The following is a 72,089-nucleotide window of genomic DNA, read 5'->3' on the forward strand; positions in this document are numbered from 1 at the left end:
ACACTGCGTGTATGTGTGTCTGTGTCTGTATGTGTGTCTGAGTGTATATGTGTGTCTGTGTGTGTTTCTGTGTCTGTGTGTCTGTGCGTCTGTGTGTCTCTGTATGTGGTATGTCTATGTGTTTCTGTGTCTGTGTGTCTGTGGTGGTATGTCTGTGTGTCTGTGTGTTTCAGTGTTTGTGTCTCTGTGGGTGGTATATATGTGTTGTGTCTGAGTGTAGTGTGTCTATGGGTGTCTGTGTGTGGTGTCTGTAGGGGGGTGTTTATGGGTGTCTGTATGTGGTATATCTGCATAACTGTGTGTCTGTGTGTCTGTATGTGGTGTATCTGTGTGTGGTATGTCTGCATGTCTGTGTTTCTGTGTCTGTATGTCTGTGGATGGATGTGTTTGTGTGTGTGTGTGTGTGTGTGTGTATGTATGTGTGGTGTATATAGCATGGTGCTATAGCATGTACATGGAGGACAAAAGGACAACTTTCAGGAGTCAGTTCTCCCTTCCTACCATGTGGGTCCTGGGAATTAAACTGAGATCACCATCAGGCTCATCAGCAAGCACCTGTACCCGCCAAGTCCTCTTGCTGGCCCTATATCCATTTATTTATGAAGGATGGTATTAGTGATGCTGTAGATACTATTGAAGGTAACTCCTGAATCACCAAAAGTCCCATATGATTTCTTAGCAAACCAAACCCTATCTCAGGCACAGATCAGTCCCCCAGAGATTTTCCCCCACACCCCCAAGGCAGATTTCTGAAACTTGCTGTGATTGGCATGCCAGCCAGATAATTCTCAGTTGGGAGCAGAGGCTGGCTCACCTGCACCTTAGTGATGCAACCATCCTGGCTGGCCTCAAACTCCTAGCTGCTGGGGACGTTCCTTCCACTCTCAGATCATATGTCTCTGGAGACTGGCTGAAGAACAACAAAATGTTACCCTGTTGAAATGACCCATGATAATACATCCCTGGGGGTTATATCCCATCACAGAGCAGAAAAACAACTCAGACTCAGAGTAGGAAGGAACATGCCACAAAGGGTGGAGAGAAAAGAATCCCAGGATCACTTTCTAGAATTGCAGGACCCTCCCCTATAGCCTGGTCGAGAGGGAGTCACAGATACCCAAGACTGGGCCTTGCCTGTACCTCTCTAGACCTCTGAACGCCAGTGAGCACAGCCCATTAGAGCACCAGCTCTGGGACTCTCAGCCCCTCTCCTTCTGTTGGGGGGAGGAGTTACCCACAGGATGTTCAGATAGAAATACAGTAATTGCAAGAAGAGTGCTGATGTGACAGGCTTAGTCTTGCCCCCAAAGTCAAATTTCAGGAAGATGTGTTCACTGTGCTGTTGCTAAGAAACAACTGGTGGGAGGTGAGAGTAAGGGGGCAGGGAAAGACCAAAGCATCCACTGAGACTACTGTGTTGCCCTGTCAGGAAAGGTCTTACCAAGCTCTGTGCCACCTGGAAGAGACTTGGAGTGGGATGAAATGAACCCAGAGGGAGGTATTCTGAGTCACTCCTTGGTCTCCACCCTCCAGATCTTGCATACCCCCCTTGCACCCATCTGGAAAAGGCTCTGTAGAATACAACCAAATAACCCTTCCCTCTTCCTTCGCCTCCTGGAGTTTTGGTTCCATTTGCCTTGCTGTCCCCTGCTGCAGAAGGCCAGCATGCTGCCTGGTGCACAGGTTAGGGGTGTGTAACATTTGTCTGAATAGGCTCCTATGTTCCCATAATTTATAGTGGTAAGTAATCTTATTTGCAAAGCAAGCCCTTACAGTTATAAAAAAAAACAAGTTAATTGACTTGCATAAAAATCAAACATGTAAAAGTTTTCCATCTTAGCACAAACAGGACACTGAGCCCATTTGTACAATAGCTATGATGCAGTGTGGCCCTCGTCTGGCTTATGGGGACCTGGCCTCTTTCATAACCCAAAATGGAATCTTAAACCCTGACAAGGCCACATACCGATGGGAGTTACTGAATTTAGAGTCAGTCACTCAACTAATTATACGACGTTTTATTTTTTTCCTTGTGTCAATAAACAAACTTGGGTCTGACTTCTGACACGGAGTCCTAGAAGCCAATTAAGAGGCGTTCCCAATATATTACAGAGTCTACAAACAAGGATGGCTTTTCTTGGAAGAGTGAACATCATGTTTCTTTTAATGAGTGTGAAAATATATGAGTTTCTTGATTGCTGGCAACTTGGACGGAGTCTGTGCGAGACAGGGAAATCTCTAACTCCCGACGAGGGGATGAACAGGGGCCAGATTCTTGATGGGGTTTTCATGGTGGCATCCTGTGGTGCAAACGCTCAGAAGACAGCAAGTGACAGTGACAAGCCAATGCCCAATGTCTGCCCAAGGATCCAGGAGACAGGGAGAATCTTTATCGTAGCTGATTTTTCTGCAGAAAGCAGGGAGAGCACCCCAGCCCCCGCGCCCACCTTTGGACAGTGTTAACACATAATAAGGTGTATGCTCACACATACACTCATACCAAAGTGCTGTTGGCAGCAATATCCTATGTCTTTGTTTATTTGTTTATGTTGTATGTGCATCTATTTACAAGGGAGTTTTCATAGTGTTAGCCCTTGTTCCCAATCCCAATACCCTGAACACTCAAGGAGAAGAGGAAGGGAATACACACCTATTAACCTCCCATTATGTGCTAATTGTCTTTGCTCTCTGTGCTTTATCTTCTTCAGTAAGCTGCCTGTAAGATATGGTTCCTGACTTACAGATGAGAACACCTAGGCCCAGGGAAGGGGGAAGGGATTTTGGTGCAAGTCACAGCAAACAAGTGACAGAGTGGAGAACAAGGTTCAGTCCACTCTATCCTGTTACTCTACACGGCTCTAGGCACGGCAAGTATGGTACCAGCCAGAGCTCTCAGGGACAGAGAGTATCAGGCATGATCTGATGCACCCACCCTTGCTGGAGAATGACTCCACTTGCCCGTCGCTATCTTTGGACTCCCCACTATTTGTTTTATACCAAAGAGGAATGGTGGATCCCAGTAAATGCGGCAGTGTTATAAGGAGACATGATGAACGTGTTCTGGTGGAGATGTTCAAAGTGGAAGGGTATTAAACTCAGCAGGACTGGAAGGATGCAGGGTGAAAGGATGGGGGTTGGGATATACTTTCAAGAGCAAGCAGCCTTTACACCTAGGTGGGAAAGGGCATCCGTGTGATGGGCCAGCAGGAGCAAAGGCAGCAGGTGTAAAAACAGAAGCAGTGTGGTCCATAGGGTCCCAGACATCCTGGAGGAACCGGGTGTGGCTCAGGCTGTGCTCAGCCAAGACTTGAGATGTGATGAGCGAGGGTGAATTTGAGGAGAGAAGGGCAGGTGGGGAGATGAAGACAGACACTAGTGGCTGAGTCACGCCGCTTGTGCTCACTGAGTCCAACAGTTATAATAACCAAGCCTCAGTGGAGAAGATGGAGTGGAAGGGCAGGGGCTATACAGCCACATCCTGGATTCCTATGCCTCTGGGTAAGACTTCGCCTTGTTTAAGGTAATAACTTCGCCTTGTTTCTGCTTCACCCCTGCAAAATAGTATAATAAATGGCTGGAGAGAGATCTCAGTTGCTAACAGAGATCAGTAAACATGTGTATAAACATGTATGTAAACATGTCCGTCATGCCTTGTAAACACAAGGGACTTGAATTAGATCCCCAGCACCCATGATCAGCAAACAAACAAATTACAATGACAACAACAAAATTGGACACAGTGGCACTCAGGGCAGCACACGCTTACCATCCCAGTGCTAGGATGCAGAGACAGGCAGATTACCTTGGGACTCACTGGCCAGCCAGACTAGCTGAATCATACAGCTTCAGGTTCATTGAGATGCCCTGTGCCAAAGAAGGTGGTTGGCACCTAAAGAATGACACCCTCTGGCCTCCAAATGTACACACACACACACATACACACATGCACAGACATACGTGCACACATGCACACATCCCGTAGCTTATCCATGCAAAAACTCTTAAATTAGAACCTGGCTTACAGTAAGGGCTCAATAAATGTGAGGTGCCAAGAAGTCTTCACTGGGAGTCCTCCATCGGACAGTCTCTTTCACCTCAAGCAAGCTTCTAAGCCTCTTGATGAGCGTCAGTCTCTGGGCAGGTGGAACCTAGCAGATGCTCATGGACAAAAGGAAGCTCACAGGGCTGTCATTTCAGCACCAGTGTCACTGTCTCTGAAATGACACCCTGCCTTCCTAGTGGAGTGGGAGCTGCAGCTACTGGCTCCTGACCACAACCTGTCCAGGCAGACTAACATACCACCCAGGACGGGAAGACAAATGGACCTGCCACCTACCCAGAACACGCGTGCACACCAGGGGCACGTAGCCCAACTCGTTAGCACAACAGGGCTCCCTTCTTCTCAGGCTGCTGCCAGGCGCGCCATGTGCTGTGCTCGGAGTGGAGGTCCCCCCGTTATTTATGTTTGGAAAATGCATTCGGGCAGTTCCCAGAAGCACTTACAGAGCTCTTATTTAATTGCTCCTTTATAAACTCGCTGCCCCAAAGAGTGAGGGATTGATGGTCTGGCCTGGCACCTGGAGTGGCCTTGCTGCAAATGCTTTTCCGAGAATGGCTTGGGAGCTGGACTCCCAGGAGCCCTAGGCCCCCTGCACCCTGGCCGGGGTCCAGCTCTGGGGGCCCAGGAGGACCCATCACCTTAATCCCCAGGTTTTGGATAGCAGCTGTTGTGTAGCCTCTCTCTCTCTCTCTCTCTCTCTCTCTCTCTCTCTCTCTCTCTCTCTCTCTCTCACACACACACACACACACACACACAAGACCCTTTATCAGCTCAAGGCCAAGCATTCCATCTACCCTCCCCTTCCCACAGACCTGCAAAACCCCAGCTCTAAGGATGCCCCAAGCCCCACATATAGGTAAGAGGAAATCTTGCTGGGATCTCTCTGAGCCCACGTGCCTCGATGCCATGTGTCAACATGAGGCAATTTGGGGTTTATACCTGCAGCCCACTCCCTACCCCATATCCATAGTACCTCCCTGAGCTCTAGTTTCTCCGCTTGCCACGTTTAGTTTATAGATTCCATTTCTTGGCAGCACAAAGAGAGTAAACAAGGCGGTTGCTGTGCCATCCCTCCGAGGATGCAGAGGATGCTGCTGTTAAACTCTCCAGCCTCAAGAGAGGAGGATGAATGGCCTGCAGGGAAGAGCTCCTAACTCAAAGTGAAACTTCCCACCCAGATGAAACTCAGACTCTCCTAATGACCTTTTCTATCTACTCGGTCAGGACACAGCACCAGGCTCCAGAGCTGTGTGGCTCCCCAAAGCACTTTGTGAGACTTCCTGGTCCCATCCTTCAGGGTCTGAGTTGTGAGCATCACTGTATAGATGAGGAGACAGAGGCTATCTGGACAACATGGCTAACAGGCTACCAGTTAGTCAGTCTCTGGCTCCAAATCCCACATACCTTCCTTTACACCAGGCTACACAGCTTACCTGACTTGCCCCAAGACCCATGATACTCTCTTCCTGGTTCCTAGCCTTTTCTATATCGAGCTTTACAGTTAAAGCTCTCCCTTTAAAATGGGGAGGAGTAAGGATGGAATCTAGGACTCAGCACATGTTAGGCAAGCTCTGCCACGGGGTTACATGCCAAACCCCCTTCTTACTTTTTTTTTTTTTTTTTTTTGAGGTATGGTATCACTAAATTATCCAGACAGGCCTTGAACTTGCCACCCTCCTGCCTTACCAATTTCAAATTGAGGGGTAGGGGATTATAAGCTTGTGCTATCAAACTGGGTTAAATTTAAAATTCCTAACATTATTCCATGAGATATTGGAAAATTAGCTAGGCAAGCATGATGGTAATAATTTCTGGAAACTTTGTTAGAAAATGTAACAGTGAGAGCCAGAGAGGTAACTCAACAGTTATGAGTGCTTCCTGCTCTTCCAGAGGACCCGAGTTCAGTTCCCGGCACCCACCTCAAGTGGTTCCACCTCCAGGGGATCTGACACCTCTGGCCTCGGTGGGACCCTATGCTCAAGTATACATACCCACATGCAGATACACACACCTAATTAAAAATAAAAAGTAAAAGTTAACTGGGGGAAGGATAAAAACTAGAATATCTCCAGGCACACACACACTAAGTATGTTTAAAATATTTTGCAGAAGTAAGTCACTGCTACATCATCTCCACACTGAAGACAGCCTTGGTACCACATGGCCTTCTGGAGCTCAGTGGAGCACTAAAGGATCTTCTGAGGAAAGGGGCAGGGGAGATAACACAAACATGAGCACCAGGTCAGACTATCTGTAATCCCAGGACTCGGGACACAGGGACAGGGACCCCAGAGTAAGCTGGCTAGCAGACCCCAAGTTCAGAGAGAAACTCTGTACATGTGGTAAAAAGTGGTAGAGGAAGATACTTGAAATCAGTTTCTGACCTTGACACACACAAGCACATGCATACATGTACTCACCCACATACACGCATATGCTCACAGACATGTAAACACCCATATGTGTGTGTATGTGTGTATACACATGCATCACCCACACATATACATGCAAGAAAAACAAACTAATAAGTCAGTAATTGCTGTTTGGAACCTTCCTCCCATTTCTAGACAGAGTTAAGTCCTGTTGGTTCTCCTAATACGGTGTCTGTCTGATAATACTAAGTGCACACTGTTAGAATTAGTCACTCATCTGTCCTCCTGTGATGCTGGGAACCCCTAAAGTTCTATCCACTTCTCTTGGCTTCTAGTTTTAAGAACTTGGCATTTGATAGATGCACAGTAAAAACTCAGTGAATCATGAGTTTGGAAGAAGGAGACAGCTTTCATTCACCAGCTTGTGTGCATCTCTTTAGCATAGCCCCAGGTATACAGTAGGCATGCCATAAATGTTAAAGCTGACAACGTTTTCACACTAGGGGCAAGCCTTATTTGTTTAACTGTGACCTACAGCTTCTTCAAGTATTCCCGGTGATTCCCGAGACAGTCTGATTTTCCACTCGCTTTAAACTCTCCCTGAACTCTGGCCTGCCGATCCCCCCATAGTCTCTGTCCCTGCCAGGTCTCCTGGAATCTTTGTGTTTTTCTTTTATAAACTCCGTTGATGAGTTTCCTAAGGTCATGCAGCATTTACCTTCCTAGCCTCAGTTTGTAGACTCTCTGGCTATGTTCATTCTTTCTTTCCATCACCACCCATCTGTGCGTTATTAACACAGGAGTTAGCACTTGGGATCCACCAGGCTACCTCATAACCAGGGCTCAACAGCTTGGCAATCTCTGAGCCCCTGGGCAGGGCAGGTGATTTAACGTCTCTGTGCCCTTAATTACTATATCCACAAAGAGTGAGTGTAATTGTGCACTGTGACACAAAACTATAGAGAGAATTGAGAGGAACTGTTGATTACAATAACGACAACAACAAAAGGATTTCACGAGTATTGATGTTTTGTCAGTCAACAAACATGTCTCTAGTGCCCTTAAGGACCAGGCACTGTTGATGCTGAGGTGAGTAACACAAGCTCCCTGCTCCCCATATTCTCAAATCATTAGGGTAGAAGAGAAAAGAGACTTGCATTAGAAACTAACACTACACTAATATCACAATGGAGACCTTCCCTGAATGGATACTAGGAACAAAAAAGAAAGAAAGAAATTCGTGTTAATGAGGATGTCTGAGTATGTATTGCTGCAAGTGACAGACCCTTGGCCTGGAGAGTGGCAAGGACCAAGGGAGCAGGTTAGGGGGAGCTAAGTGACATATTCAGTAAAGTCCACAGACTGTAGCAACGGGAGCACTGAGTATCTTGAAGCACATGGATAAATGAGAGTAGACAAGGTGGCTGCCAGACATAGCTATGGACTTGGAGAGCACGCTGTTCCCTTCACAGGCAATAAGATAAAGGGAGGTTTTCTGGAGTCTGCCATACGTATGTGTACATATCAGAACCAGCTGGTGGCTATTGTACTAGTCCAGGCAAGATGTGACAAACTAAGATAGGGAAAGAAGAGAGAGTAAACTTAAAAAGACATTTCAAACAGTGTGGAGACAGACAGTCAGCACACTTGGTCCACAAAAGGCTTGACAAGAATGATTTCAGGCTGGGGAGGTCATACTTCTACAGCTATCCATCAGGTCAGAGCATCTAAGACAATTGGCAGACATATCAGCATGGTGATCAAAGGAGCCTACAGGCAAGTTTAACAGGGGAGCCAGAGCTCACCAGCCCACGATATGTAAGATAGTTGAATAGGAATTGATATCTGACCAGTATTGACAAGGAAGACATAGAGGGAGGAGAAGCTCAAGACATCCCCCCCCCCCCCGGCCTGCTTGCCTGCTAACCTAACACTATCCCCATCAAGTGGCCTCCTTCAAAAGCATCCAAACTGAAGGTTGAGCATCCAACTTGGTGGTAGAGCATTTATCTAGCATGTGCTGGGCCCTGGGTTCCATGATCTAAAGCCACAAAAGAACTGGCCCAGGAAGCTGTTGCTCCTAGTGTCCTGAAACTCTCATGATCCTGCTCCAGTCTCTGGAGGGAACACGGAGCAATTAAGAGATATTGACCCACAGTAGAAGCCGATACAGATGGCCAAGTCCAACACAAGCTCCCTTCAGGCTTGGGGGAAAAGCCAGTGCAAGCCCCACCCAGCTGCACCACACAACAGGGAAAGAGCTGACCCAAGGCAGCCCACGTGCTGCAGCCAGACTGTTTGCATTTGTGCAGCAACGGCCTGCTGTAAAGCAGCATGTGAATCTAATTTGGGAAGATCATAAGTACCGAGAAAGCTGGCTATTTAAAGAAATCCTGCAGCTCATTCTAGTGTAAAATTATCTACTATTTTATCCCTCCACGTTACTGGTGGGAGGAGGAACCGGGGCAGAACTTTTGAAAGGCACACTGATTACGGTTTGAAAAAAAAAAAAAAAAAAAAAAACCGTAACACACTCCTTTACCAATGCCGCCACTTCCAGTACTCTCTCCTCAAATTGTAATTACTTGTATCCTAGATTATTTCCTCCCGTTCCATCCCTAGCAACCATTTAAAAAGATAGGTTCAGCAGCAAGCACTTATAATTCCAGGGCTAGGGAGGCAGACACAGGAGGATCCTTAGAGTTCACTGGCCAGTCAGCCTAGCTGAATCAGTTAGCTCCAGGTTCAGTGAGAGACCATGCTTCAAAAAATAAGATGGAGAGAGATGAATGGGGATGAAGAAAGACACTCAGCATTGGCCTCTGGCTTCCACATATATATCTACACACATGGGCGGGATTGGGAGATTGATGTCTGAGGTTAATTTGCAGGAGTTGACACAAATGGTTCAGGCTTATTGTTGAGGGTTTTTTTTAAGTCATAGTTAGTTATAAGCAACCAGAAGTTTGAAAAATAATCTTACAAACACACACACACAGAGAGAGAGAGAGAGAGTAGTAGGTCCAGATCTGTGGTGAGACAAAGCCAGGTGTCCAGAGAGTCTCTCAGTCACAGGTTCATGGACGAGTCAGCTCTGAACTCCATGAGCCTGAGACTGGGAGGTTCAGGTTCTTGAAATCTTGCATTCACGATGTTTTGTTTGCCTTACCCTCATCCCGGTGCTGATATGTAGAAAATGTTCAAGACCGATAAACAAGTTATCTCTGAAGAGACACATTCAAGAGTAACAAGGAAACCTGAAGATGGGTGTTTTCGTGATCCTGGGTATAGCAATACCATAGTCACCAATAAATACTGGCTCGGCCCAATAAAAGCTGCTCTTTCTCCTATGGCATGGAATGACACCAGACTTCTTCCCAAGTAGATCACATGTCACTTCTAACCCCCTTCCATTGCCCAGTGAATGGCCACCCCTGAGAAAGTAAGAGAGAGGATGACCTTTTTCACCTAGAGAGAGAGTCATGAGTTGAGTTACATTGTGACATTATGAATATTTTTAAACAAATAATTTCTATTCGTCTGTTTCTGACACTATAACAAAATGCCTAAGATCACTAAGTTAAGAGAAAGGAGTTATTTGAACTTTTTTGTTTTGGAGTTACTAGGCCTGAGGTGGGGAAGCACATTGGGATACATAGCTGAAGGCTCACTCCTGGCAAGGAAGGCAAAAGGGAAAGGCTGGTGTCTTACAATCCCCTTGGAAGCACACCAACAATGATCTAAGGACCTCTCATCAGGTCCTGCCTTAATGGGTCTACCAACTCTTGCCATGCTGGGTACTTAAGCCTTCAACACATGAGCCTTTTAGGGACCTTCAGAACCCAAAATACAGCAGGAACCAAGGTCTCTCATCTTGTTCTATTTCTAGCATGTACATCTTGAACTCACAGTCACTAGAACGAGCTTCTGCCTTCTGGCATTCATCTAAATGGTGAAGAAAAGGGAAGACGGAGTACTGATGTCAACTGTTACCACACTTTTAAAAAACCTTGTTCTAGAACATTCACCCAGGGACTTCCTAGAGCTGGCTTACGAAACCATGCTTAATCATTAGGGACTGTAACACAGCAGGGCTCACTGTCATCTGAACATCAAAGGAATCCTTCTAGTAAAGAAAAAGAGGTATAAAGATGGCAGGCAGGTAACAAATTGGACAAAATGTATCTGTGCTTGCCTAGCGCATGGCCACTCAAGAAGGTGTGGTTTGCTCCACTGCACAGATGAACTGAGACAAAAGATCAAGTGACTCTTCCAGATTACACAGCTGTCATATGGTTCAGCTGACTGTCCATCCAGGTGTGTTTGCCTTCAATGCCCTTCCAGCAACTGGCAGAGAACTTCAATAACATACTTACCATGCTTACATGCATTGTGTGTGCAAGCGTTAGAGAAAGATCAGCCACATTCGATCAGCTACCTGTGCCCTCATGAGGTGACTTTACATGTCACCTCGTGTATTGTATTATATATCATGTATTATGTATTATATTATTGTATCATGACATGTATTAATACAAGCTCGAGCTCAACCAAATTAACACACACGCGCGCGCACGCGCACACACACACACACACACACAAAAGATGAATAATAATGAAAGGGCTAGTAAAAAGTGGGGTATTTCTGGAGCAGAGGTAGAAACCCTGATCTTGAGCTCCAGACTTGCTCATAACCAGTCATTATGAATAAGCCCAGTGTCCGTGTAAATCATGTAAAAATGTAATTACCTCAAAGGCTTGCAGAAAAAAAAATCAGGGAAATAATGCAAGGGAAATCACCTAGCATAGACTAGCTGAACCAGAAGCCTTTTCCTTCCTGAACTTTCCTGAGACTCCATCAAAATGTCTTACACATCAGCCCATTCCTCTGTCGATGTGCATGGTCATCTCCAAACACTTCTGCCTTTACTTCTCAGGGTTTATAGGTTAGTAGAAGTGCTTGATATGACAGTTCAGCCAGACTAAGAATACAGCAGAAGTGAGCAGAATGGATCAAGATTCCCCAAGAGATTCCAGATGTCAGCCTTCAACAAGCAAGACCAATGTCTTTGAATTTTCAGATACTTTGACCTAGTTACTATTTGAAGAGAAACTTCTATCAAAACTGTCCTGTGAAAGCATCCTCACTTATGAAGGAGGTCCCACACAAACCAGGGCAGGTTTGAGGGTAAGTGCTTGGCCTATCTGGCATAGGTTTTGGTTAAGTTTATGGTCTACTTTCAAGAGTGACTTGGATGTACAAAACACTGGTCTAGCTGCCAGTGGAAATACCGGTGAGCCTGGACTCAAATGCCCTTGGCCTCAGAAACAGAGATTTAAGCATGTGAACAGAGATATAAATACATTCCTCTGCTAGCCCTTTAGAAAGAAAGGAATTGGGAATCAGTATATTGCAGCTGGGCTAAGGTAAAGAAGAGGGGGAGGGGAGCAGAGATGTTGGGGTGAGGCATATAGCATCTGTTCCACTTACTTCCTTGGTAGCATCCTGGTTACATGTCCACATTCTCCTTGGAAACAGTTGACAGTTGATCCTCCCCATGGTTGCCAAAAAAGGACGCAGCTAAGTGAGTGACTGAGTCACTTGGCCCTGGTGGTTGAGGAAGACATGGCAGTCGCTTATAGCCCAGAGGTTCACCCTCCTAATGTTGACACCATTCAATACAGTTTCTCATGTGGTAGTGACCCCCAACCATAAAATTATTATTGTCGCTGCTTTATACTGCAATCTTGCTACTATTGTGAATTGTAATGTAAATATCTGTGGTTTCCAATGGTCTTGGGTGACCTCTGTGAGAGGGTGATTCAACCTCCCTCAAAGAGGGCATGACCCCCGGGTTGAGAACCACTGTTATATAGACAGAATGTTATCTTTCCAACATTTCATAGACTTTCTATGTGTGCCAGGGAGTAGTAGAGAGACAACAGTATCAAGCTCCCCAAAACTGTCCATCAATGTCCCTTGCCTCACAGTGTCAATGGGGGCAGGGAGAGTAGGAATATAGTCAAAACACACTGACCAAGGTAATTGAATTCATTCTGTAAAGGCTAATTCTCCCAGTCAGAATTCAATTCAGGAGCAGAATATCCGAGATTAAAGTAGTTAAGATAGTATTTTTCCCTCAGCCTCACATGATGGAGACCACTGAACAGACCCCCGCTACTGCTACCTCCCAACACCTTAGCCTGGTTTCATCCTTTTCAAACCTAAGTTACTGGCCTTTTCGCTTATGAATATACACTGTTGTGTTTTAACTTAGTGTATAAAATTGGTTTGTTGAGATTTTAAAGACTAGAAGTTCAAGACTGGGTAACTACATTGATTTAGTTTCTGGTTCAAGCCTTGAGGCAGAAATAAGAAACAGGAGAGGGAAAAGCAGGGGAAGGATCACATAGCAAGACAGGAAGCCAGAAGGTATAAGCTACCTTTTGGTCTTTCAATGGATCTTCTTTTTACATCTTAAGGTAACCTGTTACGATCTAGTGTTTGCAGCCAAAGGATGATAACCACTGCCATGCTTGCTGTGTAAGAAGAGGTACCACTGATGTGTGTACATGTGGAAAGGTGTGTAGAATTCCTTGTGTTGTATATTAAGATCCCAAGGCCCCACTTGTACTGGTAAAAGCTGAAGCATTCTTTTACCCTCTCATTCTCTGCCTCTCCCAATCTCCAGCCCTTCCCTAAAGTCCACTGGGATAAAAGACATCTCCCAAAGTCCACTGGGATAGGAGACATCCCCCTAATGTCCACTGGGATAGGAGACGACCCCCTAAAATCCACTGAGATGGGAGATAGCTGTGAATTCTGGCCTTTCCTCCAAAGCACCCTGGTAACTGCACAGAGGCTGTTGAGTGTAGAGAAGTCCAGTGCAGAGCTGAGAGCAGAGGACAGGAATATATTTCTAAGACCCAGAACCTTGTGTTAGTCTTCCCTTGCAGGGTTGGGGGATTCACTTGTCACTAGGGAGGAAGGCTTTTGCTCTGGCTGTCATGGTGGGAGGTCAGGAAGGAGTTCCCACCCTTCTTTTAAAAGGCCACTCAGCCTCCAAGCAGCCAGGGGTGGCCCAGTCGGGTGATATAAGGAGATGAGCAATATAGCTGGTATTTACTATGGAAAGCACGTAAGGGCAAATATTTGGCCAAGCGTTTATTTGCTAGTGAAACTATTTAAATTGTTGAATGGAGCCCAGGGGTCAGCATGGAGAGCTTGATTAAAAACAAACACGAGAAGTGTCTCTCCACTCTTGTGAAGTTGGAAGGTTTTTGTTTCTTTGGCTCTGGAACCCCAGCAGGCTCTGCCCCTCAACTCCAGACAGCCAGGCAGGGAGTCTCCAGCCCAGAGAGTTCTTCCCACCCCCACAGCTGATGAGACGGGCTCTGGACATCGCTCTGACGATAGCAAAGACTCTGTAGACCCAGAGCATCTGGGCCTTCCCTTTCCCTTCCATCTTTGCTTTTCTTTCCAAATGAGGATCAGTGCTTGGGATGTGTGCTTCCCCTTCAGGTGTCTCTGAATAGCTGGAGCAGAGGACAGAGCGACCTCTCTTTGTCCAGTGGTCTTCAGAGGACACTTCTGTCCCCTGACATCTGTTTAACACCTGCACTAAACCAGGTTTTATGCAATATCATCCCTCTCATTTTATTATGATTTGCTTTCATAAGTACAGGGCTTTCACTCCACTTGACAGGCAGGCAGACGGGGGCTCAAAGGTGCCATGGCTTGCCTGAAGTCCTGCAGTTAGAAGGTGACAGAACAATGCTTGAGCTGAGCCTCTTCAGACTCTGAAAGTCCACGTTGTTTTATCCCCTTCTTCTCCTGGATCTTCTTTGGTGGCTGCTGTGCAGGGTTCCTGGGACAAGGAGCCAAGTCTGAAACCACTGAGAAGGTAAATCTGTAGGGACTCAACTATATTTACAGCTCTTAGTTCTGGGGAGTGGGAAACCCATCTGGAATGACTGTCTCCCTAGATAGCAAATCCTCAAAGTCCAGGACACTAAATAATATGTTCTGGTGTCAGCCACTCTGGTCATGGCTCCCCAGAGTCCCCTGCTCAGGTAGGGTGGCAAGAAAAAAGAAGTCTCAGAACTCTGCCCCAGAAGTGTGTCTTGTTGTCCCCCACCCCAAGAAAACTACTTACTTTTGTAGTCCTACCTGTGCCCTGGAGGCCACAGACCCAGATGCTGTTAGATTTTTTTTTTCCTTCTGAACCTCAGTGGGGAGAATCACACCTCCAAGCAGAATGATTACTATGAACCCAGAGGTCATCTAGAAGATGGTGCTGGCACTAAGCAGTCATCCCTACCAAAAAGTAATACTTCTTTATTCATGCATGCGCACGTGTGTGCATGTCGCATGCACAGGCATACACACTTCCCCTGAATGGAGTATGTGAATGCCCTGGATCCTCAAAAAGAGAAAAGTCCACACCTCCCGCCTAAAGCAGCCCCCCCAGCCCCCACAGGAGAGATTGAATAGTCAAAGCCAGTCCTTTACCCCTTGCGACTCTGCAAATTGCAAGCAAACAAGACGGCTCATGATAGGCGGCCCTGGAGTGTGGCCAGATTCCTGAGGGTGAGAAAAAATATCACACTAAATCTTCAGGAGACAGTCCCCAGAAAGAAGCAAGTCTTACCAAGGGACCCCTGCCTGGCCCCTTGCTGGTCGAATCCGAATCTCCTGGTGGGAAACCCCTTTGGGAAAGGTAGACTTGGGGAATGATCACAGCGGCAGTCTGTGGGTGCTGGGGACTTTCTCAAGCCTGAAAAGCCTGACTTCACACAACAATTTAGGATAAAATCTTGGGTTGGGGCAAACATTCATTACCAGCAGTTTGCTAAAGCATATAGGTATTGTCAGATGTTGGGGGCTGGGGGGCGGGGTATGTTTTGTCCTCAGCATTACATGGCAAGTTGATACCAGAAAGAACATTCTAGGCCAAGTGGTCTCTAACACTGCAAGTCTGTGCCTCTGGCCGGCTCTAATTCCCAAGCTCATTTTCTGACCACTTGAGTTCCCCACTGGGGACCTTACCAGACTTCTATGCCTGGCTTTCTGGATGTGCTGTTTTTAGCAGGACACAATTACAAGTGTAACTATCCTCATTTTTATATACAGACTTGGTGTTTGTGGTGAAGATATGTTCAAAGAAATGCCTTGTCACTAGGCAGTTCTGCCCCATGTGAACATCACCGAGTATACCTTCACAAACTAAGATGGCAATGATGTCGCCCGGAGATATAATTTTATACACCCACTGTCACGTAAGCAGTGCATGGTTGCCTAAAACTGTATTATAAGATATATGACTATCTATGTATATTTATGCTTGTGTACATTCGTATACAGACATAAAGTATATGTGATAACACACATTATAATAATAAATGCACATACAAGCTATATAGTTATCTCACAGCAAATGCATAGATCTACATATAGGCATTTATGTTCATGCTACATAAGGCTATTCTTGAAATCCATGAAAAGACAAGGAAGAAAATCCTAAAAAGGAAGACCAGGTGTGAAGGTGGAAGAGAAGGAAAGAAGGAATGGAAATGCCAGAGGATCCGAAAGAAGAGAAGGGATAGAGGATCAACAAATGTGGAGAAAGTGAAAACAGACTATATCTTCCCACCCCACCCCCACCGGCATAATAAATCACTCCATTGCCTCAAGGCCATTAGCTTACCAGAAGTTCTAAGAATGTTCTGTGGGTCCAAGAAATGTGCACTTGGCCCTCAGAAACTCAGAGCTAGTCCTGTCTTAGTGGCCACAGACTGATCCAAAGGGAGTGTATCAGGCCCAGCCCTAAGGATGCTGGAATTTCCTTCCTTTTTCAGGAACAGGACAGGGTACCCTCCAACCTCATGCCCATGAGTTTATATATTATCAGGTTCTCCCTGGGGTCTAGCCTGCCGTTGGGCTTCCCCAAGACCTTGGTGTCCCTAGAGAAGTAGACTGGCAACTTCCCCATTCCTGGTTTCCTGACTGTAGATTAGACTTGGAAGTAGACCATCTGAAACTATCTGCCCTGCTAAGAGAGGACACCACAGACTGTAAGGCTTACACACACCAGAAATTTCTCTCTCACAGCTCCAGGCCAAGACAAGTTGTTCAGTGAGGACAGCTTCCTGATTCACAGAAACCCAGTTTCTGGCATGGCATCAGATGACAGTTAGTGACCAGAGTCTCTTTTATAAGCGCACTAATCCCATTCACAAGCACTTGACCCTCATAACCAAGTCACCTCCCAAAGATGCCACCTCCTGACACCATCGTACTGAAGATTAGGTTTCCACTCATGAAGGTGGGGAATTCATAAACTGGCTACAGCCAAATTAACTCATCAGGACTTATGAGAACCAACTAGATGTGCAGATATGACATGTTCTTAATGTCATGTAGTGTAAGCTACTTCCTCCCGCTCACTTGGCCCTGGCTGTTAGGAAGCAAAGTTCTTGATGTACCAGTCTAACGTGACTAAAGATTCCTTGATTTTTGTTGTTGTTGTTTTGGGGTTTTGCTTTTGTTTGTTGTTTGATTGGTTTAGTTTGGTGTTTTGTTTTTGGTTTGGTTTTTGTTTTTTGATGTTGTTGTTGTTTGTTTTGTTTTGTTTTGTTTTGTTTTGTTTTGTTTTTGAGACAGGGTTTCTCTATGTAGCCCTGGATGTCCTGGAACTTGCTCTGTAGACGAGGCTAGCATTGAACTCAAGAGATCCACCTGCTTCTGTCTCCTGAATGCTGGAATTAAAGGACATGAGTCACCATCAAAGTCCAGGGAAACCAAAGATGAGACTTTCAGGGCTGACAACAGGCCATAAGGGAGAAGAAGTGTATACTGATTCTGATGCCATCATCGCATGCTCTCATTGTATAAACAGGGGACACAAGAAAGTACCCTTCTCACAGTCTCAAATAATTTCCTTCTTTCTAATTAAAAAAAAAAAAAAATCAGAGCCTCAAAGACAGAAGCTTATATATTGCCCATAGCACTTGGTTTCACACAAAATAGATGCTTAACAAATACCTTGAAATTAATCAAAAAGATAATGAGATCCCCCATCCCATGGGGCTCCCAGTTGGAGTTAAGAGACCCCACCCTTTTGCCACCATCAGAAGCTGTAGGCAGTATACTATTTGAAAAAAAGGAAGGAAATGGGAGGGGGAGCAATCAGAGAACCGGACTCCCAAAGTCCTGTATGACCTGGAACCCACATTTCACCATATCTAAGTTTATTTCCTTGACTTCCATAAACAGTTATGCCCCCTCCCTCCCTGGGTTGCTGGAGGGATGAGAGTCAGGTCTTGGCACTTGGTTGGAGAACAGCTCAAGATCTAACTCTCCTCTGTGCCCTTTCTCTGGGTAACAATAAAATAGAATCCACCTTACACCACACACCCCACACCACACACCCCACACCCCATCTTCTCTAGTTTGCAAGAAACTTATGAAGAAAAGTAACTCTTAAGTACCATGATGAATCAAGCTTCCTTGTACCAGAAAGTGTTCTTCGGGGATTTTATGTTTGATTTTGAACCAATCATTTATTTATCCGTAGCGGGGTGGGCACACATATTCCTTCCATGCATGATGGCTTGCAAGAATTGGTTCTCTACTTCCTCATAGTGGGTTCCCAGGTTTGAATTCAGGTTGTCAGGCGTGGCAGCTGACACCTTTACCTGCGGAGCCACCTACCTTACCAGCCCTGCTCTGGGAATTTTGCAGGCAGGCAAACTCCCAAGGAGTTGATACTTTTAAGCCAACAGTGTCATCACTGAGTATGCACAGTATCATAGTAATCTCTCCACAGGTATGTACCTCATTGGCCTTGTACCTGCTCACAGAGCAGATGCCCACAGCCTCAGCTCACAGTCAAGAAGACAGAGCTCCTCAGTGCTCCACTAAAGTGTACAGCTCCTAGAGAGAGGAGCCAGGACTTGAACATCTACTTAATGCTCTATGGATCTTCCTGATGGTAAAATGCACTCTCTTTCTTTACCTTCCTGTGGCCTCTGAGTGTGTGTGTGTGTGTGTGCGTGTGCGTGTGCGTGTGCGTGTGCGTGTGTGTGTGTGTGTAAAACTTTATTATCATCATCCACTGTGGCAAGACACTGGGGTAATAAAAGCAGGGGTGGGAGTGGGGGTGGGGGTGGAAGAAAGAGAAGAAACCAATGGAGACTCCAACTAGAAATGCTCTGTTCCATTTTTCATTGCCCATCACATCATAAGAACATAAAGGCCTCCGACAAATCCCTAAATACTTAGAGTAAGAGAGGAGAGATCTAGATTAAATCAATAGCCTTGTCCAAACAATAGATGAAATGAAGCAATTGCTAAGTTATTTCTACCCTAGAAAAAGAGAAGGAATAAAATAAGTAATAAAATAAAATATTGGGGTCTCAGATCCAGGCAGTGAACTCAGATGTGGACACAGCGACGCCACACTGAGGAGGCTTAACACAATTAAATCTTTTCCCCTTTCTACTCAGCCCGGGTTCTTTTCTCACTGAGCTCCCAGCTAACTGCTTCCCTCCAGCCACAATGAATGGGTACCAAAGTGATCCGGGCTGTTTTGACACTAAGCATCAATGCCGCAGGCTCGGGTTTTCATTGACAAATCAATTACTCTAGCTCATTACAAGGCCAGGGTGAGTTTTTCCCATCAGAATGGAAACTTTCATTCATGCTGCCTTTCATTCACCCAGGAAGAAAAGACAAAGAGAGGGAGGCAGGAGGGAGCTAGGCTCCCATTATGAGAGAGCACCACCATGCTTTCTCCTGAGACAGCTCCAGAGAGGTGAGGTGTCACTGACCTGAAGATGCATTTTGCAAGGGGGAAAGTCTGGGTTTCCTGAGAATGGCCTAACTGGTCTTCATGGCCTTCAGATCTGAGCTACAGATAGGTACCCACTCCTACCCCAAGAGTTTCCGAGGGCAGTGGAAGCTGAGCAGGTCTCCATTATGGGAAATGAGAGCGAGTCATAGGTCTCAGTTGAAGGATTAATCTGCCCCATAACCAGCCTCCTTCATTGAGCGAGTCTCCCCCAGTATGATGTGGAGTCCCTCAGAGACAGCAACTACATTTGAGACCCAAAACAGATGTATCATGTCAAACCCCCAGCATCTTCCACTGAGGACGACGGCAGGACAAACAGTCCAATGCACAAGGACCACTGAACACGTTCCAACCACAGACCTGGGCAGAGTCCTGAGACAGTAACTGGGGCCTGTGTCAAGGAAACTACTCTCTCCATCTCCTGTTGGCTGAAAAAAAAAAAAAAAAAAAAGCCAGGCTTTTAATCCCAGCATGCAAGAGACAAGGGATCTCTGTGAATTTGACACTAGACTGGTCTACAGAGTTCCAGGACAGTCAGGACTACACAAAAACTGTCTCAAATGTTCTCCCTCAAAAAATGCTGCTCACAAAACCATGTGAGCCTTGTGTTTAAGGTAAGAAGATTCAAAGCACAGAAAGCCTAAGGTCACCTAGATGGTAGGGGAGGTAGTCAGGTGCTAGCCCAAATACCCAGGTTTTCTCGTCTCTTCCTTCTTTCTCTTTATTTTTAATTTTAAGAGAAATCTCACTGGGCAGCCCAGGCTAGCCCTGAGCTTTCAAAATTCCTTCTGCCTCAACTTCCTGGGTACTGGGATTATAGGTGTGAGCCACCCAACCTAATTAACTGTCCTGTACTGCCAAATGTTCTTCACAACAGAGTTTACCCTGACCTCCGAATCCACAACATCTCAAGGCCTCAAGACCTTCCAGAGTCCAAAACTAGAGCTCCAGAACCAGCCATGGCTCCAAGCTTCTCCCTTTTTAATGAAAAATGGGACATAAGTATAGTACCCACTTATTATTATATAGTACCCATTAGTACCCACCATGCCCTGCTTCCCTGGCCTGCAAAGCAGGTCAGCCTTAAGGAGGCACACTAAGGCCTTGAAGCCTTCATTCCGAAGCTGTATGGATGATAGCCGAGTCTCTACACGTTTCTGATTTGCATGTACCATGCAAAAGCCACCTCTCTCTCTGCAAAGCCACCTCAAGTCCAGAGAGGTGCAGAAGCCACTCCTCCTTTCCCCTTCCCCCTCCCCCACCTCTTCCTCTTCCACCTCCTCCTCCTCTTCCCATCCTCCAGTTTTTCTGCCACTTTGCCTCTCTGACAGCTTTTCTCTTTGAATCAGAGAACTAGACCCTGCCAAGTGAAAATGTAACTCAAACCTCAAAGGGCTTCAGCAGTCCCAGAGATGCCAGGACTCCTGCTGGGCACAGCTCTCCTCTGCAGGCCAAAGGCAGGGATGTGGCTAGGGGCCTGAGGGGTGATGATGTATTGAAGGGTCCCAGTGCACCCTTCAGGCTTGTCTGTTCTCTTCACAGGTGAGGAGGAGGCTCTGGGAGCTCAGACAGCCTGGAGCCTGCAGTGTGCTGAGCACCACTTATCTCTCTATCTCACCCCATCCTCAGAGCAGCCCGGGGAAGTAGGCAGGAGATGGGTACCCTGTGGTCCCAAAGCATTTGCCTGTCACAATTTTAAGAACTGAAATAAGAACACATTCACAACCATGTTAATTTGCAGCCATGTTCATGTTAACCATTCAAAGCCATTTTCCCTTTAAGTTTTTTATAACTTTTTTTTTTGATATTATAATTACACCATGTCCCCTTTACCTCCTTCTAACGCCCTTCATGTACTACCACCACCTCTTGTCAAATTCACGGCCACCTTTTCTTTCACTGTTGTTACATATAGGGATATATAGATTTGGTTTTTTTGTTTTGTTTTGTTTTTTTGGTTTTTTTTGTTTTTTTTTTTGTTTGTTTGTTTGTTTTGTTTTTTGTTTTTGTTTTTGTTTTTTTTGGTTTTTCGAGACAGGGTTTCTCTGTGTAGCCCTGGCTGTCCTGGAATTCACTCTGTAGACCAGGCTGGCCTCGAACTCAGAAATCTGCCTGCCTCTGCCTCCCAAGTGCTGGGATTAAAGGCGTGCGCCACCACCGCCCGGCTCGATATATAGATTCCTAAATACATAAATACAACCTGCTCAGGACATAGAATGTTACCTGCACCTATACAACTCAGGAATGAATGAACACTTGGTACTAGGTAACCAATTAAAGGGCGTTTCCCTGGGGAAGACCATGACTCCTCCCATCAGAGCTCCCTAGTTGTCCATAGTTCTTCGTCTAGGTTGAGGCTTTGTGCGTTTTCCCTCTTCCATGTTAGCATGGTGTCAGATGACCCTGTTTAGGGAGCCATATTGATGATACTTCATGGGTATAGCCTCTATGACATTTCTAGGAGACACAAGCTCACAGCAAACTTCCTGTTCCTCTGGTCCTTACAAATTTTCTGCTCTCTCTCTTCCACTATGATCTCTGAGTCTTAGGTTCAGGAATTGTGCTGCAGATGTATCAGTTCAGACTGGTCACCACACGATCGCTTATTCTCTGCAGTTTGATTGGCTATTGTTTTCTGTAATGGTCTCTATTGCAAAGGAAAGTTTCTTTGGTGAAGGGTGAGAACAATCTGTGTTCTTATCTGTGGGTGTGAGGATTCATATTTAGAATGTAGTTAGGAACTGTGCTTGTTTAGTGAACCAGTGGGGTTAGATTCTCCCTCTCCACTAGCGCTAGGCTAGGCTAGGTTTCATTAATAGAATCATTTCCCGCTTTGTTACCTTAAGTCCGATTAGAGAGCTGTTGGTCACCACCAGGGTTATGGCAACATGCACCTCGTCATTGCTGTTGTCCGTAGGTGTCATAACTGATTAGGACTGTTGTTTCTTCCCTCCGCAGCTCACATGACGCCTTCTGGAACGATGAGAGTTCATCTGGAGGAAGGAGTTCATTCTCAGAGAGGTGACAAAGCCATTTTTATCAACCTTACAGTGGTACTTCTAGAGAGGAGAGCACACAGAGAGGTGGCGACGAAGAGGTAGGAATCTACGTTTAATGACATCCAGTGTTCCTCCTCAATAGCCTGACCTGCCTGATCTGACAAGATGAATGGCTGTCCACAGACCTGCAAGAGAGAAGCTATATAATTTGAGCAGGTGGAATGATAGGAAAATGGCTTCTATAAGGATCTTTTCTTGTCTTGGTTGGGATGAGTCGGGGCAGGAAAAGGGCCCCCTTTTGAGAGCCATCTAAGTTCACTGGGTGCCAGCCCAGTGAACCATCCACCCAACTTCTTGTTATCCTGATCCTGCCTTTGAATTATGAGATTTGGCATCTCCCTCGTACTTCTCTATCCACCTCTGAGAGCTGTTCTCTTTTAGAGGTCAACAACTCCTATGAGAATGCAAAAGCTACCCCACACCCCAAAGACACACAAAACACAAGAGTTATAGGCACAAAGACATCACACATTGAAACACATATGACGGAACTCAATGTTTTGTGTCTACTACCTAGGGGTGCGTCAGCTTTCCATAGCCTGAGCATCCAGTGTGTGAATCAGCAGCGCAGCTTCTGCCCTGGCCTTGTCTGTCTTTATCACTATGAACAAAGGAAAGAGTAAATCAAATGATGAGTTCCACTAGGGTACACACTCATCTTCCAAGTGGGACAGCTTCTAGTGGTCCAGGCTCAGGGAATCCATGCTTATTCCTATCCTTCCCACTGGGTATGAGCTATACCTAATGGCTTCCTTCTGATGAACCTAAAAGCTCTCCGGTACTGGTTGAACCTTAAAATAACAGTTATCCCCAGAAGACCCTGGGTCTAAGAACTCCAGAGTCCTGATACACCCAGACTGTGAAATAATAAATACCTGTTACTTTGACCACAAAATTCAGGAGTAACTTCTTATACCAGCAGAGAACTGACACTAACAGCAAGTTTGGTATCTTACCAATCATCTACCTGCTCTTTGCCAATAATTGCAAGGGAAGAATTGAGTACCACTTACCCTGTACTCTTCTATAGTCTCAGTCCACTTCTTCTAGAAAAATAGAATATTATTATTATTATTTTCTTATGTAAATATCATGATAACGTTATTATATACTAGCAAAATAAAGAATAAAAATGTATTGGCCAAAGCAAGTAACATGGCCAATTCCAAAGTTGCAGGAGCTAGAAAATGGCCCTTTCCTTTTAGTGGGAGGAGCTTGAAAGCCTATACATAGAGTTACATGAAGGAAACACGGAGAAAAAGGAATCTTTTCTATGGGGCTGTGGCAGTTCAAGAACTGACATACATTCAACACTAGACTTACAGGTCCTGAAAGCGCATGTACCCAGTATTGACACTGAGTGACAAAGCATTGTCCCTGAGTCTTACTCCTTCATGTTTATTCCATGTTTGCACCTAAAGAAAGAAAAAGTGTTACTAAACATGCAGGAAGAGGCCCTGGACTAGAAAGGACAGAGGAATTTTTTTTCTAGGCAAGAGATTCAGGCAAGAACATACACTGGGCCTAGAGGGTAAGGTCTTTTCCCGCATGGGAAAAGAACACATGAAGATCATCTCATCTCCTTAAGACAGAAGCAGCTGCCAGTCCAGAAGCACAGGAAAGGGCAGTGGGTTCAATGGTGAGTGGAGTAGGGAAGAAAGGGAGATTATTGGAGGGGTCTAGAACGTTTGCGATATAAGAAACTTTAGGGAGCAGATGAATCCCTGCGTTTTGTTAAATTAAGATAGATGAAATTACAGTGGGTGGGGCATCAAGAGGGATTAGTGGATAAAGGTGCTTGCAGCTTAGACCTAGCAAGCTGAGTTCAATCCCCAGAACCCATGTAAATCTGGAGAAACAAAACTGACTCTGCAGAATTGTCTTCTGCCTTCCATGTGTGCTCGCACACACACACACACACACACACACACACACACAGAGAGAGAGAGAGAGAGAGAGAGAGAGAGAGAGAGAGAGAGAGAGACATACACACCAAAAATAACCACAAAGGTTTTAAAAGAGAAATGACTAGTATGTGGTCAATTTTGACCTTGGAAAAAAGCAATTTTGTACGGTTCAACCTAATGCCAAGGAAGAAACTTGAGCCCAAGAGCAACTTTTGCACAGAGAGAAGGGGAGTGGCAAAGCCAGGACATGCCTAGTACCATTCAAGAGGAAGGACAGAAGAATGAATATCACACAGTCAGCCTTCTTTCATCAGGAGTTTATATAAGGGCAGGCTGGCAAGGAGCATCTCAGGGCTTCAAAAATGCCAACCTTGGGTTTTTTTTTTTTTTTTTCACTATGCACACACCACAGACATCACAGTATAGAAAGCCCTTGATTTCCAACCTCACTGTGGCATACCCAACTCAGTCTCTAATGAGATCCTTGTGACTGTTTCCAGAGGAGTAGGGTCGTAGAAGTTCCTTGTGGGAAGAGAGTATCTCATTCTTCTCTGTCGTGTCTGAAAGCCATAGCACATGTCTAGGTACGTGGTCGAGATGCAGTTGTGCTTGCCAAATTCAATGCCAGCTGTCTCTTCGTGTCTGCCCTTCTCGGCTGTGGGGCTTCAGCCAACTGTCATCCCCGTGTCTCCTGCTCTCCCTGGCCCAGAGGAAGTCTTCCTCATTTTGTTCTCAAACTTATTTTTAGTTAAGAAGCTTTGAGTGGCAGGAGGTGCAAGAGAGAAGACAGGGTAGCCATGGAGGGTCCTACACGTCAGGGGCAGCCCCCGCTGAGCAACTTTTTTAGATTGCATTTAGCAAACACTAGTTTTCCAAAAGAAAACAAAAGGCAAAATCCATCCCTGTCCAGGGGGTGGGGAGGGGGGGGGGTTGAGGAGCAAGCATTAGCCTCCTAAGAGGGTTCACAAGTTTATACTTAGTCTTTCTCCCTCTCCTGCTTTCTCTGACAGGGGCACCCATGCACCCACACACCCCTTTCGTATCAAGCACCAGGTTGATCAGGTCAGGATGGAATGCTGCCCTTGTTCTCTGTTTTCGCCTGTTTTTCAAAAGACTGCCCCAGAAAGTGCCTTCTCTACCCTTCCCCTACCTGAAAATGAGATTAGAACTTGCCCTTGATTCTGTCCCAGGCGCGGTGCAGCTCAGAGTACTCACAGCAGGGCCATTCAATGCGTACTAATCATTGCTTCCTATCTTCCCATGAGATTATAAGACTCTGGGCTCTGGCTCCTGGTACAGCCTGACTGTGTTAGGTCCCGACATGCTCCAGCCACTGTGAAATACCCTGAAAAAAAAAAAAGAGCCTGGAAGAAAATCTCCCCTTAGGGAGCCTCACACCACAGTTTCTCCAAAGTCACTGACAAAAGGGAAGGAGAGTCACACTGAGTGTGACAAGAAAACCACCCTTCCTGGGTCCTGTTCTCTGTGCACTGTAGGAGCCGTGTCCTTATCCATGTTGCTCCCATCAGTGCCTATCTCCCTTGTGAGTCTCAGTTGCACAGTGTTCAAGCCCCTCCTGAGGAAGCATTTCTCAATGTCACTTCCACACACACACACACACACACACACACACACACACAGGAAGAGGTGACAACTCTTCTGCAAGCTCCCTCCCATGAAGCTTCTGGCCTGAGAAGGACACTTGTCTGTGCCTCTCCTCCCAGTCCTGTCTCCACTAGAGTTCTCCTGAGTGTAGCCTACAGAACAGAAGGCTCCAGAGAGAAGCTGCCTCTCTGATTCTTTCCAGCTGTCAGCTAAGAATAACCATACCCAAAATAGCACTATAGGAATGGTTTAGGTGTGGCTCCATCCAGAGGCAGGTGGATGGAATAGATGGCCTTTGGAGACTCTTTCTCCTCCTTAGGGATACCTTACTCATTCAACAACAACAGCAACAAAAATTCACTGAACACCTATTATGTGCCATGCACTATGTATGCTAGGCTCTGTAGGATCATGGAGCTTTGGGCCTAGGAGTAAAGCACAGATTACCTCTATCCTCACCCCAACTCCTGCCACAGGCTGTTAGAAAGCTCTGCTGCTAGGCCATGCACTGTCTGACCCAGCTCAGAACACTCTTGTAAATTCATGTACCTTTTTTCATAAGAAAAAAAATTTTAATCTCCAGAGCATCATGCATTGCCTGGGCCCTCCATAGATGCAGAATAAAGACAAGTGGGTAAATAGTGGGTGGGTAGATGATGGGTAGGTAGGTAGAGGGTGGGTAGGTAGAGAGTAGATGGGTGGGGAGGTGGAGGGTGAGTGGGGAGGTGGAGGGTGGATGGGTAGAAGGTAGGTGTGTAGGTGGGGAGGTAGAGGTTAAGTGGGGAGGTAGAGGGTGGGTGGATAGGTGGAGGGTGAGTGGGAAGGTGGAGGGTGTGTGGGGAGGTAGAGGGTGGGTGAAGAGGTAGAGGGTGGGTGGGGAGGTGGAGGGTGGGTGGGTAGAAGGTAGGTGTGTGGGTGGGGAGGTAGAGGGTGGGTGGAGAGGTAGAGGGTGGGTGGATAGGTGGAGGGTGAGTGGGAAGGTGGAGGGTGTGTGGGGAGGTAGAGGGTGGGTGAAGAGGTAGAGGGTGGGTGGGGAGGTGGAGGGTGGGTGGGCAGAAGGTAGGTGTGTGGGTGGGGAGGTAGAGGGTGGGTGGAGAGGTAGAGGGTGGGTGGATAGGTGGAGGGTGAGTGGGAAGGTGGAGGGTGTGTGGGGAGGTAGAGGGTGGGTGGATAGGTGGAGGGTGAGTGGATAGGTGGAGGGTGAGTGGGAAGGTGGAGGGTGTGTGGGGAGGTAGAGGGTGGGTGGAGAGGTAGAGGGTGGGTGGGTAAAGGGTAGATGGGTGGGGAGGTGGAGGGTGGGTGAGGAAGTGGAGGGTGAGTGACGAGGTAGAGGGTGGGTGGGGAGGTGGAGGGTGGGTGGGGAGGTGGAGGGTGGGTGAGGAGGTAGAGATAGATAGACGGGTGATGGTGGGTATATGGACAAGAGGGTGGATGTATCAAGTATGTTACTTTAAGAAAATGATGACCAGAGTTTTGTTTCCATCTCCTTCATTTGGATCCATTTGGTTTGGGTCCATTATATCAATCTGAGCCATGTTAAGATTAAATATAAAATATCTAAAGTGAATTTATTCTTTATAGTGCTGGGGGTTGAACCCAAGGCCTTGTAGATATTGGACAAATGCTTCACCCCTGAGCTATACCCTTAGCCCTTTTATTAGTAACTTTTTTTTTTGAGACAAGGCCTTGTCTAAATTGTGTAGACTTGCACTCAATCTTAGCCCAGGCAGGCCTTGAACTTGCCATACCCCTGCCCTCAGCCACCAGGCCTGTGCCCCCAAACCTGGCTGAAGGGAACCACTTAAAGAGAATGAGGATGTTGAATACAGAGGACATACACAGGAACCATTGCATTAGCTGACTTTTTCCTTTGAAGTCCAGACTAGCCCTTGGAATCCATCTCAACACAGTTCTTAGGGCATTTGCAGCCAAGCTTTGACGATGTTAAGTGGGTTGAAGAGTATTTGCTGTCCATTATCCAGACCAGGTTGGACAAGACAGGGTTCTAATAGACCAGAGGTCAAACGATAATTCTCACATCCCAACTCAGTGTTAAGCAGCCTATCCTACAGAAATTACACTAAGCAGTCCTTACAGAATATATAGCATCCTCATTCAAATGATAGCTAACAGACTTTTTTCTCTATGCTTTCTACTGAATTGCTTATGGAGTTCCATAAGAAACTTTGATATTCCCAAGTGTCCCAGTGAATCCAAGCATTTCTAAAGCCCTATACTGGATCAAATCCTAACTGGGGTCACTTTCTCACACAGAACTCCCATGACTGTCCATCACCCACCCACGTGTTAGCATCTCAGCTTTTCGTGGGCATGGCAGGACCTCCATGAAATCCAGTACAGCTTTGGTGGAGTCCTGCCAACATGTCATTTCCCCCCTCTGAACCTCAGCCTTCATTCTGCCCTCGTCTTGAATCCTCACTCTGCATCTCCACCCAGTTTCAATCCACCCACTCTTGTGACAGCATGGAAAAAAAGGCCTCCAATTCATGATTCATGTTTTTTAAAATGAATGCCATAATATATGTTTAATATGACAACATACAATATTCATAACAATAGCTAGGGAGAGGCCATACCCAAGCTAGCAGGAAAGGTAGAAAAATGGCAATCCAGTTTGACTTGGTGGTACGCAATGGTGCCCACTAATTCTTCTGCTGTTTAAACTGCCACTAATATAGTTCTGCCATGTTTATAATGATACTGTGCTGAGAAGCAACATGAACAGGATGAAACTGAAGTTGGTTTTAAAGCCTACCCCTCTATCACAGTCCAGTGCAAACGTATCCACCCCAAGATGCCATCCCTATCAATATCCCACCATATCCCCAGAGGCACAGGCGCTTTCCCAATGCAGCCCATAGTCCTTCAGAAACTTCTATGAGAGGAATAGCAGAGTTTATCTAGAGTCAGAGACAATTTTAAATGAGCCTATTTCCAATTGTATGACAAGACATTATTCTTGACTTGATAAATGAAAGATGGCTATACCTTCAGCATACACCAGAATTATAAAAATAATATCACATAATGAAATAAGCTAGCACTCTTACCATTACTACCTGACCTCCCCCTCTCAATTATGTCCTCTATCCCCAGAATTTCAAACCCCAGGTAGTTATTTGGCAAGTATTTATATGACCAAAATGGAAGGACCTTCAGGGTGGGAACTGCCTGGATCCTCAAACACTTTATTTTAAGCTTTTAAAATAAATCAAATCAGCCACTTGGGTAATTCATTTGTGGGGAATACAAAAACTAGGTCTTGCCTGCAAGCTGTCTGTCTCCCTGTGGGATGTAAGCATTCTGCTGTTGCATGGATAATTAGGGGTGCTGAGTCTCCCAACAATAAGAAGAGAATGGGTCTTCACTCCCAACCACGGTATGCAGGATCACACTTCACACTCTCACAGGTAGAGCATAAATGGCGAAGGGTTATTTGTTTGAACTTGCAAAATGGATTTCTTAAATGTTTGAGCTCAAGATGTTTTCAAAGCGCCTGCATGCTCATCTTAAACACCCACATTATTAAGGGATTTCATTTGACATTTAACAATTTTGTATATTAATATTCTCCTCTTTCCCCTAAATGGCCTAATCCATCTAAATCCACAGCATCAAAAGTCATTACGACAAAAAGAACAAGATGTTGCCAGAACCACCGTGGCCCAGCATAGAGTTTTTGTGAGCTGAGATGATTCAGGCAGATTTATATTCTGTTATTTCCTGAACTCAAAACAACATATCGCAGGTTCAAAAGACTTTGAGAGCATTTGTCAGAACCATCTCACTTCACCACTTTAAATAGATGGGGGTCTCTGTCATCTGCTTCACCAGTGATGGCTTCAAGAGAATAAACCTTGCCTTTCCCTTCCCTTCTTCCTTCCCCTTCTTCCTCCCTCTCCTTTTCCCTTTCCCTCCCTCTTCCCCTTCCCCTTCCCCTTTTTCCTTTCCTTCTTCCTCCCTCTCCTTTTCCCTTTCCCTCCCCTTCCCCTTCTTCCTCCCTCTCCTCCTACCCTTCTCTCCCCTTTCCCCTTCCCTATCCCCTTCCTCCTTCCCCTCCCCCTCCCCTTCCTCTTCCCTTCCTGCTCATCCCTCTCCCTTCCCCTTTCCCCCTTTTTCTGCAACATATAGTAACTATGAACTTTGAGATAAATCTGCAGCTATGTGAGGATGGGTTTTTACTGATATTTCTTCCACTGGAATTTTTTTTTCTACCTTTCCTCTGACTTTCTTTGTGCAAAGTGATTCCAGGGAACTGGAGAGGTGGCTCAGCAGTCAAGAGAACAAGCTCTTCTTACAATGGACCTGGGTTAGATTACCAGCACCCACATAGCATCTCACAAACATCTATAACTCTAGTTCCAGGGATCCCAGCACCCCCTTCTGGCCTCTATGAGCACTGCATGCATGCAATGCATATACATGCAGTTAAAGCACCCATACACATAAAATAAAAGTAACTATAATCTCAAAAAATATAAAGGTACTCTAAAAAATGTTGACATAGTTAATATTCTTTTTAAAAAAGAAAGTACAGGCAGCCTTTTACTCTGTGAATACAATTTTGTTTTTCTTGCTAACAAATGGTGTAAAGGATCAGTCTAGAATAGTACTTTTTAATCATTTTTGAGACACACTGCTGAGAGTGTGATGAAAGCTATGTACTATCTCCCTTCCAAACAAGTCAGATCTCTATACATGTAAGAATATTACTTGCAAAAATAGGTGGCAGTAGCTCCCTTGGAAAATTACTCATCTGTGGGTTACCCCAAAGATTATGAACCCCAACCTAAGTGTCCCTAATCTAAACAGCTAGTAATTGCATAGCTCTTTGTTTTTATCTGATGACTAATAAGGTAAGCACACACACACACACAAAAGTCTGTAATGTGAACCCAGCTTACCAGGAATATATTTTGATTTGTGAGACAGTTTCCACCCACTCCTATTGGGAAGCTGTACTATGAGAAACCAGGTTCTGTTTGTTGATTTCAAAACTAATTTGTTGATGTGAATTCATCTGTCTGTGTAGACAGATCACAGACTGGGTTCAAAGGGTGGGGCTGTGCTCTGGAGACTGCCATGTCTAGACACCTGAAGGGAAGTCCAGAGGATTTCATGAGTCACACCAGGCTCCTCATGTGAGCCCCAGGGGTGCACACCAGCATCTCGAAACAGAAGTAGCTCTATTCTTTCTGTAGGTAGAACAGACCATGAAAGAGTCCAGCATACAGAATCTTCTAAGCAATCACCAAGCAGATGGTAATGCCACATGAGGCAGGAGGGTCTTGTTGTTGTTGAACGGTTTTCAAATGAAAAGATCTCAATGATTAAACATGCTTATTCTAACATTGGTTTCCTAGCCTTCTGCCTTCCACTGGGAAGCTACAAGAGCCAGTTGCTTTATCAGATATTGATACCTTTTTCTTTATTTTTTCAGGACAAAATGTGAATATCATCAGGTGTTTAGTGTGAACCTAGCCAGAATTTAGACCCCCATGTCTCAACCCCCAAAGTACTAAAAGTTACAGGCATGAGCTTTTTATGTGAGTTCTAGGGAATCCAAATCCAGGTCTTCATGCTTCTTGTCACCTGAAGAAACCCATTAGGCTGCCATCCACATATGTCCTAGTGTCTCTACTCCAACTTGCTACTCAGTCTTGCTCAATACATCCCAGACTTCCCAGTGGGCTCTCTGCCAATGTGGTCAGAGCCAGAATGACAAGTTGGGCACAGGGACAGAATAGGCTCCTCCTAGCATCTTTATCCTCAGTCTGGGATTCGATTTTGCCAACACGGGCCTCCAATGTTGGTTACGGATCATAGTCATTTATTTTGCTAACAAAAGCTTTGGGAGCCCATTTCATTTTACTCACATAGACTTTTGTGTGACTTAGAAAAGGGAGCACCCTCAGCCAAGCTGATCTTTTTCTTGAACGCAGTTCCTGGCAATCAGAAGGATGGGGATTTCAATCCTCACTTTGCCCCAGGATTTTGATCAATAGATAGCCTGAGAAACTCAAAAAGTCTCCATTTTTATATTTCCCTTTTTTTCTTGTTTGTTTTGTTGTTGCTGCTGTTGTATGTGTGTGTGTGTGTGTATGAAAAAGATGTATGTGAAAACAGAGAAAAACAAAGAACACAGATGCACACATGCTTGTGTGTGCATGCACATGGAGGTCAGAGGTCAACATTGGGTGTCTTCCTCATTAGCTCTCCAGTTGATTAAAAAAAAAAGGATTTTTCACTGAGCAAACTAATTGATCAGCTAGATTAACTGGCCAACAAACCCCAGGGAGCCTCATATCTCAGCTCCCCAAATACTAGACGTTACAGACATGAGCTTTTTATAGGGGTTCTAGGGATCTAAATTCAGGTCTTCATGTTTTCATGTTAAATACTTTACCAACTGAGCTGTCTCTCCAGTCCCTTTATCTTCTTAGAGTGGTTATAAACCAATGAGAGGAGAAGCCTACAACTCCAATAGTAAAGAAGCCAAATGACCCCGGTCTGGTATAAGGTCATGCCAACACAGGCCTCCAGCATCGTTATTACTGAATATAACGATGTATTTTGTTAACAAAGACTTTATGAGCCTATCCCATTGGCCTGCTGCAGAAAACTCATTGTTTGGGACTTTATTTGCTTCTTACAAAATCTCAGCAAGATATTCAAGGTTTACCCATGTTTTATAGGAGAAAAAAAAAAGCACTGATACTTTTATGGACTCATATGGGCATTAAGTAAAAGGATGGGGATGCAAACCCACTTGTATTTGTCTCCACAGTCCACAGCAGACTCATCTATAGGTCAGTGGCCCTAAACATAGTTGGAGATTAACATCGTCTGTAGAACCTGTGGGTCACGCCACACCCCAAGTTCCCTGAGATTCTGGCTTCACTGGTCTCGATGGAGCCAGGCATTTTTCCCTAGGATTCTAGTATCCAGCCAGAGTTCACGAACCACAGTGTTAGATGAATCATACATCCCAGCCCAACTCAACCCACTTCCGTCCCACTACCAGAAAGCATAGGGGTCAGCCAGAGGAGGAAATCTGATATGGTCTAGATGAGACTCCCTCTTGAAGGACACAACTCTACCTCTGGACCTTAAACTTTCCAATGTCCCTGTTTTAATATCCAATAATACTTACTATTCCAATGCTTATTAGTGGGTACTGGCATAAGATGAATGGAGAATTTAAAAAGGGACTAGAAGGTAGAAAAGCCCAGAGACAGGGACAATAAGGCAGCCATAAATAACAGTAGCAATGATACTAATGACTGCATCATACTAATGATAGGAGTATCAACCTCCCTGCAAACGTGGAAACTAAGGCTTAGCAAGTTGACATATCTCGCTATGGTACCCATAGAGCATCCTGACCTCATAGCACATATCTTTAACATGGAGCCTCTTACCAGGGCTCCTTGACTGTCTGAGCGATCTTCCCTACCCAACCACTCTGAGACTCTCCTGAAGGTGCCTAGAGAAGCACTTCAACCTCCTGTGTGCAGCAGCTCAGCTCTCATGAGTCACCATCTTTCTTTGGTCCCCACCAGTGTGGCCAAGGTGTATGAGCAGTGTGGAGGAAAGCAAAGAGCCCCAGCTGAGAACCACAGGGTCTAGGCTGTCACTGCAGGACAGTGCTAAATGGCTGTAAATCCCAGCCAGGTTATTGTCCAGGCTTACCCTTTCTTCTTACCTGCCTTTAAAAAGGCAGAGCATTTGATTGAATTCTGGATAAAGGCCCTGAAAAGCTTGCTGCTCCTGGTTCTTTGCCCCTCCTTGTGCCTACACACTCCACCGTGTTTTTGCCATTTCCCTGCTTTGTGAACACTGGCTTTGGCCATGCGGTTTGATCGACCTTAGTAGGCCTGATGCAAGAAAGAGTAGGGAAGATGGCTCAGTTGGTAATGCCCTTGATGTGAAAGCATAAGGACTTCAGTTTGGGTCTCCCACTTCCACTTAGAAAGCCAAGCATGGAATGAGCCTAGCACTGGGAAGCCAGACAAAAGGATCCCTGTGGTTCACTGACCAGACAGCATTGACTAGACAGTGACTTTTAGGATCAGAGAGAGACTGTGCCTCAAAATAATAATAATAATAGTATGAGGAGGTAGAAGAATGGACCAATGGACAAAAGGCACTTGCTGTGACAACCTGAGTTCAGATCCCCAAAACCTATGTAAAAGTTGGACCTGGTGGCATATGCCTGTTGTCTTACTCTCTTGGGGCAAAATGGGGGCAGAGACAGGAGAATCCCTTGGAAGGTGCTGGGACATCTAGCCTGGAGTTAGCAGACAATGAGAAACAAGAGAACCCCTGCCTCAAATAATGTAAGAGGTAAGGACTGGCATCTGAGGTTATTATCCTCTGAACTACATACGTGAACCATGATCCATGCATACCCTCACACACAAACATGTACACACACAAGCACCCAGAAAGAAATAACAGTAGCTTTGTCTACCTTGATTTTTTGCATTTCCATTGCCCTCCGGCTTTTTTGTTTTGAAATAGTATTTTATTGTTTGACAATCTTACATTTTCATATAATGTATGTTGATCTTATTCATCACCACGTCCCTTCAGCTCCCCTGGTGTCTCTCTACGCTGTCTCCCTCACACACACACATTAATGCGCACGCGCACACACACACACACACACACACATATACCCATGCATACAAATGCATATAATATAAAATAGATCAAGAGCTGGGGAGATGGCTCAGTAGTTGAGGATATTGGATGCTTTTCCAGAGGACCTGGGCTCAATTCCCAGCACCCACATGACAGCTCACAACCATCTATAACTCAGTTCCGGGGTTCCAGTGCCTTCTTTTGGCCTCTGCCGTGCATGAGCATGGTACACAGACATGAAAGCAGACAAAATATGATTGCACATAAACAGAATAAATCTTTTAAAAGTTTAAGATATCAACATTTGAAGCACTGTTTCTGCTGAGCAAGGATTTCTAAGGCATATCTATAGAGGTTAAAATTTCTAAAGAAAACCTTACCGGTGCAAGTAAGCTTGCGCACTCTTGGTCTCGGAAGAATGAAAGGCACCCCAGCTGATACCCAGACCCATCCACCCTCTAAAAATAATAATAAGTATGACTGCTACTGACAGGGCATAGGGTTGGTTTGTTACACAGCACTAAGGCAGTAGCTGACTGATGGAGCTACCTACCCACATCTCATTTAACATCTACTTAATGTTCAGTTGAACCCATGTTCTAAGGAATACATTTTGTTTTGTTTTTTTGTTTGAGACACAAACCTTTACCTAACCCTGACATTCCTGGAACTCACTCTTTAGACCAGGCTGGCCTCAAACTCACAGATTCCCCTGCCGCTGCCTCCCAAGTGCTGTGATTAAAAGCATGAGCTACCCCCTAGCTTCTAAGAAATACATTTTAAGAAGCGCTTCTTAGGAGTGTCCAAAGCAAGACCCTGCCCACACTTGCCTGCCTTCCTCACTGTCTGAAGCATGGCCAGTGTTGAGTGTTCATCATGGTGGCTCATCTCCCTACACAGATATAAGCTCTGTGGAGTCAGGGACTTTGCATATCATCTTACCACCCCCAACTCTGAGCACAGAATTCCATACACTATAGGTGCTCCATAACTTCTGGATAAACAAGAAAATAAAATGGAAGCCAATCTTAACTGTGTGGGCCTCTAAAGAACGTGGACTAAATGGTCTCAAAGTATCTCTCTATTTTCAGTGTCTCCACATAAATACCCAACATCCCTCCTCTGGGTAAGCTATCCATATAGAACAGGAACCTGCCCTGTATCCCTGTGTCCACTCCAGGCTTCGTATCTTTTCAACATCCAGCCACTGTGTTTGTTCTGTGTTCTCGACAAGTACTGCTGTTGTGGAATCGACAATCCTACAAGACTAGAGCTCAGTGTTCCAGTGTCCCCGCACTGAGATTCAAAGTTCAGGGTCTCTGCATGTCATCCAGGGTTGCAAAACAAGAGTGACAACTCAGACCTCACACTCTGGGCCTGAGGCCCTGGGTCCTGCTGCTGTCTCCTCCTGAGTCCAGAGCACAAACCATGCTGCCTGCAGTGAAAACCCAGAGATGTCATCCAAGCTTGAATCAACTAGGCAGAGTCCTTTCCGTCCCAGGCAACACCAAGGGCTCCTTTAGCAAATTTGGGGCTTTCCTAGAGGGGGCCAAGTCTCCAACAGCATCCTTTCACACCCTCTAGTGGTTAGAGGAGAGCCCAGCATCTTGGAGGAGCGAGGAGACTCCCCTGGGCCTATAAAGTGCGCCTGCTACACTGCACACAGTCCTCTGGGAAAGCAATTTGGCAATAAGTATCAAAAGCCATAAACACAATCCTACCCTTTAACCCAGTAATTCCACTCCTGGGACTCTATTCAGAGGTGATAATCCAAAAGTAAGGGAAAGTCTGAGCACACAGTGATGCCCTTGGCTTCCTTGTTTACACTATCCAACACTGGTAAATATCCCGAGTGACCCAAAGCAAGAACACAGTAAAGCACACAGACAGCGTGATGTCACTTGAAATGATGAGCAGTGTCCCATGAAACAGAGAGGCCATGAATGCTTTGATCAGAGTGACCGAGCTGATCTCCGTTGTTTGATTATTGTGGACGAGCCTCAGGAAAAAATGGCGACCATAACAATCATTTTTCAAATGGAAACGACCATGTAAGAAAACATGCCCCACGCAGGTACATGTTATTATGTGATAAGATGCTATGTGGTATTATCATCATTACTCAAGTTTGAAATTTTGTTTCTGCAGGGAAAAAAAATCCATCTGAAACCACAATAAGGAAGACAGTAGGATGCAAAGTTAGATATTCAGTATGTTTGTCAAAATGAAAGAAAGAATTCTAGGGATGAAGCTTTGGTAAGATGTACCGAAATGTTGGTGATTTTTTTTTCCTTTGCCAATGTTTCCTGAGTAGGATGTGCTCAGAATGAAATGTGTATTAGAACTGCTGAGATTAAACCTGGCATGCCCTTGCCTCCCAGGGGAGGCAGCTCAGCCAGCCCAGTGAGCAGTCTCTCAGGTTATTTAATTGGACTCCCGAACTGTGATACACTTCTCTACCTGACAAGAGAGAGCTGCTGGCATATTTGGGGGAGTTTAATTGCATGTTATCCTTCCTGCTTCACATTGAGTCTCTCTCTCTCTCTCTCTCTCTCTCTCTCTCTCTCTCTCTCTCTCTCTCTCTCTCTCTCTGTGTGTGTGTGTGTGTGTGTGTGTGTGTGTGTGTGTGTGTGTGTGTGTGTGTGTGTGTGTTATGGAGACAACACCAGAGGCTTAGAGTACAGACACTTTGACCTTTCCTAAGTTCCACAGCCAGTACAATCCACAGATCCCCCAGTCCTCCTGGGTAGGGAAGTGCCTGCCCTTCAAAGCCAAATCAGCATCACAGACCACTGGGGTGAGGCCACTTCTTTTTTACTCAGTGTATTCAAGTTTTCCAGAGAGGATCTTAGCAAGGTGGCCCCCTGGTTGACCAGCGCTAAGGAATGAGTCTTACAAGCTCCTTTGGTTTTCCCTTAAGTATCACACAAGTCATGGGTGTTCCCACAGCCTCTGGGCTGGAACACACCAGGATAGAGAAGGCAGGAGGAAGGAAGCAGCTGCCCCCTGTCCCAACATCTCACTGTGATACCCAGACCCACCCCAAGTCCCTCCCATAAGTTGAGACATTAGGACCATGAAAAGTCAAAAACTGCCCTTATTTTCTTCCATTCCCATTTATTTAACTTCTAGGTTCATATATCCTATGAAAGGTATCTATATAATCTAACTGGGGTGGGGATGTTGTTGTGGGTAATCTCCATCTCAGTCTCCAGAGGACTCATTCATTACCCCAGGTCATTTTTGTCCATACTGGAGTAGTTATTATTGCTGTGAAACTAATCTCCTCAGACTCAAAAAAGAAGGAAAGGGGAAAGGAAAGGGAGGAGGAGAGAAGAGAGGGAAAGAAGGGGAAGATGAAAGGAGGGAGGGAGTGAAAGAGGAATGAAGAAGGAGAATGGGAGGGAGAAACAAAGAAAGAAGAGAGGGAAGAAAGAAAAAGGAGGAGAAGAAAGAATGAAGGAAGGAGAGGGAGGATGGATAAATAAAGAAGAGGAGGGAGGAGGGAAGGAAGGAGTGGAAGAGGTTGGAAGAGGGGGAGACAGAAAGCTATCATAAAATTAGACCTATACAAATTATGACTAATACTGATTGACCACCTGACAGGATCTAGAATCTTGTAGGAGACAAGACTTTAGGCATGCCTATTAGGGATCATGTACATTGGGTCATCATTCCCACCTGGGAACCAAGAGCTAAAATAAACCCTTTCTCCCTTAAGCATTGCAGGAGCATTTTATCACAAGAACAGGAAAAGACACTAAGACACATAGTCCATTTTTTTACACACATACATTGATAATTTTATGGAAACTATGAATTTTAGGGGTCTGAAATTTTCTAAGGGTACACGGAGGGTAGGAGACTATTCTGCAGGTCTAAGACTAGGAACATCTGGGCAGAGCTGACCTGAGGGCTGAGATCTTGAACCATCGTAAGATACGTGGGTGACGAAGGATGCAGGCCAGGACCTCGGCAGCAGCCATCAGACCTCTCCACGCAGTCTCTCTCCAGGGTTGCTTTTGTGCCTCCCCATCATGGTGATTCAGTCCCAAGAGAAAGAAGTTGAGAATGAAGCTCTGAAAGTCACATGTGATCACCATTTCTGGTGTGGTCACCACCCTCCTGCTTCATGCTTTTTTGTCATAAGACATGGCTGTCTTGTGGCCACCACTCACTATGAGGACTGAGCCATTCCTTCTTTCCCCCCTTCTAACATCTCCATCCTCGAAGGATTCTACAGCCTACTCCAAGAAAACCAACCCAGAAGTCCAGGTACCAGTATTACTCCCAGATGGCCCTGAGCAGCACCCACACACCAAGCTTGGACATCTTCCCCGACCACACTCTGCTCCTCCACTGTGCTTTCTGCAACCTAAGGGGTTTCAAGCAACTTTTTTTCATCTTCCCTTTTTCAGCCAAGAGGCCTTGATCTGAGGACTGATACTCAATTCCAAAATGTCCATCACACAGCCATTTGCATCAAAACCAAGCAAAATAAACCAAAGGCCTCTAGTAGATAAGATATACCTTGAAGAGTCTCCTCTAGTATACTAGATATTCATAGGTTGATTGAAGTTCAGGCCTGTACAAAGGTGGCGGAAAAAAATCTCTGAAGGTTTGCTGACCAAAAAACCCATAAGGATGGTCTTAGGACAAACCACCTTAGAGTTCCAAATTGGAAAGAAGTTGTTTGATGCATACAAGTAGGACCCTATTGTAAGAAAACCCAGTTGGCTAAAATCCAGGCTTATAACAACAAACTTTTTTTTTTTTTAAATGCAGGGGTGACTTTCTTGCTTTCTATTAAACATGCCTTTTTTATTAATGGGACTTCCTTGAAGGATTTAAGTGTTGGCTTATAGATTGGCAGCAACTAAGAGACAGAAAAATATAAAGTGAAGGGTTGGGCTCACCGCCAGTTGAAGATGAATCACAAACCAAGACAAACTTCTGAAGCTAAGCACCAGCGTTATGGAAAAGGGATTTTCTCCATGCATGCACTTTAAATGACAAGCCAGGAGTCCATTCACTGCGTGAAAGTCAGGAATCCTTACGATGCAGACCCAAGACTGCATTCCAGGCTTGCCGGGGAACTCGGACAAATGCACAAAGTCAACAAACAAGGATGGCATGCGTATAGGATAAGAAGGAGACAGACATACCTAGAGAAGAGGGTGTGGGTAGGGAAACAGAAGCAAACTAAGCTGGCCAGGTAGGGTGGGGCCATTAGAGCAGGCTCTGAAAGCCAAGCCTGCTTTTTCCATGATCAGAAAAGAGTTTTAAGAAGATTAATTTGGCAGAGGCATTGGAGCACAGGATAGAGATGACAGGACAGCAGCTAGAGAAATGCCACATCTGTGACACCACAGGGCAAAGCAGAAAGCCCTAAAGCTCCATGTGCACACAAAAAAACACCTCTGGAAGGGAATGGGCTTGTCCACTTATCAGACCCGGACTCTGCTCAAGTCTTCCCATCTTTAGAACAATGCTACCTTTACATTCCATTTGATTTTTTACAATGGAATTTTTTTTGAGAATTTCATATATGCATAGAATGTATTTTAATACTATTCACTTTCCACTTCTTAGACATATACTTCATTTCCCACCCCATCCCAATATCATGTCTTCCTTCTTCTTTCCTTCATTTCTTTCTCTCTTTCTTTCTTTCTTTCCCTCTTTCTTTCTTTCTTTTTTTAAAATAACTCACTGAGTACAAATTATACTGTTTATACACTCATGAGTGCTGGTGGGGTCATTTACTGGAGCATGGTAAGCCTACCATGCCCCCCCCCCACACACACACACAAAGAAAACTGACTCTCTATCTCCCCCCCCAAAAGCCATCAATTGTCAACAGCTCCTTGACTAGGTGTGGAAACTCATAAGCCCTTACCCACCCCGTGCTAGGGTTTTTTTTTTTTTGGGGGGGGGGACTTCATCTTGTGCAAGTTTTATGCAGGCAATCATGGAGGCTGTGAGTTCATGAGTACAGTGATCCTGTCACGTCCAGACGACACTGTTTTAAGCTGGTCTTCCCCAGCCTATGGCTCTTAGGATCTCTCTCTGCCCCTCTCACACGATGGTCTCGGAGCCTTTCACAGAGGGATTTGATTTCTCTAGGATCTGTTCTCTTGGATCTCGATCACCTCTTCCACTCTCTTTCCTTCTTCTAAACGTCTGTGTTGTTAGGATAGGAAGGAGGGGAGATTAAATCTAAAGTCGTTCAAGTCACGCTGGAAGATGACTAGGACTAAGTAATCATCTAAGCCAACGAGACCTTCAGCATCTAAAAGCAGAGTTGGACCCAAAGAAGCCATGTTATGAGGACATAATGAGTGATTTAGTCTTTATGCATTTCCAGGTACTTCTCTGTCCCTCCAGACTCTACAGTAAATCCTTAGGAAATGAAGTTATCTTTTTTAAAAAGAAAAAAATCTCCAACTTGGATAAAAAAAAAGTGGTTGATTCATTTTGTTAACAGTTCTTGGTGTTGTAAGCATGCAAACAGGTACGACTCCAAAGAAATAAACTGCAACAAGGTGCTTAGAACAGTTTCTTCCGTCTTCCCCCTCCCCCTTCTCTGCAGCAACTGTTGGGAAATTTGATTTTTTGTTATTGTTTTGTAATTGAAAAAATGATTTTTGTTATTGTTATTTCATTGAGCCTTTTCTTACTTCATTTTAACCGATATTTCTGCTTTAACTTACTTTTTAATCTTTTCCAAGATCTAACTTGAAGTGTTGGAGACAAAAGAAAGAAAAACAATCATAAAATGCATTTGGTCCCTTTATGTAATTGTAAATAGACTTTAAAAAAAATTCCAAGGAGGCTGGAGAAATGGCTCCATGGTGAGGAGTGTTTAATACTCTTACAGAGGATCTGGACCCAAATCCGAGCACACACACTGGGGGCTCCCAAGCATCTGTAACTCCAGTTTGAGAGGATTTACCTCTCTTCAGGCCTCTGAAGGTACCAGTCAGACATGTGATACACATAAAAATATGCAGGCAAAACACTCACATACACAAGATAAAGGTAAAATGGTACAGGCCTTTAATCCCAGCACTTGGTAGGCAGAGGCAGGAAGATCTCTTTGCTTCCAAAGCCAGCCTGGTCTACATGGCTATCTCCTGGTCAGCCAAGACTAGAAAGAGAGAACCTGTCTCAAAAAATCAAAATTAATTAATTAGTTATTAATAACAATGATGATGATAGTGGTAATTTTTTTAATTCCAAAGGAAAATTGCGAAGAAAGAAAACTGTGAAGGTCTTGAGCGAAGCCAGTAATTCAGTTTGGATGCCATAAAGACTCTCTGGAAAGTGGCAGTTTTGTTCCACCCAGCATTCCTGAGCTGCAGGCAGAAGTTAAGAAGAAAGGCCCTCCTTCCCCTACCTCCCCACCCCAATACACACACACACACACACACACACTTGAACAATAGAGTCTGGCTGCTTTAATAAAAAGTAGTATAAGGTCTATGATGGTTTGAATAAGGGTGGCCCCCACAAGCTCATATATTTGAATGAGAATGGTCCTCACAGTTCCTCAACTGTTGGACCTGTTTGGAAAGGATTAAGAGGTGTGGCCTTGTTGTAAGAGGTGTGTCAGTGGGGGAGGGCTTTGAGGTTTCAAAAGTCAGCGCCTTTCTCAGTTAGCTCTCTGCCTCTTGGTTGTGTCTCAAAATGAGGTCTCTCAGCTGCTCCTCCATCACCATGTCTCCTGGCTGCCATGTTCTCTGCCATAATGGTCATGAACTCTAGGCCTCCGAAACTCTAAGTCCCTAATAAACATTTTCTTTTATAAATTGCCTTAATCCTGGTGTTTTCTCATAACAAGGGAAAAGTAGCCAACGGGAGGTCTATTCCACATTTTCCCTCACCTCTTGAGCCAGAGACAGTAAGTTACTCACTAAATATCTACTGGCTTTCCTGCTTCTCCCAGATGCCCTTGCAGTTACATTCGAGCTGTGTTACTACTCCTGACCAAAGAAACATGGGAGGAAGTGATACTCAGCACAGGCCATTTCCAGACCTGGTGCTTTCACTTCCACATTGCTTTCACCACCAAAGGAAGTCAGGACAGGAACTCAAGCAGCACAGGGACCTGAAGGCAGGAGCTGATGCAGAGGCATGGACTGGTCCTGCTCACTGGCTTGCTTCCCATGGCTTGCTCAGCCTGCTTTCTTATAGAACCCAAGACCACCCAGCCCAGGGATGGCACCGCCCACAGTTTTCTGGACACTTCCCTATCAACCACTAATTTTAAAAATGCCTTACAGCTGGACTTTATGAAGGGATTTTCTCAATTGAGCTTACTTCCTTTCCGATAACTCTAGTTATAACTGGAATAAGTGTGCTGTAGATGGTAGTGGTTAACAGCAATGGCAGCAGGGTAGAGCACAGAGTTCAGGGCTTTCATGGTGATACCAACCTGGGTGAGAGCAATGGCAGGATTCGAGGTGTCTCAGAGTCATTTGTTTGCATGCAAAGTTACCAAGCTCTGAGCTTCACTCTGGGGTTTTGACAAAACAGTCATTCTTGAAATGCAAATAAACCAAACTGCAGATTGTTTTTCCTTCTTTTTTTTTTTTTGATGTTCAGATATTTCTATTTTCTTGACTATTGGTAATTTCAACACATATTCAGCCAACTTAACACCTCTTTCTAACTATGTAGTTCCCCGAAGTCTGGAGAAACCATAATGTACATTTCTCTATTAGTGGGCACATAAAGTGTTTGAAGCTGTGACTAACATGTTTGAAATGCCACACAAGGACTGGATACCTTCAAGGGGACTTCTGAGGTCAAAGGATATGCATATGTTTAGATTAAATAAACATGACTAAACTGCTGGCCAAGAGTTATACTAACTTACATGTGTCTCAACAGCATGTAAGGTCTCTCATTGCTTCACTTTTTCTCTGATAAGGAGTGTGGATAACTTGCAGGCTGAAACATTTTATGTTAGTAGCCACATGGCATTTATTTAATCTGAGTCACCGCTGTGTTTGTTTGATTGCAGAGGAAGGTGATCCACCACTGCTTAAGGTCCTCAGACATAAACTCACAGACCTGGTTCCTCAGGACCAATCTCATCCAGTGATGATGGTGGGGGTGGGGGATGGAGTCTGAGTTCCTTTCATGAACAGTGACCTCTGCATTTTTGAGCATCATAAAGGTCAGGCTAGACCACTCAGAAGTGTTAATACAGAATCACAGTGGTACCCAAGGGACGATAGGAAGATGAAGGAGGTACTCACTGGGAGAAGATGAATCAGGATAAAAATAATTGAATATCATGTCTTTAAAGTCAAAATCAACACAAAAACAAACAAATAAAAAGAGGCAAAATTGGTCTTTTGGACTTTTCCCTTTGCCCTACCCAGGCTTCTGTAGAATTCAGCATAGTCCAGAGCATCAACCATCCTAAGTAGCTCTGGAAACTTTTAGACATGCCTGTACCTTACAATTGCTGTCAGGGGTTCTGGAGAGATGTTCCTGTGGTTAAGAGCACTGGCTGCTCTTCTGGAAGTCCCGGGTTTGCTTCCCAGCACCCTCATGGTAGTTCACAACCATCTGTAACTCCAGTACCAAAGGATCTGATGCCCTCTTCTGGCCTGCACAGGTGCCAGGTGTGCATGTGGTGCACATATGTACATGAAGGTAAAACAACCATTCTCATTAAAAAGTAATAAAACAAATCCCTGACAGGTTTTTTTTAAGAGACACAGACTCTCTCAGAGACTAATGTTTCTTATTTCTGCATTGTCAGCATAGAGGAAGTAGAAAAGACATTAAATAGCAGGTTTCAACAAACACTGGCCCTCACCTCAGTGCCAGTCAGGTAATAGACAACAAGGTGGTCCTGCTTGTTGTCAGTTTAACTCTTTCATATTGAGCCTTTTATCATAGTGACCAAGTAGTCAGTGTGTGTGTGTGTGTGTGTGTGTGTGTGTGTGTGTGTGTGTGTATGTAAGTGAGTGGGGGTGGGGGTGGGAGGATGTCCCTGTAGAGGCCAGAGGTTGACATCAGGTGCCTTCATCAGCCTCTTCTCTGCCTTATTTTTTGAGACAAGGTCTCTCACTGAACCCACCAATTCAGCTGGATTTGCTGCCTGGTCTGGGGCCCCTCCTCTCTCTCTGTCTCCACAGAGATCTGGGATTACAAGTATGTGCTGATCACTTGTGGATCCTGACACTAGAAACTCAGGTTCTCATACTTGCCTAGCGAGCCCTTCACCAGCCCCACAAGTGGTCACTTCATGGACTCAAGGCTGTTAAGAGGAACAGAGATCGTTTACTGGGTACCTGTCTTGTATTGTAAGGTGGCCACTCTAGAGCTTTCGCTCAATTCGTCTTGTGTGGTTTGAATGAGAAAAGTAAACCTCAGAGAGAGTTAGCCCAGTCCCAGCACATACCAGTGACTGAGTGAGGCTTTGGATGAATACGTTGGCTACTGTTGACTTACCTTTGGGCAGTGTCAGTAGGAAAAGAGAAAACCGTCTCTTATTTCTGAGCATAGATCTGGGACCTCAGGCCCAAGGACAGATGCTCCTTCCAATCTCCAAGCTGTCTGTGCATCCAAGTTAAAAGCAGTGAGTTTTAAGAGAATGGAGATCCAGCTACATGGCTCATCACTAGAGCATTCGCCCAACCTGCTGCCTGCCTAGTGTACCGATTGATTTTTGTCAACTTAACACAAACCTAAACGTATCTGGGAAAAGAGAATCTTAATTGAGAAAATGCCTTTGTAAGACTGGCCTATAGACAATCTGTGGGGATGTTTTCTTAATTAATGGTTTATATGGGAGGGTATAGCTCATTGAGGCTGGTAGCACTCCTGAACAAGGTGCAGGAGAAGTACGCATTGCAAACCTTGGGGAGCAAGCCAGTAAACGTCATTCCTCCAAGTCTTCCATATTAGTTTCTTCTGCCTTCAGGTTCCTAATTTGGGTTCCTGCCCTGACTCCCAGGATGTTAGACTATAAACTATAAGATGAAGAAAAAAGAAAAAGAAACAACCACCAAAAAAAAAAAAAAAAAAGCCTTTCCTCCTTAAATTGCTTTTGTTTGGTGATGGTGTTTAATCATTTATTACAGCAATAGAAACCCTAAGCATGCACAGGGCCCGAGTTCAAACTGAAGCATGTCAGAAGTCTTACTCCTAGCTCAGCCCAGGCCTACTGCCCTCAGTGAACCATTTGTTTCTCTTGCCTGAACTCAGGGTACCCATGCTTCTTCCTGCCCACTGCTTCTCATTCTCCTCATCTCTCCACCAAATGGCATGCTCTTATACACCCTAGAAAGGCAGGTACCCAAGCAACACAACTGCCTTTTCTGCATGGCAGCCTGTCTGCAGCCAAGTACTTTATGCCTTTAGGCTCTCCAAGCTGGTATACACAGAAGGCCCCAGGCATCACATTAGGCAAAATACAGCCGCTTCTCAGAAGGGCTCTCAGCTCTTACACCGAGAAAGAATTTTGGAGACTAGACCATCAGTTCTCAGACTTCTTAATGTTGCAACCCCTTAATACAGTCTCTCATATTATTTTCGTTCCTACTTCATAACTGTAATTTTGCTACTGTTGTGACTTGTAAGGTAAATATCTATTTTAAAATGGTCTTAGGTGACCCTTGTGAAAGGGTCTTTTATCCCCCCCCAACCAAGGGGTCACAACACACAAGTTGAGAACTGTTGCCTAAGAGGCTTAGTAGCTGCACCTCTTTCTTGGTTCAGTGTGAATGCCACCTTGCCAGACAGTCCAGATCCTAGAGCTGTGACTCCTGAAGAGAAGAAATTGGAAGACTAGAGGGAGTACTTTCTAGAATATTCCACCATCATAAAGTTTCATCTCTAGAATATGCCCAGCCAACCTTGTCCTTTACCCAAAGCAACTACCTCAAGGAATAGCATATGTCACTTCTGGGAGGCTCACACCAGGCTGCATGAATTCACAAATCACCTTCTTAATCCCCACTTGGCAGGCAGAGCATGTATCAGGGAGAAGTGGGAATCGATAACTTTATTTTTGTCCCCATCCCTTCCTTCCTGCCCCCCTCACTACCCAGGAACAGGAAGCTAATGTTCATACAAATGTCATTTGTTCCACCTGCCGGAAGATTTAACATTGATATGCCTTCTAGTAGATTTTATAAACAAAAAGCCCACACCTGTGGAGTCCTGTCCATGCCAAACAATGATCGATTATCTCCAACTATGTCCACAGCCCCTGATGTCAAAACAATGTCATTTAAGGAAACCTGTCACCAACCTCATCTGCCACATAACAGCAAAATTGAAGGACATCCCTTCCAGATCCTGACTGGTGGCCTTAGTTTCTAGGGTCAGTTATTACCACTAGCAGGAATATTATTCAGGACCTGGATGTTGTGGTCTAAACCAAAATGAGACCCTTGTAACGCTCCACTCCCAGGCTTCTCTGTCTAGAAAATCTCTACCCTGCAGTATCTGTTCTGTACGGTTTAGAGAATAGCCTGTAATGTCCTTATTTTCAGTTTAGAATGACTGAGTTCATTAAATACATAGCAAGCCAAAGTAAAAAATAAATAAATAACGAGAGAGAGAGAGAGAGAGAGAGAGAGAGAGAGAGAGAGAGAGAGAGAATATGAAACATCATTCAATTGGGTACTCAAAACGTCTAGCAGACGTTGATGAGAGTGGTCCTACCCAGACAGCCAGCTGGAGTTTCCAACAGTGAGAGTTCCAGGCAGAACCGTGTCCTCCTCAACTAAGGCTTCCAAGAGAAAGAACAACTAGCAACAGGAACCAATGAGGGAAGTTGAGATAGTCTACTCGAATTCCCGGGCAAGCTTTCTCTTCATGGATAAGCGTCTGTGGCTGGACTTCCAGCTTCCGGTTCTACTACAGGCACTTCCGTGCCACGGGATGACTAGAAACCTGTTGGAAATGGCTTGTCTTCTAACTGCTCTCCAGGACAGTGTTTCATTCCTAGACTCTTTGGTGGAGCTCATTCTTCAGTGTCACTGGGTCAAGGAACCTGCCCTGAGTCAAGGGGTCTTGAAGGACACTTGATTTCAACGTTCTTACATCTGAAGTTGGTGTGAGGAGCAACCCAGCTTCAAGAGACAGCTTCTCAGCTATCTCAAACAGTGCACGACCACTTCCCAAGGTGATGTACATTATAGTAGCTCCGGGCCCTGTCACCCAGAGCTGACTTCTGTGCACCTTCTCTCTCTGGTTTCTCAACCTCCACACTACCAACATTCTGAGCCACGAAACTCTGGCAAGGGACCATCTGGATGCAGAGTAGCATCCCCAGACTCAATTCACCAGTTCTTTTTGATGGTTTTACTATAATTATTTCACTTTATTTTAGGTGCTTCCTTGCATACATGATTACATTGTGTGTATAGGGGGTTATGGTATGTGTATGTTTGTGTGTGTGTGTGTGTGTGTGTGTGTGTGTGTGTGTGTATCCATGTGCACACTTGGTAGCCAGAGGAGAATAATCGAATGTCCTACTCTGTCATTCTCTATCTTATTCCTTGAGACAGTCTATCTCACTGAACCGAGAGCCCCAGAAACCCACCCCATCTCCACTTCCCGTGGTACTGTGGTTACAGGAAAGCATATATATCTGATTTTTTTATGTGGGAGGTAAGGATTCGAACTTGGAGCCTTTATGATTACACAGCAAGCATGCTTACCCATTTAGCCATAGTCTCATCCCAGAACTCCTCCATTTTTTTTAACCACCAATATTGTCTCTAGACATGGCAAATGTCCCCTAGGGCAAAGGAAACAATGTCACCCTCAGACGGGACCCATAGCCCTCTATGGAAGTCACTGAGGATGCGAGGCAGGGCCTGCAGAGCAGAAAGTCCTCTCATTTGTGTGGCTGCTGAGTCACCAGCCCTTTCTTTGAGCTAGGAGACTCGTTGGCATCAGCACTCAGTGACAGGGTACCCTGTCCGGGTGGGATTGATTTCACAAGCTGCTGACTCCCTCTCAGGAAGGATAGGGCACAGGCTGTGTGTTGGGCATGGGGCCAAGGGTGTACAAGAGCAGGAAGAAGACAGCTGCAAACGGAAGAGAGAAAAACACGGGGGGGGGGGGGGGGAAGTATTACTGAGTTCCATGCAACATCACGACACAGACTAGTTCACACTTCTGTCATCCTGTTCCTAGGCACAGCAATAGCCTGATGACTTCTCTGTTTGACAGGCACATACTTACACATGCTACTCCTGAGGAGGCCAATCAGCCTTGGGAAAGTGAGTGGTTTGCCAAGCTAACATGGCTAAGGCCCCATGTGCCTCACCATCCTCAGAAATGGATCAGTCAGACACTGAACAACCCTAGAGGTTGTTCTGGAGGTATTCATTCCTAGAATATGATAGAGTTCTATGCCTGTTTTTTAATTGGTGAATGAATGAATGAATGAATGAATGAATGAATGAATGAATCTCTTGGGATTTACATCCCTTTCTCTCCTATGGCTTTGTGTGGTTGGTTGTGCGTGAGTGTAATTCCACCCTCTGGAAGAAGCTCTCCAGTAGGGTTTTTTCCTGTTGAATCTTGGGCTCTAGGGTTAGGCCTTGGTCAACTGGAATAGGACAGATTGTCTTCATAAGAAAAGGAGAAAACCAAAACCCCTCTTTAGCTACCAGTTCCATATCATCTAAGCTACCCATCCCATCGCTCTAAGCCTTGGCAGCCTGTGTACACAATCCTAACATGACCATAACAGTCTCCCAGGGTTCCTCGGCTCCTGGCTAAGACCATGGTGGGAAAGCCTTTTGTGAACTCTAAAGAGCTCCCACGAATGGTGAGTGTCACTCTTTCGGCTATTTTGCAACACACTACTTCCAGTTACTATGGCTTCATAATAAATCACCCTTACAATTTACTGTCTTCACTTGATTTTAGCCAAAAAGCTGGAGAGCAATAAAACATAGTTGTCTTTTAAAGCATTCACAGAGAGCTAAGTTTGCATCTTAGTGTTTAATATGCACAAGCTTGAGGTTCCCTTGTACACACACAGACAGAAACACACACAGAAACACACACATACACACACACAGGAACACACACATACACACACATATACAGGAACACACACAGGAACACACACATACACACACACATACACACACACAGGAACACACACACAGGAACACACACATACACACAGGAACACACAGAGAAACACACAGAGAAACACACACTTTCACACAGAGAAACATACACAGGAGCACACACATACACACAGAAACACACACAGAGAAACACACACATACACACACAGAAACACACACATACACACACAGAGAGAAACACACACATACACACAGAAACACACACAGAGAAACACACACATACACACAGAAACACACACAGAGAAACACACATATACACACACAGAAACACACACATACACACACAGGAACACACACAGAGAGAAACACACACATACACACAGAAAAACACACAGAGAAACATACACACATACACACACAGAAACACACACATACACACACAGAAACACACACACAGAAACACAGAAACACACATATACACACACAGGAACACACACATACATCATGCTATTTATTTTGCTCACAAGCATGCAATGAGTCAAGTCAAAAGAAAGCCCTGTCTCTGCTCCACTCAGTGTCTTCTGGGGAAGCTCTTAGATGAGGGTCTGGGTATACAGGAAGTCTGCCTACGAGTCGACCATAGACGGCCTCTCCATGTGGCGTGGGCTTCCCTCCAAACATGATTCCAAGATGGTTCACATCAAAAGGAGAAGGCTAGGGACAGCTATGTTGTCTTTTAGGACCTGTTTACAGCATTGCCTCTGTTGTTTTATTAATGAAACAGTTGCCAAGGATAGAATAGCTAGACTCTGATAGTTAAATGTCCTAGAAGAGCATGTGGACCTAAAATCAAGACTGTGGCCATTGTGAAAAGGATTACTTGCAACAGTGCTCAGTACATCTGTTGTGTGGGTAAAGGTGCCTGTTCTTCCTGTCTGCATCCTACAAGGTTCCCTCTAACAAGGCTCCCTTACCCAGCCTCAAGCTGTAGGTACTTTAGCTCTTTCTTCAATCAAAAATCTAAATCTCTGTCCCAGTCTGTTGTGGTCCTGCCTTTTGCAAGGAATGAGTTGGTTTTCTAACACCAGTCTAAGCCAGGCAGTAGTGGTGTATGCTTTTAATCCCAACACTTGAGAAGGAGAGGCTGGTAGATCTCTGTGAGTTTGAGGTCAGCCTGGTCTACAGAACCAGTTCCAGAACAGCCAAGGCTACACACACACACACACACACACACACACACACACACACCACAGAACACACAGAGTCTGCCTCAAACAAACAAAAAAGCAACAACAACAAAGACCACTGGTTTAGGTGGGAACTCCTCTTCGGTTGTAGAAAGTGAATTCTCTTTTCCTTTTCTGATATCTAAAAGGCTTACGCTGGGAACTCAGAGTGAGGAAAGTCCAGTCTGGGGTGGGAAATTGGAGAGTCAGGTTTTTGGCTCATGGGACCACCTTGCTATGGAGAGGTGAGGTCCTTATTCCCTTTGTCCTCTACTCCTCCCTGCCCCGCCCCGCCCCACCCCGCCCCACCCCGCCCCTCTGCTGCATCCCTCCAGGTTATCAGCCTTCAGGCCTAAACTACTCATTTCCAGACCCAGCATCCTGACCCCACAGCTTTTCACCCTGAATTGTCCCCAAAGACTAGTAGAAGGACCTGAGCAATGTTTGCAGTCTCCAGAGGCCACTTCATTGTCAGAGTCTCAATAAATCAAGTGTCACTGTAGGAACTATGCAAAGAGCATTGACCTTCTTCCATGCTGGCTACTACACACTCCTTCTGATTCATCTGTGCTTGTTCTCAGACTCTTAAGCCTGTATCATCCTTAATTATATCCTATGACAATGATGACATGTCAGTCTCTTTATTTTTTATTATGGTGTTGCTGGTCAAGGGAATTCCAGCTTACATCATAGAGCTCAACAGAAAGCTGCTGACAGAATCAATTTACTGATCTATGCTGCCATCTCTCTCTCTCTCTCTCTCTCTCTAACTCTCTCTCACTCTCTCACACACACACACACACACACACACACACACACACGTGCATGCACACACACCACATGCATGGGCACACACATATGCATGTCCATCCCCATGCACACTGGGAAACACCCACCTGAAGCCATTCATGCACCCACACACCTCATCCATGTGCACACACACTAACACATTGCTCACATGTGCACATACAAGTACGCACATACACACTGAGTTCTTGTCGCAAGATAAACCTAAATTTCTTTTCCTGAGAGACAACCAGCTCTGAGTTCTGGGCTTTCTGGGACTCCAGCTTCATCTCCTCATACTCGGCATTCCACTTAAGGACAGGCCAAGCTGCATCTGGTTCCTCCAATGGCCCATGCCCTCTCTTATCACAGCCTGGCTCTCACTACTCGCACTACCTAAAGCATCTTTCCTTTTCCTCTTCAACCTTCAGCACCTGACTTGAAAGTCAGCTTCCAGGGATGTCTTCTCCCCAGCCTCGGCCTCTTCAGTCTCAGTAACGGTGGGACCATGTGTACATCTGACTGTTCCTCCTGGTGTTGAAGGCACAACATCAAGCTTAGCAGAGAGGCTGGTGGGAGGATGGGGGTGTGCTTCCTGAACAGGGTCATGGAGATGGAGGTGGGACTTTGATCATTTCTTCCCTCTGAGGGTTGGAATCTGATACTCGTGGAGAGATATCCAGAAGGTGGAGACTTAATCTAATAACATTCAGAAGTGGGGCCTCTGAGAAGTAACTAAGATTAGCTAAAACCATCAAGACCCATGATTAAATACTAGAGGCCTTGCAAGGAGAGAGAGAGAGAGAGAGAGAGAGAGAGAGAGAGAGAGAGAGAGAGAGAGAGAGAGAGAGGAATGTGTGTGTGTGTGTGTGTGTGTCTTTTATCATATGATACCCTTCACAGCCTTGAGACACTGACAAGAGAGCTTGTCACTAGATGTGATGACTCAGCCTTGCATCTCCAGAACCACAAGCCAAGGCAAACAAACCTTCTTTCTTTTTAATGTGCATGGTCTGTAGTAGTGTGCAGCAGTCTTAGCCACAGAAAATAGACTAAGATAATGTCTTACTCCGTGCTACTATAACAAAATGCCTGAGGCTGGGTAATTTACAAAGAAGTTTCTCATAATTCTGGAAACTGAGAAGCCCTAGACCAGAGTACTGTCAGTTTTGGTATCCAGTAAGGGTCTGATTGCCATTTTCCTGAAATCCCATTGAAGGACATGTCCTATATAGGAGAGGAGCATTGTTCCTTACTTGACAGAATGTACAAACAATAAAAGGATAAGAGAAGGGGACTGAACTCATCCTCTCATGAAGAACTCACTTCTACAGTGACATTAGTCTATTGATAAGGGACGTTCTCTCATATCCCAGTCCCCACCACATTGGCAATAAAGTTTCTAATGCATGTTTTGGGGGAGCACATTCTTTCATAGCAATGACTTTTTCCTCCCAGTTGAATAGCACCAACACACTTAATGTCCAAAACTGTCGCAGATGCTGCCATACTGAAGCAATGGACATTGGAGAAAAGAAAGAACAACTATGAAGAGGTTGGACAGCAAGAAAAAGGAGTAGAACAGGAAGCAAATAGCACAGGGTACTATGCTCAGGCATGAAAAAGCAACACAATAAACAAGGTACGTTATAGAGAATCAGCTTTGCTTCTTAATATTGCTTTTCAATTATTTTTGGATTGAAAGAGATTTCTAATGGATGTTATATGAAACGCCTGATTGATTTTTGTTTTGGTTTGGTTTTGAGATGGGAGGTCTTACCCTATAGCTCGGACTAGCCTAGAACTTGTGATCCTTGTGCCTCTCAAGAACCAAAATGCTGCTGTGTCCATTGACTTTTAGGAATGGGAGACTTGAAAGACACTCTCTGAGCTTATGCTATGATACTGGCTCTTCTCTTTCCCCTTATCTTCCCAGGGAGCCCACACCTCAAGCAGGAGCCTAAAGATTCTTTGGTTTAAAAGCCTACAAAGCCCCATGACAGAGCCTGGGATTCTCTCAAGGTGGTAATGGGATTACAAGTGACATGATTCTAGAATTGGGCATGCCAAGACAGAGCCAAGAAAAGCTGCAGTGCTTTTCTCAGCCAGCATCACAGCCCCTTTACCATATTCTGGTAATCTCTGACATCCTGCCTCAGGTCCCTTTCAGAGTCAGCTATTAGCAAAAAACAGAATTAGGGGCTAAGGAGATGGCTCAGTCCGGAAAGTGATCGCCATGCAAGCATGAGAACCTGAACACAATCCCCGGAATCCACTTCAAAAAAACAAACACCAAAAGCTGGACATTGTGATACACTTGTATCTTAGGGTGTTAGTGCTGTGAACAGATACCATGACCAAAAAAAAAAAAAAAAAAAAAAACTCTTACAAAGGACAACATTTACTGACGCTGACTTACAGGTTCAGAGATTCAGTCCATTATCAAGGCGAGAATATGGCAGACGTGGGGCTAGAGGAGCTGAGAGTTCTAAACCCCTTGTTCCCAAGGCAGATAGACTGGCTTCTAGGCAACTAGGAAGAAGGTCTTAAAGCCCATGCCCACAGTGACACACCTACTCCAACAAGGCCACACCTACTCCAACAAGACCACGCCTACTTCAACAAGGCTATACCTCCTATTAGTGCACTCCCTGGACTCAGCATATACAAACCATCACAGCTTGTAACCCCGACACTGGGAGGTAGACATAAGAACATCCCTAGAGCTCACTGGATAGCCTGCCTAGCCAAGACTGTTGAGAGACCCTGTATCAAAATCCAAGGTGGTTCCTGTTCTAGTTTGCCATTTGAGGGGACCATATCAGCCCAACACCCATATTTCATCCCCAACTCCAGGCCACCATTGGAGGTTTGAGGGTGCACACTGACTTTATGTCTGTTTTCCTATGGTTTCCCAGTGAGGTCAGGGAATCTGTACAGAACCCAGCCCCACACCCAGCACCCCTTTCCTTTCTCAGCTTCTCCTAATTATCTAATACTCAAGGACAACATAGCAAGCCACCTGGGCACTCGCTATTCATGTTTGATTTTGCTTTTCCACCCTCCATGTAATAACCTATCATCTTTACTTTACCTCTCCATAAAAATGCAAGCTGCCCTGGCTTGCCATCTCTGGCACTGGACCTCTGAGACATAAGACTATTCTACATTACTTGAATTCCTATCTTCGCCTCTTTGTTTTCAGTATATCTTTAAGCAAAGTCCCACATCTCACTCTTACATACCCTTTTTCTTTGATTCTACCAGTGTTCTTTCTATGCATATAAAAGATGTGCATATATATTCTTTCTCTACATATCTACAATGACTAATATGCTAGACTGCATAGTAACATTATTTACCCAAACAATTAGAACTTAAGGAGTGACTGTTTTGTTGTCCACTGATATTCTATTTCACTGGATGGTTCTGTAGTTATAGACAATACTGATCTTGCAATGGCGTTCTACAGAAAGAACCTGGTACTAAACAACAGTCTGAAAGAGGAACATATCACTTCAACTCTACCTCAACCTAGTATCTCCAGAATACTGCAAATACCTCCACTAAAATCAGAAAGGTCACCTATATTAAACCACACACATACGCACATACATACCCATACATCCACATATGCGGGAACACACACACACACACACACACACACACACACACACGCGCGCGCGCGCGCGCGCGCACGCCTGACCCAAAGAAAAAACCACAGGTGGAAAGGTACTAGGTTCCAAGAACAGTAGGAACATGAAAAAAACAATTAGTCTTTTCCAAAAATTACCAGTCACCTAGAAATGACTCCCCAAGAAAAATGACTGTGGTGGCCATTCTTGTAACTTGACTGTAACTTGACTACATCTGGAATGAACTACAATCCAGAAATGGAGGGAACACCTGTGATCCAGCTCTTGAAGCTGGAAGATACAGGCTTCTGACCTGGATCTTGACATGGAGATCTTGAGGCATAGTGGCCATGAAAAGCTTAGGCACAGGCAAGGTAGTGCAGGCATTTAACCCCAAGAAACTGGGGCAAGCAGATCTCTGAGTTCAAGGTCAGCCTGGGACAAACTAAGTTCCATATCCAGGTGTAGTGGTATGCACCTTTAATCTGGGCCACATCTTCTGCTGGAGGCCTACATAAGAACATTGGAAGAAGGAAGGTTCACTTTTTTTTTTTTCACCTGATTGCATTTACTTGCCAGCACATCTGTTGGAACCTACTTCTTCAGGATTCCAGCTTAGACAGAAGACCAGGTAAAACAACTAGCCTCTTGGGCTGAGCAGCTACTCGACGTTTGGACTTCCCATTCACAGCTTCCCATTGTTGGGCTAGTTGGGCTACAGACTGTATGCCATTACAATAAATTCCCTTAATATATAGAGACATTGCATAAGTTCTGTGACTCTAGAGAACCCTAATACAATGGCATAGACAAAATTCCAGATGCACAATTCAAAATTCATTGTAATAATAATAATAATAGGTCAAGTAAAAAGTTGAGTGAAAACCTCTCCCATTGGGTACATTACACAGAGGAAAAAGCTTCAAGGCTTGAAGGCAAAGTAGAGGAAGTACATCGGAAAGTCAAAGGCAATGATTTGTGAATGGAATATGCAAAAATCTTTGGGATACCATGAAAAGGAAAATTTTACAAATTATGAGCATAGAATAAGAACTTCATGCCAAGGGGATAGAAAACAGTTTCAATAAAATCATAAAAAAAATAATAATTTCCCAAATCTAGGAACAGAGATTCCCATCTAAATGCAAGGGGCACATAGACCACACCAGAAAAGAAATTCCCTCTATCGTATCACAGTTAAAATACTTTTTACAAATACAGAATATAGAAACTGTATTGAAAGCTGCAAAAGAGGCGAGTTACACAAAAAGGCAGAGCTACCAGATTGCTGATTGTTCAATGGAAACCTTAAAATATAAAAAAAAAAAAATTAGAAATATGTATTTTAAATTCTGAAAGACCACAATTACCAATCTTGCCTAATATACCCAGCACAATTATCTATCATAATTGAAAAAGAAAAACTTTCATAATAAAAACAAGCTGGCAGAATTTATGACCACCACACCAGCCCTACAGTGGATACTAGAAGGAATGTTTTAAACTGAAGGAAAAATAAGTAAAGCCCAAGAGGCTACAGGAATAAAATAAACAAAGCCAAGACAGATATTAAATAAATAAAGACTAAGAAAAACCCAAAAAAAATTGTAAAGATAAGAATCAATATATAGCACTCAATAATGACACTGAATATTAATATTCTCACTTCCCCTATCAAAACTTACAGGCTAGCAGATTGGGTTAGAAAACAGGATTCTTCATGTTGATGCCTCCAGCAAGCACACTACATAAACCAGCAAAGATAGACACTATCTTCATGTCAAAAGTAGGAAAGGGTCTTCCAACAAACAGAATTAAAAAAAATCAGAAACAGATACTTTTATATCTGAACACTAGACTTCAAGACAAATCTAGTCAGAAGGGACATAGACAGTCATTTAATATTAATTAAGAAAATGAACCACTGAGTGGAAATTACAATTCTAAATAAATATGCATCAAACACAGATTTACCCTATTTAATAAACCTAATACTAGCTAAATACTAGCTAAAGTCCCAGATTAATCCCAGCCCAGCAGTAGTTAGTGATTCAAATACTCCACTCTCACCATTAGACAGAACAGCTAAGCAGAAAGAAAGAAAGAAAGAAAGAAAGAAAGAAAGAAAGAAAGGAAGGAAGGAAAAAGCAGAGAAACAATAGGATTGATTGACACTAGATCAAATGGACCTCTGAGACATCTACAGAATATCCCACCCACACAGGGCAGGATGCACTTTGTCCTCTCAGCAGCCCATGGAACGTTCTTCAAAATAAAGGAGCACAAAGCACATCTCAACCAATATAGGGCAAATGAAATAACATAAACAAGATTGGCAAATCCTTAGCCAAGTAAACTAAAATAGAAAAAAAAAAAAACCCAGATTACTAAAATTAGAGATGAAAACAGAGACGTTACAACGGATACCAACAAAATCCAGAAAATCATGAGGACACATCTTTAATGTATATTCTCCACTAAAATAGAAACTCATAAGAAATTATTGATTTCTAGATAGGTATGACTTACTAAAGTTAAGCCAAAATGAAATAATCTAAGCAGATCTACAACACGCATTGAAATTGAAGAAGTAATTTAAAATCTTTGACTAAAAGAAGCTCAGCTCCAGACAAAGCCAGCACAGAATTCTACCAGATTAACACCAATAACCACTCATATGATTCAATAATTTAAAAGGAAGAAATGCTTCCTAACTCATTTTATGAATCCAGATTTATCCTGATTTCAAAACCAGACAAAGACAACCAAAAACAGGAAATTTTAAACCAACCTCCCTGATGAACACAGACACACAATTTCTCAATAAAATACTTGCAAATTTAATTTAAGAACACATCAGAAAGATCACTCACCATGATCAAGTTAGCTTCATTTCAGACATTTGGGGATGCTTCAAAATATATAAATCAATAAATGCAATTCATCAAAGAAATGTTCACAAGGAAAGACATTTTTTATGATCATCTCAGTAGATGCAGAAAAGACCTTTGAACATATCTAGCACTCCTTCATGATAAAAACTTTGAAGACACTAAGTGGAGAGAACATATCTCACCTTAATAAAGGGTATATATGATATACCTACAGCCAATAGCATTCTAGGTGGAGAAAAAACTAAGCCATTTATTCCCACTAAGATTAAGAAAGAGACAAGGCCTTGTCTACTCTCTCAACTCCACTTACAATACTGCTCAAAGTCTTAACTAGAGCAGCCAGACAAGAGAAGGAAATAAGATACATAAGAATAGGAAAAAAGTCACAATACTTCTATTTATAGATGGCATGACTCCATGCATAAAACACCCTAAAGACTCTGCCAGGAAATTCCTAAAAATGAAAAATAATTTCAGCAAAGTGTCAGGTCATGAAATTGAAATACAAAATCAGTAACCTTCCGATATAACAACACACATACTGAGAAAGGAATCATGGAAACCATCCAACCATAAGAGTCTCAAAAATAAATAAATAAATAAAAAGTACACCTTAGAACAAAGCTGAAGACCTTTACAATGACAATTAAAAAAAAAAAAAAAACTGAAGAACAGAATTAAAGACCACACTAGAAGAAGGAAAAACCTTCCACGTCCTACACTCTTAGAATAGTAGGGTTGATAGTGTGAAAATGAATATTGTGAAATGTTGTAAGAATTGATGTTGTGAAAATTCCCACCAAAGCAATCTACAAATGCAATGGAATTCCGATCAAAATGTCAATTCTTCACAGAAGTAGAAAAAAAAATCTTCAAACTCATATGGAAGCACAAACGAATTTGAATAGCTAAAGCGATCTTGAACAATAAGAACCCTAATGAAGGCATCTCCATGCCAGACTTGAGGTTAAGCCACAGAGCCATAGTAATGAAAAGCACAGCACTATTACAAAATGGGACACAAAGATCAAGACTATAAGAGAGGACCAAATAGGAGTTCACATGGCAACCACCGGATTTCTATTTTTCAAAGAAGCTAAAAATACACACTGGAAAAAAGAAAGACGGCCTCTTCAGTTGATGGTGCTGGGAAAGCTGAACAGCCATAGGTAGCAGAACAAAGCATGATTCCCATGGTCACCTTTTACAAAAAATCAATTCCAAATGGATCAAAGACCTTTAAGTTAGATCTGAAGCTCTGAAAGTAGGGGAGGATAAAGTAAGACATACACTTCAAGATATAGGCATAGGTCAGGACTTTCTGAATAAGACTCCAGTCACTCGGAAAATCAGACAAACAACTGACAAGTGGGACCTCATGAAACTAAAAAGTTTCTGTCCTGGTAATCAAAAGGTGGCCTACAGAATGGAAGAAGATCCTGGCCAGCTATACATTCGACAGATGATTGATGTATAGAATGCAGACATATAAATCTTTATAAAACTAACCATCGAGAAAACAAGCGTCTAATTAAATATCATCTGTGAGGCTGTGTGGTGCTTCACACCATTAATCCCATCTCTTATAAAGCAGAGGCAGAGACAGATTGGTCTCTGTGAGTTTGAGGTCAGCCTGGTCTATGTAATGGGTTCCATGTCAGCCAGAGCTCAAAGTTAGACCTTATCTCAAAACAAACAAACAAACAAAAATCTATAGAACTGAACAGAGTTCCCAGAAGAACAGAAATATCTAAGAATACTTTGAAAAGCATTCAACGTCCTTAGAGGCCAGGGAAATGCAAATAAATCTACTTTGAGATTTTATCTTACTCCAGTCTCCATGGCTGTTGTTACAGATGACCACAACCACTGATAAGGATGTGCTAAAGGGGGAGCCTCATTCACTGCCGGTGGGAGCAGAAACTGGTACAGCCGCCCTGGAGACGAGTAACTGAGATACCTGGATGTTCATGTTCATCTTGGCTTCATTCACAATAGTGAGGAAATGGAACAGCCTTGATGTTCATTAATGGATGAATGGATATTGAAAATGAGTTCCATATCCACAGTGGAATTTTACTTGGTGATAAAAAATATATAATAAATTATGAAAATTGTGGGAAAATGGGTGCATCTGGGAAATACACAGCATGAGGTAACCCAGAACCAGAAAGACATACACTGCATGCTCTCCTTTATGAGTGCATCCCAGTTGTGAATTTCTAGAGTGGTGTGTTTAACTTTGAGTGCTGATAAAGACCAGGAAGATAAAAAGAGGCCGTTAGAAAGAGGGAGGAAAGACAGGCCTGGGGGGAGGGGGAATAGGAGGATACATCAGACATGAAAGTGGATGAAGGAATTAGAGGTGGGAAGATTTATGCAGACAGAGAGTGGGAAGAGAGAGAAGAGAAGAAAGGAAGAGAGAGAAAGAGAAGTAACCCAAACTAAGATCTAACAAAAAAAAAACAAAACAAAAAACTCTATGAAAAGCTACGATAGTATAAGCTGATTTAAAATATGCTCTTAAAGATGGGTGCCCTCTACAAATGGATAATGCTCATCCCAGAAGATGTGGGTTAATAAATAAAGATCCCAGTACTAGGTGTGAGTTGTTGGTCAAACATGTCTTGGAGACCCCACACACACACTCCTCAAGAAAAAACAAACAAAACGAAACAAAACAAAAACAGGTATTACCTTGCTCTTGGTTCCTGCATCATTTGGTCACTAAACATGGAGAAATAAAGCTGGCATCTGACTAGGAAGCTTTTTCTTTGCTGGCTAGGTTTCCTAGGACCAGCATTTGCTATGCAGGCTGCCAGGGCAAGGACAATTACAGACAGTCTTACCTAGCTATGAACCCTCCAAGCTATAATATTGGCTATCCTGGAAAGATACACCCATGAGTGTAATCACTGTATGAATATCATAGGGTAGCCAACTACTTTCTAATTGAACTTAAGGCCCATTCCACAGTAGGAAATGCATGACTGGATCCTAATCCTGGGAGTATTAGGTGAGCCTAATACTCTTATTTTGATTACTAGACATAGTATCAAACTGGAGAGAATGCAAGAATCTGTAGGATATTTAGTCCCAATTGGGATTTCTGTAACACACACACACACACACACACACACACACACACACACACACAAGGTTCAGGTAACATTGCAGAAGACAGGGCAGAAAGATTGTAAGAGCCAAAGCCCAGAGAAGACAAGGATGAAATAATGTCTCCAGAATTGAAAGTACCACAGCACTCATGAACTCACAGCAGCTATGGTTGTCTGTCTGCACAAGACCTACACAAGACTAGGCCAGTCAGCGTTCCAGCATGGATAAAAGAGAAGCTCACAGCCCTCATCTCTAGCTAAGGAGCTATTGACAGTTGATGGCTGCTATCGGAGAGTCAGTTTTCTTTAAGAGGGTGGACCCTGGTAGTCCTAGCCAATGACTTCATGCCATGAGTATATGGGTAGCAAAAACTGGACTCAGCGTTGTCTTTTTTTAAGAGAAGATTAAAATAAGGGGAGTGAGAGACTGGGTGGATCCCAGAGGAGTTGGGGGAGAGGGAGTGGATATGATCAAAATATATTGTAAATATCTATAAAATTATTTAAAAATTAATAAAAAATATTATATTTTAAAACAATCAGCCACTCGACAACACTTAAAAACCCACGATGTAAAAATGACTAAGATGCCAAAATTGACTTCTAGCTTTAACATCCATGTTTACACATGTGCATTCACATATCCACACACATTGACCACACCCACACATATGTATCCACACACGCATACAAGATAGAATTCCACTTGTATGTTACTTGCACATGTGTCAGATCCCTTGACCCCTGCATCCTTGGTGAACACACCTGATGACTGGGTATGATGAAAATCTATTTTATGAAATGATTGGTTACACTGAGTCTCGACTTTGCCAGGATACTAAGAGCTAACAAGTGTGCGTCCATGCTAGATGCTGGGCATATATATTGATTGTCTCCTTGCATACACTGAATGTTAGAGCCATGGTGCTCACTATTTTACAAATGAGGCTAAATCAGAGTTAATAAATAAATTAAATAATTTGCTCAAGGTGACACATAGATTCAGTGAAAGACCCCAGGACCCCAGGCAATTTTGTAGAGTTTGGTACATTAGGTAAACAAATATGTGCAGCCTTTCCCTTTGGATATGAGTCTTTCCACATCCTAACCACAGACAGGAATCACATGTACCAGGTGGGAAAGGAGAAATGGACATTTGTAGTCTTACAGCAAGCTCCCAATCAACCACAGGCACTGTTGGGAGCAGAAGCTGGAGTCTTCCTGCTCTTCCCAGAGACCGATGATGCACTCTCTCTCCCTCCCACTCTCCCTCCCACTCTCCTCCACAGCACTTGTGTGTCATCTCTGAGTAGCTGACCAGAATAAGTAGAAGAGTGAAAGGTTTCTTCCTCTTGGTGAACAGTAACATTTAAAGCTGATTAGTCTTTTTAAAATACTTACTCTCTCTCTGTGTGTGTGTGTGTGTGTGTGTGTGTGTGTGTGTGTGTGTGTGTGTGTGTGCAGGCATGTGCCCTAGCATTATCAGAAGACAACTTGTGGGTATTGGTTGGTTCTTTCCTTTTATTATGTAAGTTCTGGGAATGATCAAACTCAAGTTGTCAGACTTGACCAGAGGTGTTTTTACAATGGATGCATCTCTCCATTGATAAAGCAGATAATTCGTTATTGGTAGCCTCTATCCTGTGTGCTTTGGAACATCTAGCCACATCAGTAACCTCTATCCTTAGACAACAGGAGCCAGAATATACATATAATTCATATAATTGTGTGTGTGTGTGTGTGTGTGTGTGTGTGTGTGTGTGTGTCACACCTGAAAATATGGGGTCACAATGTCTCCAGAAATTATCATATGTTCCTTGGAGGACAAAATGTCTAGACTCACTCGAATAGACAAATGGGCCACTAACCTCGAAGAGCTCCCACGGAAGGCTAAGTCCTTGGGAGTGCTTACAGTTGGATTTCACACTTGCAAAGTTTCATGTTGTTCCTCTCACTTTGCATTTACTGTGGTGTCTGGATGTAGTAGAAGCTATTGGTGTCCCGCCAATACCCCCAGCCTTGGAACAGCACTCTGCCTGTATGTGTGGCAGGGAATTTGATTACTGTACTTGCCACACCCACCCCAACAACTCTCCCTTCATGATTGGAGTTGGTATATATATATATCCCCCTGCTGCAGGGTAACCCTGAAGCTTACGTTTTACACTATTTCCCAAGATTTCCCAGTGAGATTAGGCTCTAGCCACACATAATGATACCCAACCCACTCTTGAGTCCTTGGCACTTAGCCATATCTGGCATATGGTGGGTGCTAATCAAATCTTTCTTGGATATAGAATAAATAAATCCAATCTGAAAGGCTCCTTCCAACCAGGTCAACAGGTCATCTAAGGTCCAGAGAAGGAAAGTGATTTGCTCAAAGCCACACAGCAGGTCACTGACAGAATTCAGCTCTGCGATGACTAAGAAAAGGGCTAATACTTTCTGGAGGGCACGGGTAGGGGACAGCACAGAGGCTAAGGATTTCAAGTCTGAAAAATGAGGGCATTAAGCAATCCAACTTTCCCTCCATCTTCAGGATATATCTCAGTAGCTCCTTGCCTTGGAAGTCCCCATACAGTCTACCCCAGTCATGGGTCATTGGTTCTTGGGGCCCAAGCCACCACTGCAAGAGTCTCCATCATAGCAGCTCTGAAGGCACCCTGTCTCTCCTCATCACTCACCTCCTCCACCCCAGGTCCCTTCATGGCTAAGGACCACTAGTGCTGAGATTCCCTACTGTTTATTTCCATCATTTAGCACAGGGCCTGACACTGGATGGGTATGCAGTTTCTATAGACTGAAAGACTGGTACATAAAATACAACTCCATCATTTCTTCATGCTGCAAAAATTATAGGAATATCGGTGCTTTTACAAGTTAACCTTTGCTTCTGAACTCATCAGTTAATCACCTCTCTGGCATAGAATTGCCGAGAGCAATAAGGGTGCTTTAATAAGTAGAATTTAAAAAAAAAGAAAAAAGAAAACAGGCACCAAGAGAACAAAACATACAGCCTCCTGACAATTTTTGTATTCTATAGCTCCCATACCCCGTTACATGTAATGCTTGTGTCAACCCTTGAAAGAGAATGTTACTATTTGCCTTAATACATCATTAAAGCAGCCAGGAGAGAACCATGTATGGCCCAAGCTCATTCAGTAGCAAGGCCTGGATGCCAGAATAGAAATGGAGAGAGGTTGACTTTGCAGCCAAAGTTCTTATCAGTTGTGAGCTATATCTGTCTTTGAGAAACTTGCAATTAAATTTGGTAAATAAAATATGAATGTATGGGAATACTTGGCTGTCGGTCACTGTAACTCTCATCCCTGGCCTGTGATTTTGCACAGGGTAGGGACCACATCTCTCCTATCTGTTTTCTTCATACATAGGTAGTATGCCTCGCAAACCGCAAGTGAGAAATAAATGTTACAGGACCTCTCTACAATATAAATTATACTAAAAGAAGTCAGACCAATAAGAGCTATGGCCAGCCTGTCCATCAGACATCTGCCACTTAGATTTTCAATATAAGTACAATTGACACATTTCAAGCACCTTTCTCAAACAGAGCCATGACACATACACCTGAGGAGGAAGTTTGGGCTCTTAAAACTCCACAATATACTGGCTCACCACAGTCAGGATTTGAATAAAAATGGTTCTTCTACATAAACCTCCCTAATTCATCCCACCATGTTTCTTTAAACCCCTTACATTACAGAAGAGAAAACAGGTCCACAGAACCTTGATACCTCATGCAAAATCAGGGTCAAAGACGGAGCTTGAGCCTGAGGGTCCTCACCTTTGACCTCTGCTTCCCACACTCTCTGTAGTTCCTCACATGGGTTTTGCAGAAGTGAGTGTTGTCCACTCATCTCCTGATTCCTACATTCATGCCTTCCTCAGAAGCACAAATTGACCCGGATGTATACCTCAAAGATGGCGTCCGTCAGTTCTCCATGTTGATACTCTCTCTCCCAGGGGGAGTAGGAAAACACTGGTCCAGGTCCTGCAAAAAGTACTTGTAACTCTTTTCTAGGTAGTAGGGCATCCGGTGGTTATGTTTGGGCCTACTTCTAAAACCTGGGTGGGTCTTTGAAAAGCTCTGTCTCATGAAAGACCCTTAAAAAGTCTCAGGAGGAAGCAGGCAAGTTGTCTCTGAACATACCACATAGTGTCTCAGTATTCGTGATTGCCAGCACACTTTACAAAGGTGGCCACCTGTCTCTACTCGACCACTGTATGAGACAAACCCCCTGTAAGGACTTCCGTAAGCCATCTCAAACCAGATTTCTCCCTCGTTGTGGAGCCTGCTGGAGCTAGTGCTTCAGCATTTTCAGACTTAGCAGACTGAAATTTAACAATACATCTGTCTTTTCTCTCAGACAACTCTCTCTCTTCACTCTGCCCTGGAGTGAGAATATTTTAGGACCAATCACTGGTGGCGTTTGTATTTAAATCTGCAACACATAGCACAACGCCAGTATAGCAGATACTCAATAAACGGTCAATGAACAAAACTACAATGGCTCAGATAAATCACAGCCAAGGCAATAAAATGTGCTTGCCTTTGCATACGAAGAGACAAGGATTTATTGAACCTGGCGCCATGATACAGGGATACAGGGATATAAAAGTGAACAGGAGTCATACAGCCTGTTCCTGGCACAGTTAACAGCTTAAACAGGGGCAGGGGCCATCAGACAAGTGAACAGATGTGTGGCATCTGGCACCACAAAGGGTGCAAAGAAGCACAGAGGAGAGCATTTGTTCAACTTGGAGGAGTTTCTCCATGGTGGTGTGCATCTGTTGTCTCCCTGGTCCTCCTTCCAGCCAATAACGTACTATTGCAGGTGGGCCACATAGGTGTGGAGATGAAGCCAGGAAATGCAGCTGCCCATCACCAGAGTGAAACTGGCCCAGCCAGCAACCAAGACAGGACTATCGCTCAGAAGTGTCTGTAAACTTAACCTGGGGTACAACTTCTTAGGGCAATAGAGTTGGAACAGCCTGGAGTGGTAAGCAGTCTGTTATGCCCAGGACCCAGCCCTGAGGATAGATAGGCAGTCTAGGTTTGGCATGAAGATACTGGGTAAGAAATGCCAAATAGGTGTTTTGGTTGACAAACCATAAGCCTAGCTCTAGGCTCTGCTGGGTCCAAGGAAAGTACCAGTAGGTCTGTCAAGCTCTGCTCATCTCTGCGGGCAAACATCTGGTCCTTAATGGTGCCCACAGACTACCAGAGGCCAATCCTTGCCACCTCAGCACAGCTGGATGACTGAGGGGCAGAATATAGGGCAATAGCACAGAGCAAACAAACGGTGCCTTCCCAAATTTTAGAGCTAGTTGGGAGTCCAACAGACAGAACTGGCGTGTCTCAACCCAAACACACATGAGAGCTGGGAATGGCTATTAACACCATCTTGGGTTCCTCATAGCACACACCCATCACATTTAGCTAAACCTAACCCTGACCCCACACAACCTGCATCTCTTAAGACTCTGACCACCTCTCCCCTTCTTCTTCTAAGTGTCCCTGTCTGACTTGCATCCCCTCTTTTAAAGCCGAGCCTGAGGAGTCCGGGTGTTTTCTGGCTGCCCCAGATCACTCCCACACTCTGATCTATGGGTTGTTTTGATTTCCTTCTTTGAACTCTTCGCATCCCGCTCCAGCAACAGACGGAGATACTGAATTAAGCCACAGACAAGTTGGAGACAATAAGCAAGCGAGCGCACGCAGGGAAGGAGGGGGACCTCCATCTCCCACCCTCAACCCCTGGCCTGGCCTCCCTTCCCCTCCCCTCCCCTCCCCTCCCCTCCCCTCCCCCTCCCCTCCCCTCCCCTCCCCTCCCCTCCCCTCCCCTCCCCTCCCCTCCTCGAAATCTGCAGACATCTGCAGCTGGAGCCCAGCACTGGAGTTATAAGAAGAGCTAGAGGGTGAGGAACAGCTCTGGGCCCTCCCGTGTTGGAGTGACTGGCATTAACCTCCAGCAGAGAGGCGCTCACCCAATTTGCGACGGAGCTTTTGTTTTTCGCCCCTCAGCAGAGGTGCCTGGGCCATGTTGAAGATTTAACCAAATTATAATGAATGATCCTGAGCAGCGCTGTGCCCCTAATTAGAACAAGTCGCACAGACATATTGTCTCCCTGATTTCCTCTGTTCCATTTCTCGCCCTCTCTTTCTCTGCTCGGGACACATGGGCCCCATTAAACATTTTAGTATTTAATGTGGTTCCCTTAAATTACTTCTCAAGTTTTCGAGTTCCATTTAGAATTGGATTTTACTCTTTGACTGTGTTTTTTTTTTTTTTTTTTTTTTTTTTTAATTTGAAGCTTTGTACATTTCATAACCGCTCTTTTTCTCCACCTAGTGGAGACTGTGAATACCACTTAGCCGCACCCAGGGTGGAGGATGGGGCAGCCAAATACAAGGTGGTCCCTGGGACCCTCCATCAACGGGAGCCGTCTATTACACTGATCAGCCATAAGGAAGAACTGAAGGCAAACCAAAGCTGGTATTGCCAACTTCATGCCTTTGCCTATGACCTCATCCCTTCTAGATATACCTTAATTTCTACCAAAATGGGGGGGGGGGGAGACTCTAAAGTTTTTTCCTGGAGGTCAGTATAGAAAGGGACCATATTTAAATTCCCTTGAGATAGTCTTGGACTCAACTGCAGATTGCCTGTGCTTCAGAAAGAGGACTTTCTTCCCTCTTGAAAGCAGTTTTCTGAACACTTTGTTCAGAAATGGCCCGGCAGATATGAAAGTATACCTCAGGCTGTTCTGGGAGCTAAATTCCTATCCTCTCTGAGGACTGATACGTGAAATTTTTTTCTCTGTGTGTCTGGATGTAGAAACACTACAAATGCACGCCCACACCCAGATAGAGCTCTGCAAGCAGCTGAAGGAACAAATTTCAGGGTAAGATGCCCACCAGCTGCAGCCATGAAGACAGGGTCAACACTCTGTTTGACCTTAGACCCTTGAATGGGACTATTCTGCATAAGGTCTGTGACCTGGAAGGTCTTCGGAGGGTCTCTGTTCCTTCTTGTCACCCCATACCAGGAATACATCCGTGAACACGGATGCTCATGTGGTACCTGCACACACACACACACACACACACACACACACACGGACTTCCCAAGGCTGTCTACACACACATCCCAGAGCATTCAAGGACGGATGCAGGGCATATGGTGGAGTCATTAGGGTAGACCCCCTAAGAGGCTATCTGTGTGACTCTAGGAAAGACAGTCAACCTGTCCAATCTTATCCAGTCAATAAATATTGGGGCTCTAGTTGCCGGGCATACTTTAGTATGGCATTATACTCTCCACCTTAGTTTCTCCATCATTTCTAACAATGACCTCACTGTGAGGTCACCTCACCCACAATTTCATGGGTCTGAAAGCTGCAAATGTTGTGACACTTCTGTTACATCCCTCGTCATAATAATTAGAATGTTTTTTCTTTATATAGGTGTCTATTGGCTCCTTTATGTCATCTGCTCTCTGACTGTACTTCTAGGTTAGAAAACAGACCAAGTTCTTCCTCCGTGACCTGACTGTCTCTCACGAACCTCCCTGATTTTGGCTCTCCAGGACAAATACTCTCATCTCTTTCAGCTCTTCTCACATCACATAATCTCTGGAATTTTCTTTTTATCTTAACAGCCCATCTCCAAACATATTCAGATTTCTCAGTGCCTTTGTCCAAAATCTGGTGCCCCAAATTGAATATGATATCCAAGAGGCCATGTAACGACAATCCTTCCATAAGGGTTATAAGGCCATAACTTCCATAAGGTGATAAGGCCAACCCTTCCATAAGAACTTAGTCTCCGTTGGTATTGAAGTGTTATGGCTTCATCCCAGTTGACTTATTCTGACAGGTAATCATTCCAAAGCCTCAAATATCTCTCCCACGCTTTGCTTCTACGGTGATCTCCCTTACTGTGTGAGTAAACGCCCGACTTTACATTAAGCTATATCATATTTACATTAAGCTGTATCATACTGGTTTTGAACCAGCATTCCAATCTGTCAGAATCAGTCTCTCACTGTCAAGGGTCTCTCAACTTGTCATCCCTGGTATAAACCATCCATCCAAGTTTTGTGACATCTACTCCTCCGATCACTAAGCCCTCTGACTTTTCATCTATCGATAGATCAAGCAGAATCAAGGAAGGAGAACTCTGCAAGAAACCTTCCTCACACGGTGGCCATTCCTTGGCATGTGTCAGGCATGTCTTTGTCAAGAACTGAGGAACCGTGTAGGAATTGATGGAAACTCACACAGGAGACTTCCTGTGACTTTCCCTCCTCTCTCCCCGACCCTGCTTCCACCTGTTCCTCACCCTGCCTTGGGTCTGCATCTGCCTCTCTGGGACTTTCTGCATGTTTCTCATTTATACCTTCTTCCTATATGTACCTGAGCCTCTCCTGCTTCACCATGCGTCCCTGTGAAGCAGGCTCAGAGTTTGCTCACCCAGAGTGTCAGACTCCCATTCCCAGCTAAGCCCCTTGGCCCAGACCAATGTGTGACTTCCCTCCCCACCTCTCTGCCCCAGTTCAACACATGGACTATGACATTCATCCAATAGTCAGCACTCTGGATTCAGCTGTCGAGCCAGCTGCAAATACACAAAACCCTGCTCTCATCCAACCCACATTTCACCATCTTAGCCACAAGGAAACCATGAAAGAAACTGTTAGCCCTAGGCTGAAATCAAGACCTAGAATGTTTATGGCATTCACCTGATCCGCACGCGTGGTAACCTTGTCAAGCGAGGAAATGAGGTTAGTTTGGAACCACGTGACTCTATGAAGTCATTTTGCTTTTAACTGACCACGGCATTCCTTCCTAAATGCTCACTCACCATCTGCTTCTTAATCTCCCCCCTGCTTCCCTTTGTCAAGAATCTACCTCAAACATTGTTGTCCGCATTTTCCAGAAACTATTTCTTTGCCCTGTTTGAAAATCAGATAACCTGTGCCCAGTGTCTAATTCTGGCACCAGTCTTTATTTCTCTATAATTAAATGAAAGTTCCCAATCTCACTGGAAAGTTCTTTCCACGCCATGGTCATGATTCATTTCAATTACCCGGGGCCCACTTACACCTTGTTCTTGCCCCTCCCCATCTGATCTTATCTTCCTTAAGCTGTAAGCCAATCAAGGCATTGTGGACTACTGGGAGGCTCAACTAGGTTCAACAGCAAAGAAAATTGATAAACTCACAAAACCAGAAGCGTAGGGACATGGGGCTTCCGGATCGATTACTTCAATGGGTGGATTATGTCTTTGAGGATGTCGCTAACCTTTTGCTTTCAACCTCAGGCTATTTAACTCCCCCATGGTCTCAAATGATGTTTGCAGTTCCAGCTGTGCTGTACAAACCCAGCCAGGTTCAGCAGTAAAAGGATTACCGATTTTATACATCCCTGCTTAGAGACAAAGAAAGACACGTTTTCAGAACTCCTGACAGACTGAGCCTCATATCTCACTGGTCAAAAGCAAGTCTCATCCTATCCTTAAGCCAATGGTGAGAATAGAACCTTCTGCATAGTCCAGAGATGACAGCCACACATTCTGCCATTTTGAATGACTTTATCAGGTCTATAGCAAGCCCAAGTAAAAGAATAAATAGCAAGAGATAGATGGTAGAAAGAAAGATAGATAGACTGACAGAAAGACAGACAGACAGATAGGCAGGCAGGCAGGCAGGCAGATGAAAAAAAAATCATCAAGTTGGGGGCTCAAAATATCTATCAGAAATCAAACAGTACACTGAGACTGTCAACAGGGGTTCCAGACTGAACCTGAGGGAATTTCCTCATGGCCCAACTTCTGACTTTTTTACTGCGGGCACATTGGTATCCTGGGATAACTAAGCATTAGCAACCCCTGCTGGAAATGGTTCACCTTCTAGCTAGTCTCAAGGACACAGTGGTTTTACTCTTGGTTTGTTTTGTACCTCTTCTCTCCTTCTTCCCCATGGGGAAGGGGAAGCCCATCACCAAACAAGGAGCCTTGGAGGGCACTTGGAGACAAGCACCCTTGGGTCTGAAAAGGGAAGAGCAACTAGGGCCAGCTTCTTAGCAAGCTCAAACAGCACACAATAATTTACGAAAAACAATGTAAACTACAGCGGCCATGCTTCAGAGATAGTGTTGACCCTGAAGAATTAGCTACTTTCCAACAGAGAAGGAAGCAGTCACCTCAGAAGGTCCCATTCCTGCAGCCCTCCAGGCTGTGCTTGCCTCTTTGTTCTTCCTTTTCTAGTTCAAGATCTTTACTGCATTTTCAACTTTTTTTCCCTATCTTCATCTTCTTTCTCTAACTCACTTCCTCTGTCCCAAGCAGCTGGCCCCTGCTTGTGCAACCTCCACTCACTAAACATGCCCCTGAAAGACTTTTTGTTGTGGGCAGAAGCTCCTCCTCCTCACATTTGAATCTGTGTGGGCCTTGGTCTAGTCACTATTCCCAAAGATCCACTCCACCCTTTGGTGTCACCCTTAAACCCCATTCTTTTTAACATAGGTCCTTTTTAAAGGCAGTACAGAGCAACCTGCATGGCAGGATATGGCTGTAATCATTCCAACACATGGGCACACACACTTTTATCATTAAAATCACCCAGACTATAGTTTTATGTATTATCCATGAATGTTCTAGAACATGTCTTTATGAATATTTTTAGTATGCTCTCATTCTAGAAATGTTATTTTCTTTGTGGAACTGTACCTCAAACCCCATCCTGACCCTGCCCTCCATCCATAGAAGAATTTCTATGGCCCATGCTAGGTTCATCAC

The 72,089-nt window shown here is 44.4% G+C and overlaps 1 long non-coding RNA gene across 1 annotated transcript; it reads right to left on the reverse strand.

Moving 5' to 3' along the window:
• Positions 1-22,139: 22,139 nt before the first annotated feature.
• Positions 22,140-23,390, reverse strand: LOC143442520 (uncharacterized). Its single transcript, XR_013110756.1, has 3 exons — positions 23,359-23,390; positions 22,859-22,946; positions 22,140-22,279 (listed from the first exon to the last, which is right to left on the reverse strand). It is a non-coding gene; the product is annotated as an uncharacterized LOC143442520 (long non-coding RNA).
• Positions 23,391-72,089: the final 48,699 nt, after the last annotated feature.

Source organism: Arvicanthis niloticus, chromosome 6 (genome assembly GCF_011762505.2).
Source record: "Arvicanthis niloticus isolate mArvNil1 chromosome 6, mArvNil1.pat.X, whole genome shotgun sequence".
NCBI lineage: Eukaryota > Metazoa > Chordata > Mammalia > Rodentia > Muridae > Arvicanthis > Arvicanthis niloticus.